This window comes from Hyla sarda, chromosome 7, assembly GCF_029499605.1.
Source record: "Hyla sarda isolate aHylSar1 chromosome 7, aHylSar1.hap1, whole genome shotgun sequence".
Classification (NCBI taxonomy): Eukaryota; Metazoa; Chordata; class Amphibia; order Anura; family Hylidae; genus Hyla; species Hyla sarda.
Window position 1 is genome coordinate 120635139 of NC_079195.1, and position 72089 is coordinate 120707227.

At 45.1% G+C, this 72089-nt stretch overlaps 1 long non-coding RNA gene across 2 annotated transcripts; it reads left to right on the forward strand.

The window, feature by feature from the left end:
- The first annotated feature begins 6636 nt into the window (after positions 1-6636).
- LOC130282384 (uncharacterized) lies at positions 6637-45300 on the forward strand. Of its 2 annotated transcripts, XR_008846368.1 has the most exons (6): positions 6637-6668; positions 8737-8784; positions 13381-13659; positions 15208-15319; positions 34584-34736; positions 44165-45300. It is a non-coding gene; the product is annotated as an uncharacterized LOC130282384 (long non-coding RNA). The 2 variants fall into 2 exon arrangements; XR_008846369.1 differs by lacking the exon at positions 8737-8784 and having other exon boundaries at positions 6653-6668; positions 13501-13659.
- The last annotated feature ends 26789 nt before the right edge of the window (positions 45301-72089 follow it).

Consider the following 72089-nt stretch of genomic DNA (forward strand, 5'->3'; position numbering starts at 1 on the left):
TCAAGTAATATACCATGCTTCAACGTTAATGGTTCCCTACAGTGTGACATACATACGACTCCCTACAGTGTGACATACATACAATACATACGGTTACCTACAGTGTGACATACATACTGTTCCCTACAGGGTACTATGGATACAGCTCCTTACAGTGTGACATACATACAGTTCCATACAGTGTGACATATGTACGATTACCTACAGTGTGCCATACATACTTTTCTCTGCAGGGTAATACGCATACAGTTCCTTACAGTGTACATTTCATAGTTTATTGTCCTGTTCTTTTCTTTTCAGCCCTGTCACATTATGCTTGCGTTATGTATGCTAGTCAAGTATTTTAGGCTGTGGTTATAGTATTACACTCATGTTTTCATGTGTAGGGCATATTAGGCTGTTATAGCGTCATGTTGTTCTTGTAAGCAGGTCAGGTATGGTAAAAATCATTACAGTTGGCAACATTCCTAGGAAACCCAAGCAGGTATTATTCTATGACCAGGTTGATTTACCTCTTAGCTCTATATGTTCAGTGTGGTTGGAGGCTGATTGCTGTCGTCAATCCGTAAAGCCTCATCTTTATAGTTTCCTTTCTGGTCATTACAAACGCCTTGTTACAGCCAATTGACCTTGTCATTCCAGGTAATTTTTAAGTTGTCACTTTACATGCCCTTTGTAAGTCCCACGCTCCCGTATGAGATAGGCTGCCCGACAACAAACGTTCTTGATTGGTGCAGATTGTATCATCAATCCACGAGCCTCTTGTCGTCATTTGTTTTTGTACGTTACATACTCCCCTGTTACAGGCAGATTGCTTGACAATCCACAAAGTCTCATGTAGTTTCCATTTCTGTGTTACATACGATTCTGTCCGAGGCAGAATGAGTCTCATGTTGTTGTCATCTCTATCTTCCTCTTATGTTTGTTACTATGCGTCTGATTGTGGTCTTAGTTGAACACATCTTAGTCACGCGTGTACCTGTTTGAAAATTTGCCCTCATCAGTCTTTGTAACCTGCTGGTCATGTATATTTTCTCTTGTGATAAGCCTCAGGGCGCCGCAGTAATAATCTTCTTTATGCCTGCAAGTTGGAGGATACTGCCTTATTGGTACACAAAATCTCAGGTTAAGTATGTTATATTAGAATACTTGCAAGGTATATATCGTCACCACTAAGTATGTTATATCCTTTTGTGTTTTGTCTATGCGGGTCTTTCTGTTGTTGTCACTTTATGCATGGCATGGTTCAATAGGATTACTTATGTGTAGCATGGGACACTGCGAATTTTCCTCTTCTGGCACTACCTATCTAAATACCTACTGACATCTGTGTTTTGGCCACTTCTCAATCTAACCGACTCATTGTACCTTCTGTCTATCTAGCACTTCTCCAACATTTCCTATGTCGGCCACAAGTTTCTGCACCTCCCACACCCCCTGCCAGATCTTCAGTGCCTATTGCCTGAGAGAAAGCATACCTTATTGCCTGTTTGTCATACCCGTGTACCCAGACCTTCCCGCTACGTTTTTTGACTACGAACCTTTGCCGCCTGCCTTGACCTTCTGCTACATTGCCCACATCTCGGTCTCATCCTCCTGTTCCTCACCTTGCCCAGTTACCTATGTGGTCGAGCCATATTGGGGGTAGTGACCCGGGTGTCGCCTGCCGCAGAAAATCCATCCTGCAGCACCTTAGTGTCCGTTCGCCGATATGGTCTGAGTCATCAGCCACACAGGTAGAGGATCCACATCTGTTCCAGACCACCCGCATCCAGGTGCATGACAGCAAGATCTGGCCATGGATCCAACTGGGGTTCTTCTGCCTGATTCGGATCTTGCATCTGTCGTGGCTCTCCAGTCCCAGCAGTTGGCCCAGCAGACACAGCAGCTTAACCAGCTATCCGCCATGATGCAGCAGCTGCTATCTGCCCAGCAGAACCCGCCACAGCCTCCTCCAGCTCCAGTACAGCCTCCTGCTGCTGCAGTCTCCTCCAGATCGAAACTCCGTTTGAGGGGGATCCCAAGTCCTGTCGGGGTTTTGTGACACAGTGCTCCATGCACATAGAACTCATGGTGGACCAGTTCTCCACAGAATGAGCAAAGGTGGCCTTCGTCATCAGTCTCCTGTCTGGTAGGGCCTTGGCCTGGGCTACTCCACTATGGGATCGCAGTGATGCTATCACTACTAACCTCCAGGCATTCCTGATGGAATTTCGCACAGTCTTTGAAGAACCTGCCCGAGCTTCCTCCGCTGAGACGGCTTTACTGAGTCTCTCCCAGGGAACCTCTCACTGACCCTCCGAAAACGCTGTTCATCTCCACAGTCAAAGGAGAAAAACTGAACTGTACCGTGCTATACCGCACAGAAGCCCTGTTGATGCAGGTTGGAGTCTCACACAGAGAGAACTTGTCCTTCTACGTACTCCCACACTGTACTTCCCCTCTCTTGCTAGGTCTACATTGGTTGCAGCTCCATGCCCCACACCTGGATTGGAAAACTGGAGAAGTCCTACGCTGGGGTCCGCATTGCAACAATCATTGCATTCACGTACCGGTGACTAAGTTGGAACCATCATCTCGTCCACTGCCCGGTTTGCCTTCCTTTCTCCTAGATTATGCAGATGTCTTCAGTTAAAAGCAAGCCGAAGATTTACCTCCACATCGTCCCTACGATGTCCCATAGAGCTTCTGCCCGGCACCACACCTCCCAGGGGCAGAATCTACCCGTTATCCCGAAACTCAGGCTATGTCTAATTATATCCAGGAAAATTTACAGAAGGGATTCATCAGGAAGTCCTCCTCCCCTGCCGGAGTTGTTTTTTTTCTTCGTAGAAAAGACGGGTCTCTACGACCTTGCATCGACTACCGTGGCCTGAAAAAAATCATTGTAAAGAACCGCTATCCACTTCCTTTGATCACAGAGTTGTCTGACCGTCTGCGAGGGGCCAAAATATTTTCTAAGTTGGATCTTCGTGGGGTCTATAATTTGATCCGTATACGAGAAGGGGAGGAATGGAAGACTGTATTTAATACTCGTGACGGGCATTTTGAGCATCTGGTGATGCCATTTGGACTCCATTGTAATGCTCCAGCGGTTTTCCAGGAGTTTGTCAATAACATTTTTCGTGATCTCCTATACTCCTGGGTTGTTGTCTACTTAGATGACATTCTCATCTACTCGCCCGACCTCCATACTCATCGTTCTCACCTCCACCAAGTCTTACAGCGCCTCCGAGACAATCATCTCTATGCAAAACTTGAAAAGTGTACTTTTGAGAAGACCAGCCTTCCGTTTCTGGGGTATATTGTCACCAATCAAGGTCTGCAAATGGATCCTAACAAAATATCTGCAGTACTGGATTGGCCTTGACCATCTGGCTTGAAAGCAATTCAGCGCTTTCTCAGCTTTGCCAATTACTATCGGCAATTTATTCCGCATTATTCCACCTTGGTCGCCCCCACCGTCCAAAGGAAAAACTGTAACCTGCGGCTTCTTCTCTAAAACCTTCTCACCTGCGGAGAGAAACTATACAATAGGAGATCGTGAGCTCTTGGCTATTAAGTTGGCCTTGGAAGAATGGCGCCATCTCTTGGAGGGCTCTGTACATCATCTTACCATTTATACTGACCACAAGAACTTGCTATATCTACAGACTGCTCATCGTCTCAACCCTTGACAGGCCCATTGGTCTCTGTTTTTCTCCAGATTTGACATTTTTATTAATTTCCGTCCACAGAGAAGAATAGTCGTGCTGACGTGCTATCTAGATCCTCTGAAGTACTAAATCAAGAATCACATCCTCTAGCATATTATACCTCCCGATCGTCTCATTACTGCAGCTCCAGCAACTCTTCAGCACCTGCCTCCTGAGAAGACCTACGTTACTCCCCGCCTAAGACTCTGAATCTTGAAATTGGGTCATTCCTCTCTTTTGGCCGGCCATGCCGGTATACGTAAGTCCTTGCAACTCATCTCCCGACATTATTGGTGGCCAACTCTGAGAAAAGATGTTGTTGACTTCGTCTGTTCTTGTTCAATCTGTGCCCAGGACAAGACCCCTCGTGCCAAGCCTGCTGGTCTACTACAACCTTTGCCAGTTCTTGAGTTGCCCTGGACCAACATAGCAATGGACTTCATCACCGACCTTCCATCTTCCAGCGGCAACACGGTCATCTGGGTTGTGGCTGACCCTCTGGTACCTCTGATGTCTTTGCTGTAAAGGAAATTCTTGGCTCCAAGCTGGTCAGAGGGAAACGCTACTTCCTTGTGGATTGGGAAGGATTCGGTCCTGAGGAGAGGTCTTGGGAGCCCCAAGACAATATTCTGGACCAAGATGTTCTTAAAAGGTTTCTGTGCCCTAAGAAGAGGGAGAGACAAAAAGGGGGGGGGGTACTGTCACGCGCTGCGCTCCGGCCGCAAGCTCTGGCCGTGAGCGCAGTGTCCCGGGGTCCCCATCTGTCGGCGGGGCTGGGATTTGCATCGTGGGATGTGCCCGCATGCGAATCCCAGCCCGTCACTTACCCTGCTCTGCTGCCCCTGTAACACAGCTCCGCCGCGCTTGTCCCCGTCTCCTGGGGTGCGCGAGCGGCAGAGCTCTGAAATTTAAAGGGCCAGTGCGCTCATAATTACCGTATTTATCAGCGTATAACACGCACTTTTTAGGCAAAATTTTTTAGCCTAAAGTCTATGTGCGTGTTATACGCCGATACACCCCCAGGAAAGGCAAGGGGAGAGAGGCCGTCGCTGCCCGCTTCTCTCCCCCTGCCTTTCCTGGGGTCTAGAGCGCTGCTGCCAGCCCTTCTCTCCCCCTGGCTATCGGCGCCGCTGCCCGTTCTGTACCCTGACTATCGTGCCGGCGCCCAATTGCCGGCGCCGACAGCCAGGGGGAGAGAAAGGGCAGCGGCACCCATTGCCGGCGCCGCTGCCCCGTTGCCTCCCCCCATCCCCGGTGGCATAATTACCTGGGTCGGGTCCGCGCTGCTGCAGGCCTCCGGCGTGTGTCCCCAGCGTCGTTGCTATGCGCCGCGCGGCGCATGATGTCAGTGCGCCGCACCGTGTCGGGGGAGAGAAGGGCCGGCAGCAGGGCTCTAGACCCCAGGAAAGGCAGGGGAGAGAAGCGGGCAGCGACGGCCTCTCTCCCCCTGCCTTTCCTGGGGGTGTATCGGGGTATACACGCGCACACACGCACCCTCATTTTACCATGGATATTTGGGTAAAAAACTTTTTTTACCCAAATATCCTTGGTAAAATGAGGGTGCGTGTTATAGGCCGGTGCGTGGTATACCCCGATAAATACGGTAGTCTTGCATCTGAACACCACATTATAAGTTTCTGCACCTCCCACACACCCCTGCCGGATCTTCAGTGCCTATTGCCTGAGAGAAAGCATACCCTATTGCCTGTTTGCCATACCCATGTACCCAGACCTTCCCGCTACATTTTTTGACTTTCTGCTACGTTGACCACGCCTCTGTCTCATCCTCTTGTACTTCGCCATGCCCAGTTACCTGTGTGGTCGAGCCGTGTTGGGGGTAGCGACCTGTGTGTCGCCTGCCGCAGCAAATCCATCCTACTTTGCGGTAGGCTCTTTTTGAAGACCAGCGGCACCTTAGTCTCCGCTCCCCCATTTCCGGTCCGAGTCATCAGCCACACAGGTAGAGGATCCACATCCTGTTCCAGACCGCCCGCATCCAGGTGCGTGACACCTTCCTTGGTAACATAGGCCTTGACAACAAGGATTTAAAGCAACAGAGGCATAAAAATACAGTGCATTAACTGATACATAACTTTATAGAATACACAGTGTCCTTAGGAGGGATATGAGCCCAAGAGAACACTGAAATGGAAGCCACCAGATAGGACGGGCAGGTGTACAGAATAACAACTCCTGTACTGGCCCACCACACATGAATGCACCGCATAGGGTAACCTATGTAGTGAATAAGCTCTGTGATCTCATTAAGGCTATAAGGTTGCAGCATGTGGAGAGCACATATCCGAAACATCCCATTCTTCGCCAATACTTTAAACCTATTGGTAACCTATTGGAGAGATGTGATCTATTGGGATGATCGAAAGAGTGGTGTCTTCTCATGCATGTTTTAAAGAAATATGTCTTGACAGGCCATGATGCATAATGTTCCTCCTAATATGCGGTGTTAGTTTAGTCGCTGATGAAGTTATGTGGTGTAGTAATATAGGAAGACTGGCAAGTCATGTGGTGTTTAATAGGAAATATTTCTCCAGTATGTGTACTGGAGAAGGTAGTACTTTTATTTTGTATTGATGTACAACAGAGGCATCTTGGTCTCTTGCACTTGAACTCCCTTCACTTGAGAAATGGAGCTCTGGACAGGAAGAGTTCTGGTCTGTTTCCTTATGCGACTAGGCGCAATAATATTTCGCAAAGATGGGGCTCTGCGAAATGTTAAACCTGGTTTCTTAGGTAGCAGTTCTTTTAAGTAGGGGTCAGATTTTAAAATGCCCCAATGTTTGTTCAAAATCTTCCTAATGGCCCGATGGCCACCTGAATATGTTATGATGAAGTTAGTGTTGTACTTCTGAGTAGATCCTGTTCTAATCTAATCTTTTTTTAAAGATTTTTTGTTTGTTTTCACTCTGTTTGTTTTTCTCCAGATCGCTTGATGAAGATGGACAATCTCCCTGGGTGAGTAACTTAGTTTTTAGGAAAGTGTCTTCAATTAATTTCTTCGGATAGCCTTATTCAGCAAACCTAGCTTTCAGGATCCCAGCTTTTTCTAAAAAGGTGGACTCCTGGGTACAGTTTTTTCTATCCCTTTGGATTTGCCCAAATGGCATATTTTCCTTCCATTTTTTATAGTGGCCACTTAGAAAGGGGACATATTTATTAGAGTCAACAGGTTTAAAAAAGTTGACATAATTATTGATCCATCTTGATGGGAAATTTGTAGGTCTAAAAATTTGATGGTCTTTGTAGAATAGTTGAGGGTCAGCGAGATCCCCTAATCATTTTTATATTGCTCCTCGAAATAACCCATAAAAAGGTTTGCATACGAGGGGGCTACCTGTGTCCCCATAATGGTCCCTCTTATTTGATGAAAGATCTGCCCATTGTATGTGAAGAAGTTGTTTTCTAAAATCAGGCAAAGACATTTTATTATAAAATCAGCTTGTTCTGCAGGAACTAACGGATCTTGTTGTAAAAAGAGTTGTGTTCTGTTAATGCCCAAGTTATGTTTAATGTTCGTATATAAAGCCGTCACGTCCATGGTGATAGCACCATGCCCTCCTCCCATTCCACGTCTTTAGGTAGGGAGATGAGTTAGTTCGATTTTTATAAATAACTCAGTAATTCCTGGACATAATTTTGTAATATCATGTCAAGGTATTGGGAGATATTACACGTAGCACTATTTATCCCCGATATAATCAGTCATTCGGGGGAGGGGGCATTTTTCATTTTTGTGGCCCTTAAGCAGATGATAGTAAAATAGAGTAGTGGGATTAGAGATACATAAAATCTCTTTTCTTTTTTTTTAAATGAGATTATTTGCCAAACCTTCATTTAGAAGTGAAAGAATGCTCTGCTGTAGTTGTGGAAAAGGGTCATGGGTGATCTGTCTGTAATATTGATCATCTCCTAGAATTTTACAAGCCTCCCCATCGTAATCTTGATAATCCTGGATGACGATTCCACCCCCCTTGTTGGCGGGGTGGATAACAATATTGCTTTAATCCATTGAGGGCAAGTCTTTCGCTCCTTGAGAGATGTCCCCCTTTAAGGATGTAGGGAAGTTTTTCGGGAGATTTTCAACTCTTCTGCCACAATGTCATGAAAAGCTCTTATACAGTGTCCCTGAATATTTATGGGGTAAAACTTTGATTTTGGTTTCACATTTGGATGTATACCTCGTAGTGGGACTTTTTCTTGTGATACTTTACCAATTGAATTAGAGCTAGGTAGTAAAAAGTGTTGTTGAAGTGTTAAAGTCTAGTGAAATGGTGGAGATCAAGAAATAAATCGAACCCTTTGGGGTTATAATATGGGCATATGTCAAACCTTTCTGTGATAAAGAGAGCTCCCCCGCATTTAAAATATGCTGAGACTATTAAAGATTGTTATGGTGGATTCTGCTATTTTAGGTAAAGGGGGATTTGTTAATATTTCTTAATTTGTTTTTCGGTGTTTTCTGTGTAAACCAGACCTTCTTCCTCTTCTAGTTTTCTTCATGATTTCCTGTGGAGGAAGTAGTCTGTGATGGTTTTGAGTTTGACAGGTGACGATGGACGCACCTCTAAAAAAGAAGGAAGAGAGGACGAAGGGAGGGGAGAAGTGATCGGTGATGCTGGAGTGATAATATCCTCCTAGGGGTAGATAGGGGACCGTGTTGGTCCTGAGATGAGTTGTGTGGGTTCTGATGTATTAACAGAAATTATGCCTGTGTCTCCTCGCACGTCATCATTATTATTGTCCTGATGTATTATTGCTGTAGTAGTAATTATATGGGAGTGTACTGGTAGCAGTGGTTGTAAAAACGGTACTGAGGCAGTAACCCCTGCTTGAGTGTTATCCACTACCGTGCGTGGCAAATCCAGTATAGGTGGAGGGCTGGTGTTATGGTCATGGATTGTCAGCAAAGAATTATCCACTGTCACATCAAGTTTTTTAGAAGGTGAGGGAGAAAGGTATAAAGTAGTGGGGGGTTAAATCTTCGACATCAAACAAGATGTTCTTTTTTTCATTTTTCATTTAGGCGGTTGAATGTATTCCTGAGGTCACCTAAAGAATCAACAATATTCAAGTAAGTGTCTTTAGGTGTTTGAGGTAATTGTTCACAGATGGCTGATGGAATCTTGGAATGGTTCGAGAGGGTTCGCTTCTCGTCTTTAGGAGGCAATGTCTTCTTAAGACCGGAAGTCTAATTACGCCAAACTGTGCTATTATGATTTAGTTTGTTCTGATTATACTAATTAGTATCATAATTATTATTGCCACGTCGGTGGAAAGGTTTGTTGGTGTGAGTAATGGTGGATGCCCCACGGTACTGTGAATTCCAGGCGTATGGATGAAAAATACACCTGGGACAGTAGGTTCGCTGACACCCACGTTGTTTCTGTCGCCATTTTTGTGCCAACATCGATAAATGCCTTTTAGTCTGTCATTACTGTCCCTTTTCAATTTCTGTGCCTTTTTTATGATAATTTATGATGCCTTTTAAAATGTTTGTTATCAATGCAGAGATTTTATTATTCAGCAATTTAAAGTCTGAATATGCTGTGAATGGTTCAAAGTCATGGAAACATTTATTAAGCAGTAGATCCCACTCCTTAACATATGTCTCATGATTGTGAAAAGTGTTAGACCCCTCGGGGTTTAAAAAAAATCTACGTCAACACTGTGTCTTAATTCCTCTAACAACAGATTTTCAAGATCATTCCATAGCATAGTCATTTTACCCTTATCATACTCCCCAAGCGGTTCATCAACATTCTGAGGAGAGTCCATATACAGTTGACAATCAGTATGTTCAACAATGAGTTTGTTGTGATCAGTAGATCTTCTAGTATAATAATCAATGATGCCCAGGCACAGTGCAGCAGTCGTCTGATTCTGTCCAAACGGACTCCCCGTCACCTATTGCTAGGAGCGGTTAAAACGTAGGTTCCAGTATCAATATGCAAAAAAAGGAAGCAGACAAAAGTGAAGCAATGCGCCGTTATTCCCAATAGTCCTAAGTAGTGTTGCTCGCGAATATTCGCAATGCAAATTTTATTCGCGAATATCGCATATTCGCAAATTCGTTTTTTTTTTTTTTTTTTATAGTAAACATCACAGTGATCATCCCTCTCTGCTTCCAGCTTGTGTGATGTAAAGAAGGCTCTAATACTACTGTGTGAGACTGGCGTGCGAATTTTCGCATATGCGAAAATTTGCATATACAAATTTTCGCATATGCAAATTTTCGCTTATGCTAATTTAGGTCTATGCTAATTTTCGCATACGCACATTTTTCGCATATGCGAACATAAAATGTGAATATTACGAATATGCGAATTTAGCGAATATATATGACGAATATTCGTCCATATATTCGCTAAATATCGCGAATTCGAATATGGCCCATGCCGCTCAACACTAGTCCTAAGTAGGAGTAATAAAGGTGTGCTCACATTGTGGTGTTGCCCTTAGAGCATAGCACCTTATGTAGCTTGTATGAGTCCCACTGTCAGTGGTAATTAGGTCGGGGTGCTGCCTCCATCCGTCCCGTCACTGGAATCTTATCCTGATGGTTCTGTACAGCTGTTTAGAGACCTCTCAATGTAGATGCAAAAAGAATGGTGTTGTGGAGCTCACCCGTGAAGTCAGTAATATCGGACAGACCGAAGCAAACAATAAAAGTAATAAACAAATAAGTAATTTAATAAAAGATATGAGCGCTACAGGACTACGCGTTTCTTCCTCAGGTCCAATAATTGGCTTGACGACATAGCATGTCATTTATACAGAAAAAACCCGCAAAACTAGCAGGTTTAAAAAGTAATATATACAGTGAAACATGGACTGTTTGAGAAAATACAATTAAGCAGAATGCATAACAGACATAATTGTCATAGTCCAGTTAAAAAGTTCTATCACAAAAGCAGAATTATAATAGCAATGTAATGAAATACCCATTGGTCTGTGTGAAAGCTGTTTAAAAAAAAAAAGGAATGTAACAGCCGCTGCGTGATGTTCAATGTGAGCACGGCACTTGTTACACAGAGGACATCTCGGCAGAGATTGTATGGGGGACCGTAAGCTGTCGGAGTCCCACCCCTTGAAACGCATAGTCCTGTAGCACTCATAGCTTTTATTAAATTACTTCTTTATTACTTTTATTGTTCACTTCGGTCTGTCCAATATTACTGACTACACGGGTGAGCGCCGCAACACCATCCTTTTTTCACCTACGTTGAGAGGTCTCTACACAAGCCAATCATCCTTGCTGTCTGTATCAATGCCTCACAGAGGCAGGGTAATTAAACTGTATTTCTAGTTTATTTCTAATTTTTTGCCCATGATTGCAGTTTTTTCTGCATTTCTATATTTGTTCCTACCTCCAGTGACCTTTTTCCTGTTCCCTAACTTTGCTACTGCCTGCTGACTTCACTAATCTATGATTTGACCCTTGCCTGTTCTGAATTTGTTTTGTCTTTGAATTTGTACTTAGCTGTCCTCTTGATTCTGACTGGTTTCTGTTAACTCTTTGTCTGCTGATTTGGTACTGTTTTTGCCTGTGTGTTATTTACCTAAACTGTCTAGCTCTTCTTGACACCCCTGTACTTAGACCACCATGGGGACTATTAACCAATATAGGGTGGATCATCCAAGTAGGTAGGAACAGTGGTTGCATAGAAACATATCAACATAGAATGTGTCAGTAGATAAAAATTATTTGACCGATCTAGTCTGCTCAATATTATGAATACTATCAAAAATTCCTGGGACTATCTTATATGAAGTTTAGCCTTATGCCTATCCAATGCAAGTTTAACCCCTTCCCTCTTTGCTGATTTTTCATTTTTTCACTTTTGTTTTTTCTATCTAAAAATCATAACACTTTAAATTTTCCACCTAAAAATCTATATGAGGGCTTGTTCTTTGTGCCAACAATTTTAATTGTAATACCATTAACCCCTTAAGGACCCCGCGTCATATCACGGCGGGCCCGGCTTCATAGTGAAGCCGGGACCCGCCTCTAATAGCGCGCAGCGCCGATCGCGGCGCCGCGCGCTATTAACCCTTTAGCCGCGCACTCAGAGCTGAGCCGCGCGGCTAAAAGCGAAAGTGAAAGTTGCCGGCTAGCTCAGTGGGGCTGTTCGGGATAGCCGCGGCTAATCGCGGCATCCCGAACAGCTGACAGGACAGCGGGAGGGCCCCTATCTGCCTCCTCGCTGTACGATCGCCGAATGACTGCTCAGTGCCTGAGATCAAGGCATGAGCAGTCATGCGGCAGAATCGTTGATCACTGGTTTCTTATGAGAAACCAGTGATCAATGATGAAGATCAGTGTGTGCAGTGTTATAGGTCCCTATGGGACCTATAACACTGCAAAAAAAAGTGGGAAAAAAAGTGAATAAAGATCATTTAACTCCTCCCCTATTAAAAGTTTGAATTACCCCCTTTTCCAATAAAAAAAAAAACACAGTGTAAATAAAAATAAAAATAAACATATATGGTATCACCGCATGCGGAAATGTCCGAATTATAAAAATATATCATTAATTAAACCGCTCGGTCAATGGCGTGCGCGCAAAAAAATTCCAAAGTCCAAAATAGTGCATTTTTGGTCACTTTTTATATCATTTAACTCCTATCAATGCAAAAATGGTACCGTTAAAAACTTCAGATCACGGCGCAAAAAATGAGCCCTCATACCGCCCCATACACGGAAAAATAAAAAAGTTATAGGGGTCAGAAGATGACAATTTTAAACGTATTAATTTTCCTGCATGTAGTTATGATTTTTTCCAGAAGTCCGACAAAATCAAACCTATATAAGTATGGTATCATTTTAATTGTATGGACCTACAGAATAAAGATAAGGTGTAATTTTTACCGAAAAATGTACTACGTAGAAACGGAAGCCCCCAAAAGTTACAAAACTGCGTTTTTTTTTCAATTTTGTCGCACAATGATTTTTTTTTCCGTTTCACCGTAGATTTTTCAGCAAAATGACTGACGTCATTACAAATTAGAATTGGTGGCGCAAAAAATAAGCCATCATATGGATTTTTTGGTGCAAAATTGAAAGAGTTATGATTTTTTAAAGGCAAGGAGCAAAAAACGAAAATGCAAAAACGGAAAAAACCCCGGTCCTTAAGGGGTTAATAATGTCACTACAAAATCTACGGCGGAACCAGAAAAAAATTATTTGTGGGGCAATTAAAAAAAAAAAAGTGCCGTTTTGTAATTTTTATCAGCTACCGTTTCTATCTAGTGCATTTTTCGGTTAAAATTGCACCTTATATTTATTTTGTAGGTCCATACGGTCACAAGGATACCCAATTTATATAGGTTTGATTTTATTTTACTACCAAAATTTATACATTGAAAAATGTCCTCTTCTGACCCCTATAACTTTTTTATTTTTATGTATAAGGGGCGGTATGGGAACCATGATCTGCGCCGTGATCTGAAGTTTTTATCGTACCATTTTGTTTTTTATCAGCTTTTTGATCACTTTTTTAATTCATTTTTTATGGTATAAAAAGTGACCAAAAATACACTATTTTGGAATATTTGGAGTTTTTTTTACGTGTACGCCATTGACCATGCTGTTAAATGAATTATATATTTTTATAGTTCAGACATTTACGCATGCGGCGATACCACATTTTTTTTTGTATTTACACAGGACCTGCCAACTCAGCTATCTGTGTAAACCAATTTGCCTCTGTATGAATTATACTCTGGTGAATGAAAAAGTTTTTCACAGTAAACTGCCTGCAAAAATTTCTTCAACATCCCGGTTAAGCGCCTATCCCGCAAGTCAGAATATTGGGATCACCCCTGCCAGGGATTCCCGCAACCTTCCTCCAGCTACGTTTCTGATGATCGGCGGCTCCTGGATCGTGCCGCAAACTACATTAAGCGCTACTCAGAGTTGTGCCTGCCATTAGCACAACGTAACAAGGTAAGCGGTATTTCTGCCTTTTTTCACACACCTATATCATCAAAATTTACTACACTATCCGAGAGCCGTTTGCTCTGTCTCCTTTTTCACCCCCCTAAACCCTGGGCAAGGAGTTATACTTACCTATTTCCAGTCTTTCCCGCTGAAATCAAGCCCCCTTAGCGTGATTGATAGTCTGCGTCACTGCTCTGCTCCCTAGACAGAGTAGAGAGATGATGCAGGCAGTGCCCTCCGAGAAGACCAGGACTAGATAAGTATAGCTCACCACCCAGGGGACTACTTAGAGGGATGGCGGAGAGACTTTTTAACCTTATATCCTCACCATCCCTACAGACAGAAACGTCCCCCCAGGATGTAGAGGGTGACAATTCTTCTATATAACACGTTGTCATGTATTATATACTGTATAGTAAAATCCCATGATTGGTTCCCTTCCAATATATTCTCATCTTTTATCGTGTTGATTTCCTTTATGTATTTAAGCGTTTGTTATCATATTCCCTCTGTCTTGTCTTTCTTACAAGCTATATATGTTAAGGTATTTTAACCTCTCCTGGTAAGTTTTATCCTGCAATCTATGGACTAGTTTCGTAGCTCTTCTCTGAACTTTCTCCAATGTATCTAAATTCTTCTGGAGATATGGTCTCCAGTACTGTGCACAGTGCTCTAAGTGAGGTCACACCAGTACTCTGTACGGTGGCATGAGCACTTCCCTCTCTACTGCTAATACCTCTCCCTATACAATCAAGCATTCTGCTAGCATTTCCTGCCGCTCTTTGACAATGTCTGTCTACCTTTATAGATCTACTAAAAAACAAGAAAGTATGGCTTTGTGCATTGTTAAAGGGGTTATCCACCATAAGGTGATTTTAGTACGTACCTGCCAGACATTAATGGACATGCTTAGGAAGTATCTGTGCTTGTCTTCAGGCTAAATGGCTACGTTGTGAGATTACTATAACATTGTGTCTAGATTTTTGTGAACTGGTATTTCCTGTTTGAGTTTTCTTTTTTGCCTACAAATCCCATAATTCCATTTTCCTCCCTCCCACACATCAGCCACCCCACCCATTGAAACATAAATGAGCTGCATCCATTCAAAAGAACTGTGGTTTTCAATCAGGGTACCTACAGCTGTTGCATTAGTCGCAGATTGATCTCTCTCCCACCAAGCGATCCCTCTACCCATTGAAGCAGACAGGCTCCCTGTCATCAGCTGACTAGTGAGTCAGGTCTCGGCCGCATTGCAACCTTGGAAAAATCTGAGACAACAGTCATTTTGTATGCTGTTAAAAATAAATATTGGGGTGAAAATCACAGAAGAATTGTGAGAAAACCATTACACACAGGTACAGACACTATATTATGAACTACAATAACTTTACAGCCTCTGTAGCATAGTCAAATAAAAAAAAAGTTCCTTGAATACCCCTTTAAATGGTAACAATTTGTCATATTATTTTAAGACATAATAGATGACCACCAGCATCTACTTTCTGCCATTTGCCATATTTTTTTTCCTTTAAAGGCTTACTATTTTTCTTAAAGGTGCCCATTATTAACACTGGAGCCATCCCCTAGCATCTACTGTGTCTCCTGTACCAGCACTACCCTATGAGAAAAGGATGTTTCTGGATTTCTGGAAGATTATAAATCTCTTGTGAGTTTTTTCTATTACTAGAAGTGCTTGTAACCCTTGGCTGGCACAATTATTGGTCTGACCAGGCAGTTATTCAAAAAGGGACAAATGTGATCTGGGAAACAAATAGTTTAGTACACAAATGTGAAGTAGTGACAAAGAACTTTCAGATAACCCAGGTGCTAGCAATGGCTAAATATGTGTGAACTCCAAATATAAATAGCAAGCACCAAGAAGAAAAATGGATAATTAATAAAAATTATGTATGCTTTATAAGTGACTCCATTTTTCTTCTTGGTGCTTTCTGTCTGACCAGGCAGCAATATTGGACCATGTACGGTCATCTTTATTTTTACCTATTTTATTATTGTCTCTGTGCCCTCAGCTAAGCTTGAATGTAAACATCATAGCCATATAATTTATTGTCCCCTAAAGGCAGCTGTTGACATATTACATGCTTTTAGATTGATCTCCTATTTAAAAGCCTTTTTAATATTATTACATTTGTTTACTGCATAGACAACTCTCTCTTATCCCTCCACATGCCTACATGCTCCGCTTGGCTGACCTTTCGTGTGCTCTCAATGAAGGTGGAGTAAGCCCCTGCCAGACACCTCTTGTGGTGGCTTCTCTCCCTGAGAGCAAAAGGATTGAGCAGTTGAATTTCAACTTTCCTGAAGCTTCTCTTCCCCTACATTGTCTTTTCAGAGAGAGTCAGGAGCCGCCCATACACATACGTTAAGACACTTGCTTAGTCTTACTAAAGAGCTGACTTTTTTCTTAAGTTAACGGGGGCCTTTATTAAAAAAATTCTACTTCACCAACTTTTTTTCTTTTCTTATAATATACAGTATCTTACATAAGTACAGTATCTTACATAAGTAAGTACACTCCTCATATTTTTGTAAATATTTTATCATATCTTTACGTCATAACACTGAAGAAATGACACTCTGTGGTGAGTACACAGCCTTTATAACATTGTCTAATGTTGCTGTCCCTTCAAAATAACAACACACAGCTAATAATGTCTAAACCTTGGCCACAAAAGTGTGTACACCCCTAAATGGAAATGTCCAAATTGGGCCCAATTAGCCATTTTTCTTTTAGGTTTTAGATGTGAATAGGGAGCTGGTCCTAAATTTGGTGTTGTTGCTCTCGTACTCTCTAATTCTGGTCACCAGAAGTATAACATAGCACCTAATGGCAACGAACTCTCTGGGGATCTGATTAAAAAAAAATAAAGAATTATTGCTCTATATAAAGTTGGCCTAGGCTAAAAGAAGATTGCATAGACCCTGAAACTGAACTGCAGCATGGGGAGCAAGACCATACAGTGGTTTTACAGAACAGGTTCCACTCAGAACAGGCCTCTCTGTGGTCAAAGAAGTTTTGTGCACATGCTCAGTGTCATATTCAGAGGTTTTCTTTGGTAAATTGACGTATAAGTGCTGCCAGTATTGTTGCAGAGGTTAAAAAGAGTAAGACACGCAATGCATCAAATTGGTCTGCATGGCTGTTGTCCCTGAAGGAAACCTCTTCTAAAGATAATGCACAAGAAATCCTGCAGACAACAAACAGGCTAAGGACATAGATTACTGGAACCATGTCCTGTGGTCCAATAAGACCAAAATAAACTTATTTGGTTCACATGGTGTCAAGTGTATGTGTCGGCAACCAGGTGAGAAGTACAAAGATAAGTGTGTCTTGCCTACAGTCAAGCATAGTGGTGGGAGCGTCATGATCTGGGCCAAACTAAGTCCTGCTGGCACTGGGGAGCTAAAGTTAATTGAGGGAGCCATGAATGCCAACATGTACTGTGACATACTAAAGCAGAGCATGATCCCCATCCTTCAGAGACTGGGCAAAGGGCAATATTCCAACATGATACCTATCCTAAATAGGAAGAATACCAAGAGAAACATTTGCAAAAGTGAAAGAAAGGAAAGAAAAAAAACGCATAAATCATGTTATGACACGCTCAAGAATGATACAGCAGACAAGCAAAAAGTATTGGAAGCTATTAGCTTCAGACCCGAAATATGGGGTGTTATGTAAGGATTCACCTATGTTCGCATTCAAGAACGGTAAAACTATCAGAGAACATCTTATTAGAAGTGATGTGGCAATTAGGGATGAGAGAATTGAATCTGCCAAATCCGAATTCGTTACAAATTTCAGGAAAAATTCGATTCGCAGAAAATGCGCATATCGCCGTGATTCGATCACACAAATCACTTCATTAAACTCCATTTAGTGCGGTCCGGGCTCCAGGTTATCTAAAATGGCGGCTCCACATGTGAGGACATGGGGCAAGGAATCCTGGGAAGGCGGGAACAAGAGTGGGCGGGATGACCCTGATTCACATGCAGCATGCAGCCTATCAGTAGCCAGCCACCCCTGTGATTTCACAGCCCTATATAATCGGCAGCCATCTTGCAGCCAGTCAGAGAGAGAGGGACAGACAGCAGTGTGTCTTCACAGAAAAGCATATTTACAGCAGCGATTCACCTCCCAGTCACATCAGCGTTCTATTGCAGAGAGGGACAGAGAGCGGTGTGTTGCACAGAAAAACTTTTTTACAGCAGGGAGTGAGATTGAGAGAGTGCAATTTTGGGTGTAGTACACAGCGACTGTGTGCTGCAGCACTGGTGTGTACAACAACTGAAAAGCTAATAGTAGCCATCCAGTTAGGGTGAGCAGAGCACTAAAAGCATATTGTCCTCTATTAAGTGTAACCTGTGCGTACACCTAAGTGGTGTATCATTTTGTTCCTGTTAAAGTCTTAAGGGTCTAGATACTGTGAAAGGCTAGCCAAAAGTACACACCTGCTGGTGTTGTAGACAATATACTGTTTTAAGCGTACTGGAGCACACTGTTCTCCCCTCATAAGTGTATACCACATACGTACATCTAAGTGGTGTACTATTTTGTTCCTGTTAAAGTTTTAAGGGCCTAGATACTGTGAAAGGCCAGGCAAAAGTACACACCTATTGGTGTTGTAGACAAATAATGTTTTAAGCCTAGTGGAGCGTATTGTACTCCCCTCATATACGCACTAAGTATGTCAGGCAAAGAAGTGCCAGGACGTGCACAGAGGAGTGGCAGAGGCCTAAATTCATCAGGCAGAGGTCACAGCAGACTAGGCCTGAGCTCCCGGTATCAGCTAGTGTTCGTGTCTCGACCAGCAACCCATCTGTCATCATCGATTGGTTAACACGATTATCCACTTCATCACAAGTGACATCTGACACCCCCAGTCAACAGTCGGTGGGTTCCTCAGACACAACCCTCAGTTGGCATGACCGGGAGCAGTCCCTGTCCTTCAATTGCCTCTGTCCTATGCTGTTCCCTCCCCCACAGAAGTATCTTATGCTGTGGGTTCAGCTCCACTATTTAGTTAAGACGATCTACTAGAGGACATTCAGCAGCTACTGCTTAGCCAAGAAGGGAAGGAGACATCCGCCGCATCCTCCGCTAGGCAGGAAAGTAGTGATGAGGAGAGTGGCGGAGGAGGTGGTGTTGCGAGCGTTCAGGCTACTGAAGCAGACACTGTTGAGGAACCTGAGGAGGACATCAGTGACGTGCAGACACAACTCGATGATGATGAAGCCGATCGCACTTGGGAGCCGGATGCAGAAGGTGCTTCATCATTATCAGGAGAAGAGGGTTGCAGGTTGCCCATGAGGAAGCAGCTGAGCCAGCAAGGTGGTAGCATGGTTGGCAGTCAGCATGGTGGCAGAAGTGAGAAGTCTGGAGCCAAACTTGCCCGTGGTAGACAACCTGCTTTGCGGCAGCCTACCTTCCCGGGAGGTAGTGGAACAGGGGTTCCTGGAGTCGGCGGCAGTAACAGTCAATCAGTGCAGACTGTTGGGAGGAAAATCAGCTACTCGGCAGTGTGGCAGTTCTTCATCAATCATCCGGAGGATGTTAACCTGGCCACATGCAAGATGTGTCGGCAGAAGGTGAAGCGTGGCCAGGGTCCCAATGTTGGCACCACGGCCCTTTGTCAACATATGCAGCGTCACCATAAAGCGGCCTGGGAGAACTGTTGCTCCCATGTGGTGGTCCAGCCTGCTGCATTACCCAGTGGCACGCCACTCCCTGTTTCAGCCAGCCAAAGCTCCACCATCTCAGCCAAAGGGAGTTGTGTGTCATACCCATCTTCTGTCGCTCCAGATGCTCATGCTCCTCCTACTTCGAATCAGTCATTTCGCCAGCAATCGATCGGAGAAGCCATGTCCAAGAGACAACAATTTGTGCCCACTCATCCAACAGTGCAGAAGCTGAATGTGCTCCTGTCCAAGTTGCTGGTGCTGCAGTCCCTCCTTTTTCAAATGGTGGACTCTGCACCTTTCAGAGAACTGATGGCTTGTGCCGAGCCGAGGTGGAGAGTGCCAAGCAGTCATTTCTTTACGAAGAAGGAAGTACCAGCCCTGCACAATTTTGTGGAACAGAAGGTGGGCCAGTCCTTGAACCTGTAGGTTTGTACCAAAGTGCACGGTAGCACCAATGTGTGGAGCTATAACTATGGTCAGGGACAATACATGTCCTTTACGGTCCACTGGGTGAATGTGGTTCTTGCACAGCCACAACAGCAATTTGGACAGGTCCCGTCTGTTACACTATGCGCTCTGGCCTCACATGCTGGCCGTGAACGCATAGTCCCCTTACCTTCTGCTGCCGACAGGACTGGGACTCGCATCGCGGGACGCACCCGCATGTGATCCCCAGTCCGTCACTCTCCGGGTGTTTCTCCTGCCTTTGCCTCCACCTCTCTTGCTCAGACGCGCGTGTCTCTGTCCCTTAGGGCGTTCACGCGCTGGAGCTTTAAGATTTAAAGGGCCAGTACACTCATTAGTGTAATCACCTGTGGCTTGTTTTTCAAATCCTCCACCCTCCTCAGTTCTCTGCCGGATCTTTGTTGCCTTGTGCCCTAGAGAAAGCGTTCCTTTGTATTGCCTTGCCGTGTACCAGATCTCCTGCTCTTGTGACTTTACCTTGCTCCTTTGCCGCCTGCCTACTGAACTCCTGCCACGTCCCGACTATGCTATTGTGCCGCCTGCCCTGACCTACTGCTATACTGACTATGAGTTGCCTCATCCCTACTGTGCCTCGCATCTCAGCCGCCTGTGTGGTCGAGCCGTGCCAGGGGTAGCGACCTGGGTGTCACCTGCAAGCCCATCCTGCTTTGTGGCGGGCTCTGGTGAAGACCAGCGGCACCTTAGACTCCGCTCCCTGGTACGGTCCGAGTCATCTGCCATACAGGTCCAGTGGATCCACATACACCGGAGTTCCTGTCTTCAGAAATGTGAGTGTTACAGCATCGCTTCCGCCTCCACGCTCTCGGCCGTTGGTCCTTTGACAGTGTGCGACTCCTCCTCCTCATCCTCCACTATGTCCTCAGCCTCCACTGCGCGGACAAGTCTCAGTGCCCCTCCAGCATACCATGTGTGCAGGGCACGGTGGTGTCACGCTGTTCTTCACATGGTTTGACTTGGCGAACAGAGTCACACAGGGGAGGAACTGCTAAAAGTAATTCATCAAGAAATTGAATCATGGCTTACTCCACGAAAACTGGAAATGGGAACCATGGTGACCGACAACGGGAAAAACATCTTGTCTGCGCTGTGACAAGGAAGCCTGAGACATGCGCCCTGCATGGCCCACATGTTCAATCTGGTTGTCAAGCGGTTCCTGCAAGACATCCTAACAATGGGAAGGAAACTTTGCATGCACTTCAGCCACTCGTACACCGCAAAGCACACCCTCCTTGAGCTGCAGGGTCAGAACGGTATGACCCAACATAGTCTGATTTGCAAAAAAAATAGAGAAAATGGGCCGCACATCCACCATTTGTATTTGATCTACCTGCTTCCCAGCATAATTTTTAAAAACTAACAGGTTGTTAGTATACACTGTAAGCCACTGGGTCGCTCCCCCTGTGAGCATGGTGTTGCGGTGATTGTGGCAGCTGCCCGGCACTACGCCAATGTTGGGTTAGGGACCCACTCTAAATAGATGGCCTTGACGTGGCTTGTACTTTTTGATCAAAATGTATACCCTCTTAAGGACGCAGGGCGTATGGATACGCCCTGCATTCCGAGTCCTTAAGGACGCAGGGCGTATCCATACGCCCGTGGGAATTCCGGTCCCCACCGCTAGCCGGTTGGGGACCGGAGCCGGATGCCTGCTGAAATCGTTCAGCAGGCATCCCGGCATATCGCCCAGGGGGGTCATTATGCCCCCCCATGTCGGCGATCGCCGCAGATCGCTGGACAATTCAGTCCAGCGATCTGCGGCGATTCCGGGTGAATCGGGTCTCCAGTGACCCGGAATTACTGGCTGATCGGGCCCCGAACAGCCAGAGCCTGCAGGGGTGAGGTGGCACTGGTGCCACCTCACGATCGCCCTGATTCGTCGGCCGGATTACCGGCCGACCAATCAGGGCGCCTGCTGCGGGTGTCACTCCCGCACCCGCTCTGCCCCTCTTCCAGAGGACGTGAGCGGGTGCGGGAAGACGACCCCGGGTGCTGGGGACCCCGATCCCCGGCGTCCCTGTTGGGATCGGGGCCCCAGGAGCGACGGCCGCGGCGAGGGACTTTCCTGCGACGGAGCAGCAGCAGGAGGTGAGTGACAGCCTCCTGCTGTTGCTTAGCAACAGCTCCCAGCATGCAAAAAGGGCATGCTGGGAGCTGTAGTTATGCAACAGCAGGAGGCAGACCACCACAACTCCCAGCATTCCCTTATGGGCATGCTGGGACTTATGGTTTTGCAACAGCTGGAGGCACATTTTTCTATGGAAAAGTGTACCTTCAGCTGTTGTATAACTACAACTCCCAGCTTGCACAAACAGCTAAAGTGCATGCTGGGAGTTGTAGTGGTGCATCTGCTGGTTGCATAACTACAACTCCCAGCATGCCCATTGGCTGTCGGTGACTGCTGAGAGTTGTAGTTTTGCAACAGCTGAGGGCACACTGGTTGTGAAACTCAGTTTTTTTTACCTAACTCAGTGTTTCACGACCAGTGTGCCTCCAGCTGTTGCAAACTACAACTCCCAGCAGTCACCTTACACCATGCACCGTACATGCTGGGAGTTGTAGTTTTGCAACAGCTGGAGGCACACTGGTTTTGAAACACTGAGTAAGGTCACAAACTCAGTGATACATAACCAGTGTGCCTACAGCTGTTGCAAAACTAAAACTCTCAGCATGTACAGTCTGTCAGCTCATGCTGGGAGTTGTAGTTTTGCAACAGCTGGATGCCCCTCCCCCCCCATGTGAATGTACGGGGTACACTCACATGGGCGGAGGTTTACAGTAAGTATCGGGCTGCAAGTTTGAGCTGCGGCAAATTTTCTGCAACAGCTCAAACTGCCAGCGAGAAACTACTGTGAACCCCCGCCCGTGCGACTGTACCCTAAAAACACTACACTACACTACCACAAAAAATAAAATAAAAAGTAAAAAACACTACATATACACTTACCCCTACACAGCCCCCCTCCCCAATAAAAATGAAAAACATCTGGTACGCCACGGTTTCCAAAACGGAGCCTCCAGCTGTTGCAAAACAACTACTCCCAGTATTGCCAGATAGCCACAGAGTGTCTAGGCATGCTGGGAGTTTTACAACAGCTGGAGGCACCCTGTTTGGGAATCACTGGCATAGAATTCCCCTATGTCCACCCCTATGCAATCCCTAATTTAGGCCTCAAATGCGCATGGCGCTCTCACTTTGGAGCCCTGTCATATTTCAAGTCAACAGTTTAGGGTCACATATGGGGTATCGCCGTACTCGGGAGAAATTGTGTTACAAATTTTGGGGGGTATTGTCTGCTTTTACCCTTTTTAAAAATGTAAAATTTTTGGGGAAAGAAGCATTTTAGGTAAAAAAAAATATTTCTTTTTTTACATATGCAATAGTCGTGAAACGCCTGTGGGGTATTAAGGTTCACTTAACCCCTTGTTACGTTCCCCGAGGGGTCTAGTTTCCAAAATGGTATGCCATGTGGTTTTTTTTTTGCTGTCCTGGCACCATAGGGGCTTCCTAAATGCGGAATGCCCCCAGAGCAAAATTTGCTTTCAAAAAGCCAAATGTGACTCCTTCTCTTCTGAGACCTGTAGTGCGCCAGAAGAGCACTTTTCACCCCCATATGGGGTGTTTTCTGAATCGGGAGAAATTGGGCTTCAAATTTTGGGGGGTATTTTCTGCTATTACCCTTATTAAAAATGTAAAACTTTTGGGAAACCAAGCATTTTAGGTAAATATTATATATTTTTTTTTTTACATATGCAAAAGTCGTGAATCACCTGTGGGGTATTAAGGTTCACTTTACCCCTTGTTATGTTCCCCGAGGGGTCTAGTTTCCAAAATGGTATGCCATGTGGTTTTTTTTGCTGTTCTGGCACCATAGGGGCTTCCTAAAGGTGACATGCCCCCCAAAAACCATTTAACGCTCCTTCCCTTCTGAGCCCTCTACTGCGCCCGCCGAACAATTAACATAGACATATGAGGTATGTGCTTACTCAAGAGAAATTGGGTTTTAAATACAAGTAAAAATTTTCTCCTTTTTACCCCTTGCAAAAATTCAAAAATTGGGTCTACAAGAACATGCAAGTGTAAAAAATGAAGATTGTGAATTTTCTCCTTCACTTTGCTGCTATTCCTGTGAAACCCCTAAAGGGTTAAAACGCTTACTGAATGTCATTTTGAATACTTTGGGGGGCGCAGTTTTTAAAATGGGGTAATTTATGGGGTATTTCTAATATGAAGACCCTTCAAATCCACTTCAAACCTGAACTGGTCCCTGAAAAAAAGCGAGTTCCAAGATTTTGTGAAAAATTGGAAAATTGCTGCTGAACTCTGAAGCCCTCTGGTGTCTTCCAAAAGTAAAAACTCATCAATTTAATGATGCATACATAAAGTAGACATATTGTATATGTGAATAAAAAAAAAAAATTTGGAATATCCATTTTCCTTACAAGCAGAGAGCTTCAAAGTTAGAAAAATGCCAAATGTTCAAATTTTTCATCAAATTTGGGGATTTTTCACCAAGAAAGGATGCAAGTTACCACAAAATGTTACCACTATGTTAAAGTAGAATATGTCACGAAAAAAACAATCTTGGAATCAGAATGCTAACTAAAAGCATTCCAGAGTTATTAATGCTTAAAGTGACAGTGGTCAGATTTGCAATAAATGGCCGAGTCCTTAAGGTGAAAAAGGGCTCAGTCCTTAAGGGGATACTAACAACCTGTTAGTGTTTGAATTTATGCTGAAAAGCAAGTAAATCAAAATACAAATTGTGGATGTGCGGCTGTGTTTCTTTTTCTCAATTTTTGTTTTACAATTGTAGTCCGTCCCCTCTTTCATAGCCAGCACTCTGCTCCACCCATTCGTCCCAGGTGTTTTTAATTAGCAGGAGACTGCATAAGGGTTTCCTACTAGCATTCTCTCAGCCCTCTGGCAGGGAGCACTTGGCAGGTATTCACATTGGTGTGGTTGCACTGTGGCGGTCATGTGGGGGCTGAACTGGGGGAGGAGAGGGAGGGGCACAGTGGAGCACAGTTTAGGTTTCACAAGATGGGCGGTTTTCTAGTCATCTGACAGGAGAGGAGGAGCAAGAGCAGCTAGAGGAGCTAGAGGGTTATGAGGAAGGCGACAGGACCCAGACACACCGTGGCAGTATGGAGTGGAGATGGAGGCAGGGAGTCCCTCCGAGTCACTTGCACAAATGGCACGATGCATGCTCGCTTACGTAGTGGCCGCTGAATTGTCACCATTCGGCAGGGGGATGACTTCTGACTCTCCACCTTATTGAACCCTCGCTACCGACACAAAATGGTGGCATTTTTACACCCACTGAGAGGGAGAACAAATTGACCTACTACAGAGACATCCTACAAAGCTAGTTGGCCGATGCCTATCTGCACCATCATCCATCCTCTCGCAGGTCTGACTCAGGAGGGCCCTCTGTGCTCACCTTCCACTGCCATGGCTGCTGGGAAGGGGTGGGGTGGCAAGAGCAGTACCAGCTCCATCAGCAGCAGCCTGAGTCTACAATCGCTGATGAGTAGCTTTCTTCACCCTCATAGTGAAGCAACTCATCAGCAGCAGGTAGACTTGAAACAGGACCTGAACCAGCAGATGGTGGCATTCCTTGACATGCCCATGCCAACACACTTTGAAGACTTTTGGGCAGCCAAACTTGATTTGTGCCCGCATTTAGCAGAGTTTGCCCTGGAAAAGCGGTCCTGCCCAGCCAGTAGTGTGCTGTCAGAGCGGTTGTTTAGTGCAGCGGGGTACATAGTAACCCCGAGGAGTACTTGCTTGTCCACAAAAATTTTGGAGAGACTGATCTTTTTGAAGATGAATCAGGCATGAATCAGAGAGGATTTCCACCCAACAATGCCTGATGCATCAGAGTAGATTGACCATGATGCCTCATCAACACTTTACAAACATGGATAGTGCTAAACAAATTTAAGGCGCTGCTCCTCAATTACAGATATTCCTCCGCATCAGACCACAAGTAAGTACTGAGGATATGCATTAGCTAAAACTTATCTTTTAATAATATTCTTAGGATAAAAATAAAATATATGTACCCATAAAAAAGAGCAAAAAGCACCATGTGCCACCTAAACCACCAAGTATTGATGTGATGCAAAGACCTCTAGAAGGTGGAAGGGAGCAACATATGGTCCATTGTAACCAGTGGGGGTAAAAACTTCCCCTGTAAGGCCTAAATCTCGCATTATTAATTCCCTTCTTTTCAAGTGTTACTCGCCCTAAAAAAAAGCAGCCCCACACAGGAACCTCTCGCTATTTCCCCCTACAAAAACTAGAGAGAGTTTCCTGTGTGGGGCTGCCCTTTTTAGGGTTATTAAAACTTGCCAAGAAGGGAATTAGTAATGCGAGAGTAGGGCCTTACAGGGGAAGTTTTTACCCCCACCCGCTACAATGGACAATACGTTGTTCCCTTTCACCTTTTCGAGGAAAGTGTTACTCGTCTTAAAAAGTGGGCGGCCCCACACAGGAACCAGTCCCTATTTCCACCTAAAGACTCTGGGAAATGGCAGTGTTTGTAGGTGGAAATAGGGAGAGGTTCCTGTGTGGCCCCGTTGTTCCACCTTTTAGAGGTCTTTGCATCACATCAATACTTGGTGGTGTACATGGCCCATGGTGTTTTTTTGCACACCTTTCCTTTTGTTTGATTTTAAAAAAAAATTGGGGTCCATACATTTTATCATAAGCATATTATTAAAAGTTAAGTTTTACGCAAGTTTTCCTCAATACTTACGTGTACACACTAACATTTTTACAAAAGAGACCATTTTCTTCTGCCTAACTGCCTCAGCTACTATTCTGATCCTGCCACCCGTCTGATGCCACACATTTGAAGCCAAGTTCTCCTTTTTTCGCCCACCTTCGTCACAGGTTACTGGTATTACCATCCACTTCACCTCACCGGGTCACTTTCAGGACTCCTGATGTTGTTGCTGCCACCTCCAGGCTGTCTCATTCTGCCACCATATGTTTTCCTTGAACTGCTGCCAACTCCAGGCTGTTAATAAGCCACTATATGATCTCCTCATGCTGTCGCCAACTCCAAGCTGTATAATTCAGCCACTATGTGGTCTCCTCATGCTGCCACCACCTCCACACTGGGTCTTTTAGCCACTATATGGTCTCCTCATACTGCCGCCAACTCCAGGCTGTGTCATTCAGCCACTATATGGTCTCCTCATGCTGCCACTTCCTCCACGCTTTGTCATTCAGCCACTTTATGGTCTCCTCATGCTGCCGCCATCTCCACGCTGTGTCATTCAGCCACTACATGGTCTCCTCATACTGCAGCCAACTCCAGGCTGTGTCATTCAGGCACTCTATGGTCTCCTCATGCTGCTGCCACCTCCAGGCTCTCCCTATGGGGGCTATAACCTTGCAAAAAAAGTGAAAATAAAAATTATAAAGATCATTTAAAATCAATTCCTAATAAAAGTTTGATCACCCCCCTTTTCCCATAAAAAAAGTGTAAATAAAAATAAACATTTGTGGTATCACCGCATGCGGAAATGTCAGATTGCTAAAAATATATAGTTAATTAAACCACACGGCCAATGGTGTATGTGCAAAAAAATTCCAAAGTCCAAAATAGCATATTTTTGGTCACTTCTTATATCATGAAAAAATTTATAAAAAGCAATCAAAAAGTCTGATCAATAAAAAAATGGTACCACTAAAAATTTCAGATCACGGTGCAAAAAAATGAGCCCTCATACCACCCAGTAAGCAGAAAAAAAAAGTTATAGGGGTCAGAATATGACCATTTTAAACTTATACATTTTCCTGCATGTAGTTATGATTTTTTCCAGAAGTATGACAAAATCAAACCTATATAAGTAGGGTATCATTTTATCGTATGTATCTACAGAATAAAGAGAAAGTGTCATTTTTACCCAAAAATTTTTTTTGCGTAGAAACGGAAGCCCCCAAAATTTACAAAATTGTTTCTTCAATTTTGTCGCACAATTATTTTTTTTCTGTTTCGTCGTAAATTTTTGGTAAAATTACTGATGTCATTACAAAGGAGAATTGGTGGCGCAAAAAATAAGCCATCATATGGATTTTTAAAGAATTATATATGGGGAAAAAATGAAAGTGCCCAAACGGAAAACCCCCTGGTCCTTAAGGGGTTAAACATTTTTAGCAGCAAGAATAAGTGGGACTTTCCCTGTTTATCTTGTTCTCAGTGCAGTGGAATTATTAAAGGGAAATATATACATCATCCCACAAGAGGTACCAAAATGAAAGCAAAAGTTTTTTTTCACATGCCTTAGTACCAATGTTTTTTTTTAATCTTCTGAGATGTCCATATGGTAAAGCCTATGTTGGCCAAACCGCACGTCAAATTAAAACTCGTATGGGTGAACATAAATCTTTGATTAGGAGGTATTCACATTGTGAGTAGCACGTCATTTTAACCAATGTGGTCATTTTGTATCAGAACTAGAGTGGCAGGTAATAGAAGAAGTAAAGGTAAGAACAAACTGAGAGGATAATTAGAAATGCTTACTGTGTCGTGAGAGGTACTGAATTACAGCATTGAAAACGCTTCATCCAAAAGGTATAAATGAAATATGTTGTTACAAAGTATTCTTGTAATTTGATGTGAATTTATATTTATGTCTGAATTCGGGTAGAAAAACAGACATGGTGCACATCCACAATCTTGTATAATGATCTGATTGCTTCTCAGCATAATATCAAAAACTAACAGGTTGTTAGTATACATTTTTGATCAAAAAGTACAAGCCCACTCGCCACGTCAAGGCCACCTATCCAGAGTGGGTCCCTAACGTCCCTAGCATAAAATGGCGCAGCACCGGGCGGCGACCACCACTGCCGCGACACCAATGCCCGCAGGGGGGAACGACCCATCGGCAGAGCGGCCCCAATGCCACTCAAACCAGTCTATGGGCCGCACCCCCCCCCCCCACAGACACGGCGCCACGGCAGCAATGGACGCCGCACAGCACCACACCAGTGTGAACACGGTGTAATAGCTCACTTACCATGCTCTCCCAGTCAGACTGGGAGGCTGCTAGGAAAGAAATGGCCCATGTGTAGCTAACTACTACTTATATAGGGTTGGGCTGAGGGGGTGGGGAAGAGTGCAGCACATGTTCAAACAAAAAAAAAAAGGAGGGGATAGAAATCACAGTGTGAATTCGGGTAGAAAAACAGACATGGTGCACATCTACAATCTTGTATAATGATCTGATTGCTTCTCAGCATAATATCAAAAACTAACAGGTTGTTAGTATACATTTTTGATCAAAAAGTACAAGCCCACTCACCACGTCAAGGCCACCTATCCAGAGTGGGTCCCTAACGTCCCTAGCATAAAATGGCGCAGCACCGGGCGGCGACCACCACTGCCGCGACACCAATGCCCGCAGGGGGAACGACCCACCGGCAGAGCGGCCCCAATGCCACTCAAACCAGTCTATGGGCCGCACCCCCCCCCCCCCCCCCCACAGACACGGCGCCACGGCAGCAATGGACGCCGCACAGCACCACACCAGTGTGAACACGGTGTAATAGCTCACTAACCATGCTCTCCCAGTCAGACTGCGAGGCTGCTAGGAAAGAAATGGCCCATGTGTAGCTAACTACTACTTATATAGGGTTGGGCTGAGGGGGTGGGGAAGAGTGCAGCACATGTTCAAACAAAAAAAAAAGGAGGGGATAGAAATCACAGTGTGAATTCGGGTAGAAAAACAGACATGGTGCACATCTACAATCTTGTATAATGATCTGATTGCTTCTCAGCATAATATCAAAAACTAACAGGTTGTTAGTATACATTTTTGATCAAAAAGTACAAGCCCACTCACCACGTCAAGGCCACCTATCCAGAGTGGGTCCCTAACGTCCCTAGCATAAAATGGCGCAGCACTGGGCGGCGACCACCACCGCCACGACACCAATGCCCACAGGGGGGAACGACCTACCGGCAGAGCGGCCCCAATGCCACTCAAACCAGTCTATGGGCCGGACCCCCCCCCCCCCCCCCCCGCAGACACGGCGCCACGGCAGCAACGGACGCCGCACAGCACCATACCAGTGTAAACAAGGTGTAATAGCTCACTTACTATGCTCTCCCAGTCAGACTGGGAGGCTGCTAGGAAAGAAATGGCCCATGTGTAGCTAACTACTACTTATATAGGAGAGTGGGCTTGTACTTTTTGATCAAAAATTTATACTAACAACCTGTTAGTTTTTGATATTCTGCTGAGAAGCAATCAGATCATTATACAAGATTGTAGATGTGCACCATGTCTGTTTTCTACCCGAATTCACACTGTGTTTTCTATCCCCTCCTTTTTTTTTGTTTGAACATGTGCTGCACTCTTCCCCACCCCCTCAGACCAACCCTATATAAGTAGTAGTTAGCTACACAAGGGCCATTTCTTTCCTAGCAGCCTCCCAGTCAGACTGGGAGAGCATGGTAAGTGAGCTATTACACCTTGTTCATACTGGTGTGGTGCTGTGCGGCGTCCGTTGCCGCCGTGGCGCCGTGTCTGCGGGGAGGTGCGACCCATAGACTGGTTTGAGTGGCATTGGAGCCGCTCTGCCAGTGGGTCGTTTCGCCCCCGTGGGCACAGGTGTTGCGCCGGTGGTGGTCGCCGCCCAGTGCTACGCCATTTTATGCTAGGGACGTTAGGGACCCACTCTAAATAGGTGGCCTTGACGTGGCGAGTGGGCTTTTTTGATCAAAAATGTATACTAACAACCTGTTAGTATTTGATATTATGCTGAGAAGCAATCAGATCATTATACAAGATTGTAGATGTGCACCATGTCTGTTTTCTACCCGAATTCACATTATATTTATGTCTATTTGAACAGTAGAACTTATAGAATTTCTAGCACAGAAAGGGTTAAGGAATGGTTCTTAAATAACATCATGTAAACATCACCTGATCTCCAACACCTGTAATAGGGTGGTTGTAATGTCCGTTTATTTGTTTTTTGCATTTTTTGTTTAGGTGTGTATTCACACACTGTTCAGAGCAGTTTGCTATTCTCCCTGGATGGGAAATAGTTAATGCTCTGAACGAATGAGAACTCGGTGGGGTTATTTAACCAGAGTTCTCCTGCATTCTGGTGCTGGTTATTTTGTGCTATAATGCTACTATGATGTCTGTTTGTGCAATACTCTGACTATGTCTGCTTGAGCATTTACCTTGTATTTATCTTGTGATTTTTGGCTTTATTATGCCGTCTACTCTGTTTGTGGAGTGGGGTGTCCAGTTTGTTAGTCCTGTGTCCCAATGTGAACAGTGTCCTGTTACCTGGTCAGTTTAGTGTTTTAGCTTTCAGTTCTTCTGCTCATCCCCTGCAATTCCTGGTTTCTGCTGTATACTCGTACCATTCCTAGTCTTGTTCATTTACCCAGGTCTGCCGTTTATCTGGATTTCAGTTTGTGAACTGTTTGTTAATACATTATATTCTGCCCTGTTAGTGTTTGTATCCTGTCTGGTTTATCTGTTCTGGTTTTTGTATTCCTCTTCTGTTTCTAGCCTGTGACTGACTTTGTATGTTATTTATTTTTTCGCCACTGCACTGTAGCGCTCAAAGGGACAGGCTCCAAGTTGTCGATTCACCGCTTAGGGTGTATGGGCAAGTAGGTAGGGAGAGTGACACTAGGGACAGCTTAGGGCTCACTCTCCCTGTCCCCCCAGTCAGTCATGACAGTGGTCCCCTGAAACGTTGAGCAGCAGGCTGGAGCCATCGTTTGTCATCTGACCCGCTGTAAGATCTAGACATTGTGTATATGTATGGAATCATGCATATTTTGTATGAAAGGAATGAAGAAAATAATAATAAAAGAAATCAGAAGATTACATCTTCCGGAGTCTGTGAGTAATTCCTAACAGACTATTCTACCTTTATGTATAATCACTTGACGCAAGCAGCGCAGTGCACAGGTACTCTTGTTATAAACTCTTGTTGTATGATCCCTAAGACACCTACAAAATAACCAATGCCTTGCTAAAGAAGATGAGTAAAGGGGATGAACTGGCCAAGAAGGTCTGCAGACCTAAACCCTATATCGCATCTGTGGGGCATCCTCAAATGCAGGGGTCTCAAATTCAAATTATCCGGGGGCCACTGGAGGTAGCAGCTGGGTGAGGCTGGGCCGCATGCGCCCCTTACATAAAATGCCCCCATCATGCGCCCCTCATCATCCACCAGCAACACCCCTCAAAAGCAGTAGCACCCCCATCATCCACCAGCAAACCCACCCCCCTTCCCCCTACCCCGTGTGGTAATAGCATGAGCTGACGGATGATCGGGTGCTACTTGTGTTTCCCCAAATTAGGTAGGCAGCAGGTTCCTCACATTAGGTAGTAGCAGATTCCCCACATTAGGTAGGCAGCATGTTCCCCACATTAGGTAGTAGCAGGTTCCCCACATTAGGTAATAGCATGTTCCCCACATTAGATAGTAGCAGGTTCCCCACATTAGGTAGAAGCAGGTTCCCCACATTAGGTAGAAGCAGGTTCCCCACATTAGGTAGTAGCAGGTTCCCCACATTAGGTAGTAGCAGGTTCCCCACCTTAGGTAGTAGCAGGTTCCCCACATTAGGTAGTAGCAGGTTCCCCACCTTAGGTAGTAGCAGGTTCCCCACATTAGGTAGTAGCAGGTTCCCCACATTAGGTAGAAGAAGTTTCCCCACATTAGGTAGAAGCTGGTTCCCGACATTAGGTAGTAGCAGGTTCCCCACCTTAGGTAGTAGCAGGTTCCCCACATTAGGTAGTAGCAGATTCCCCACATTAGATAGAAGAAGGTTCCCCACATTAGGTAGAAGCAGGTTCCCGACATTAGGTAGTAGCAGGTTCCCCACATTAGGTAGTAGCAGGTTCCCCACATTAGGTAGTAGCAGGTTCCCCACATTAGGTAGTAGCAGGTTCCCCACATTAGGTAGTAGCAGGTTACCTACATTAGGTAGCATTGTCGTTTACCCCCCGACTCACACACACACACACACGCACACACACATAGACACACTTACCTGTCCTGCGCTGCGCTTCACCTCTCTGGCGGCGGCCTGATGAGTGATGTCACTGACGTCCTCCTGAGCGGGTCTGCGGAGGGTTGTCACATCCGCGACATCCCTCCTCAGACTCGGGCCGGCCGGCCAACCGGAGGTGGGGAGGAGGAGGGCGGGGTAAGTGTAGCCTTACGGTATTTAGCACTGCTTTCCCAAAGCAGGGCTAAATGTCTGAAGAAGTTACCTGCCCGGTGCCCGAAACTGCATGTCCCGGGCAATACAAATTACACATACCTAGAGTTTGAGACCCCTGCTCAAATGGAAGGTGGGGGAGCACAAGATCTCTAACATCCATCAGCTCCATGATGTCATTATAGAGGTGGAAAAATACACCAGTGGCAGCTTGTGAAGCTTTGGTGAACTCCATGCCCAAGAGGCTTAAGGTAGTGCTGGAAAATAATGGTGGCCACACAAAATATTGATACTTTGAGCCCAATTTCCACTGTTGCATTTTTGTTGCCAAGGTTTTGACATGGTAGTGTGTCAAGTTATTTTGTGGTGACAAAACATTAAAGCGTACCTGTCAGATCCCACAAAAAACTAAAATTATTATGTTACTCAGAACCTAATCCTGATCATGTACTAATCCTGATCATGTACACCCCTCTTGTGGGGGGGATGTCTTTCTCTTGCCTGCACTTTGATGACTCCTCCCCCTCCCTCACTCTGCTGACTTGCTGCTCTCGGGAGCGAGCATGGCAGCCCTGCTCTCTAACCCTTTCCTCTCTGGTTTAATGCTGTACACACACACACACACAATGATTATTGGAGATTGCCTGTACTCTAGTACTTTCTATGCATACATTTCCTATTTGTTCTACATGTTCCTATGTCATTCATGTGTGTCGTCCTTTGGCAGTCCTGTAATACTGTGACTTGTAGTTTTGGAATAGTTGAATGTACAGTGATTGGATAACTCTTTACAGCAGTGTTGTCTTCAGTTGTGTTGCTACAGCTTTTGTAAAACTACAGCTCCCAGCATGCCTAGACATCCTTTGGCTGTCCAGGCATGCTTTGAGTTGTAGTTTTGCAACAGCTGGAGGCATATAATTGGTAAATCTCTATGTTACAGGAGTGTTACTCCAGGCTGTGTTCCTCCTGCAGCCTTGTCCATAACTTGTCTATGACAAAGGCAGTTTATATATATATATATATATATATATATATATATATATATATTTATATATATATATATATATATATATATATATATATATATATAAAATGTCAACATTTTTCAAAGAGGTATATTAGAAAAACTATTGTTTTTTCAATATGTCCAACATATAAAAAGTTTTTATGTCTGACAGTGCCCATTTAAATACTGTTATACAGGCTGTGCAGCCACTACACATTGTAGCAGAGTGTCATTTCCTCAGTGTAGTCATATGAAGATGTAATAAAATATCTACAAAAATGTAAGAAGTGTACCCACTTGTGATACTGTAAGTATCCCTCTTCCTTAAGATTAAAAATATTGTTATTATTATCGTTGTTATTATTATAATAATGTGATATTGGCCAGTTAGATTTCTTTCTTCAAAAAAGGTTATATAAAAAGTTCATATTTTTCCATGTTGTTGTCACAATAGAAAAAGAGAAAGAAATCTGGCACTGTCACTTAAACCTGTGAATTTTATCCTTCCAATATAATAGCCAGTGTAGCAGTCTCATGGGCCTGATGAAGCACCAAACGTTGTGATACGGCTGTGGCCCGACCCCTGATACCCCTCCGTTTCATCTACTGCCTCCCTGCTGCATCTCTGCCTGACCGTGATGTGATCTACTTCACTATCTCCGAATTGCTGGGTGAGTTGCTCCGCTCCTCTTCTTTTGGGTTTTCATGATTTTTCCATGTTATTTACTAATGTTGTGGTTTTTCCTCTGTTTTGCATTTTTTTTTACACCTGCTCTGAGCTGTTTGCTTTTGCAGGGCTCAAACCCACCAGATTTTATGTGGGGACAACTATTTTTCTAATATTCCCACATAAAATCTAGTGGGTTTGAGAGACACACTCCTTTTTTCCATCGGCCATGTCCCTTTTTCATGCTTTCTGCTCAAAGTGGATTGTTAGTAGGTTTTTTTGGGGATGTTTTATTGCAAATTCTGGCGCATGACACATGCAAAATAAAAACTGTACAAAAACTACGTGGAAAAACTTAAAAAAAAGTAAATAAGGCCCTATATGTTCTAAAAAAAGATTAATATATACAGAATGTGTTATTGCACTAATGGAAAATAATTAGGCAATCAATTAAAAGTGTTTCTTGTTAACTATATCTACCAGAGACACAGATCTTCTGAAGTTGGATGCTGGCAGTGTTTCCTTCTATTACCTCCATAAGACAGCTCCTAATAATTGATGAATGGCAGTTCCATTGGAAACAATCAGCCACAACGTATGGTCCAGCAGGGTGATTAGGGCAAAGTTCACATGAATTATTGAGTGATATTGACTGGTGGTTTCATTGCTTCTGTATAATGTTCATTTACTTCAATTATATTGATTCAACCACATCCGATGAAAGAAGTAATAATGTAATGTGCCTGAATGTCATCAATATAACATTCAAATACAGAAAAGCTGCTTCCCATAACCACAGACAAAGTGGTTTTCAAATGGCCATCTATAATATAGTTCTGACCATGAGTTAGGGATGAGCCGTGTCAGTGTAAGGTATATTTAATAAACATATTATGGAATAATCATTCTGTAAGATAAGGTATATCTGATCTGACATTTCCATTGAGAAATATATGGTCATCATAAACCATGCTGAGATTACAGACTAGGTTTTAATGGATATAGGGTCTGTATGCTTGGTGCTTTTTTGGCTTTCATATGTTAAGGATATATAGTTTTGTAATACGGCGTCCAGTAAAATGTTGGATGGTATGGAACCTGAAAGAAAAAACTTTGTATGCCGCTTTATAAAACCAGAAGCATACCAAGGTATAGTAGGACTCCATAAAAATGTGTAGATGACCTATTAGGGTTAAGTACAACGTGAAGCTGTTACATGATGACTCACTGTTATCTCTGTTGGCTTACAGTGCTAAGGCCATGTGCTAATCCAACCTAGAGGGTCAATTGTAGAGTTGATATGTTCTAACACATGAATGTATGGGAAATCTAGAAAATCTGTTTATCTCCCACAGTTTGAAAACATACCAATAGGTTATTTGATTTTCTATATAATCGGTTCTAATTGTGTGTCTGAGAATTGTGAACTCCACTGGGGACAGTGACTGTCCCCACTAATATATAGAGTAGAAAAGAAAATGGGATTAGGATATAAGGTTTAACCTACCCATGGTATGTAAATTGATTACTTACTGCTCATTTTCCTCAGTTTTATAGGATAAAAGGGCATACACATACTAAATATAGTTTTGACAAAATTATTTCATAGGTGGGACAGACATACTAAAGCTTATTAAAGGGCCAATTGCATTTCCAATACAAATATGATTTAGTGATTTTGATCTATGGTGTGACATAAATGGTGGTTGCCTAGCAGTGACATAATTGGACTGTGAAACACACCTCATGGACACTGGACAGGGAAAAGCATCTTGCTGCGTTCCCCTGTCTGGCATGCATAATAATTAACTCTGGATCCTAAAAAACTGATGACAACGGATGCACTTTTTGGCATCAGTTGCAGTGATTTTAGACTGAGCTGGACACTGGACATATGGCATTTTATCCTAAGAAAATCTGTCATCAGTTTCACCTGCACTAACCTGTCGATACAGATAGGTAGTGCAGGTGACACTGATGGAAACAATACTTACCTGGTTCCATTCCATGCTCTGGTTCTTCCACAATCTTCTGTTTTATCTTCCATTCTGGGGCCAACTCAGAGTATGGGTGGAGCTTAGTGTCATTAACGGAAATGACAGGAAGATGTCAGGAAGCTCTTCCCATGTCCCAAGTCGGAAATGGAAGATATGCGGAAATGGAAGATATGCGGAAGATTGCAGGAGAACCAGAGTACAGAACAGGACCAGGTAAGTATTGTCATGAGTGTCACCTGCACTAACTGTCTGTACCAACAGGTTAGTGCAGGTGAAACTAATGACAGATTTCCTTTAAAGCCATTCACGATTGAATAAGATATTTTTCTCTACATTGATGAGACCCAACCTATTAAATAGAAAGATTTACATTAAAATTTTCTGTTTCAGCAAATTAGAAAAAACTGTCTCTAAAAATAACATGGGATGTAAACAGCAATTACTGAAAAGTCTCTTGACCTTTTTAAGAGATTTATTAGCAGAAACTAAGAGTTACATTACACATCAAAAGTATGTGTTTTCTTGCTATCTGATTACAAATTTCCAAGCATTATAATATTTTGTGCAGGTTTTATTTATTACTACCTGATGTACAGATTGACACTATTCACATCAGTCCCTGCTCCCAGAGGGGCTCACAATGTAATTTTTTCATATTGAAGTGATAAAGGGAATATAAAAAGTAGGGCAAAAAAGTATTTAGTCAGCCACCAATTGTGCAAGTTCTCCCACTTAAAAAGTTGAGAGAGGCCTGCAATTTTCATCATAGGTATACCTCAACTATGAGAGACCTAATGAGGGAAAAAAATCCATAAAATCACATTGTCTGATTTTTAAAGTATTTATTTGAAAATTATGGTGGAAAAAAAGTATTTGGTCACCTACAAACAAGCAAGATTTCTGGCTCTCACAACCTCCAACAGTCACACTCCAAACTCCACTATGGCCAAGACCAAAGAGCTGTGGAAGGGCACCAGAAACAAAATTGTAGACCTGCACTAGGCGGGGAAGACTAAAGCTGCAAATGGCTAGCAGCTTGGTGTGAGCTGGAGCCAGGACCAAAGTAACAAAGGCTACCATCAGTAACACACTACTCCCTGTCACGATTCGGCTTACAGGTTGTGGATCCACTGTGTCAGCGAGGGATTGGCGTGGACCGTGCTGGTGGACCGGTTCTAAGAGGCTACTGGTGTTCACCAGAGCCCGCCGCAAAGCGGGATGGTCTTGCTGCGGCAGTAGCAACCAGGTCGTATCCACTAGCAACGGCTCAACCTCGCTGACTGCTGAGAAGGCGTGGGACAGAAGGACTAGGCAGAGGCAAGGTCAGACGTAGCAGAAGGTCGGGGCAGGCGGCAAGGTTCGTAGTCAAGATGGATAGCAGGAGTTCAGGTAACACAGGCTTTGGACAACACTAAACGCTTTCACTGGCACAAGGCAACAAGATACGGCAAGGGAGTGCAGGGGAAGTGATGTGATATAGCCAAGGAGCAGGTGGGAGCCAATTAAGCTAATTGGGCCAGGCACCAATCATTGGTGCACTGGCCCTTTAAGTCTCAGAGAGCTGGCGCGCGGGCGCGCGCCCTAGAGAGCGGAGCCGCGCGTGCCAGCACATGACAGCAGGGGACCGGGACGGGTAAGTGACTTGGGATGCGATTCGCGAGCGGGCGCATCCCGCCGTGCGAATCGCATCCCCGACGGCCATGTCAGTGCAGCGCTCCAGGAAGAGAGACGCCGTGAGCGCTCCGGGGAGGAGCGAGGACCCGTAGCGCTCGGCGTAACAGTACCCCCCCCCCTTAGGTCTCCCCCTTTCTTTGTCTGGTAACTGCTTCCCATGGGATGAGGACACCGGGAGTGATTGAAGGGTTTCCTCAAAGGCAGGCCGTACAGCAGGAGTGGGAATGGGGAGGGAGGGCAGAGGGTGAAGCTTGGCACGGGGCAGGGTGACACCAGGACGGGGGCCATGAGGAGGCACTGAGGCTTGCCTGACGGGACTGGGAGGGGGGGAGAGGCATTTCTTGTGGCAAGCAGAGTCCCAGTTCTTGATCTCCCCGGTGGTCCAGTCAAGGGTGGGAGAATGAAGCTGGAGCCATGGCAGACCGAGGAGGACCTCAGAGGTGCAGTTGGGAAGGACGAAAAATTCAATCCTTTCGTGGTGGGGTCCAATGCACATTAAGAAGGGTTTTGTGCGGTAACGCACGGTGCAATCCAGTCTAACTCCGTTGACCGCGGAAATGTAGAGAGGCTTGACGAGACGGGTCACCGGGATGCAGAATTTATTCACCAAAGAATCTAAAATGAAATTCCCAGAGGCACCAGAGTCCAAGCAGGCCACGGCTGAGAGGGAGGAGTTGGCTGAAGGAGAAATCCGCACGGGCACCGTGAGACGTGGAGAAGCAGACTTTGAACCAAGAGACGCCACACCCACGTGAGCTGGGTGCGTGCGTTTCCCAGACGTGGAGGACGAATAGGGCAATCCACCAAGAAATGCTCGGTACTGGCACAGTACAGACAAAGATTTTCTTCCCTACGGCGATTCCTCTCTTCCTGGGTCAGGCGAGACCGATCCACTTGCATGGCCTCCTCGGCGGGAGGCCCAGGCGTAGATTGCAAAGGATACTGTGGGAGAGGTGCCCAGAGATCTAAGTCTTTTTCCTGGCGGAGCTCCTGATGTCTCTCAGAAAACCGCATGTCAATGCGTGTGGCCAAATGGATAAGTTCTTGTAGGTTGGCAGGAATCTCTCATGCGGCCAGCACATCCTTGATGCTACTGGATAGGCCTTTTTTAACCCCTTAAGGACTCAGCCCATTTTGGCCTTAAGGACTCAGACAATTTAATTTTTACGTTTTCATTTTTTCCTCCTCGCCTTCTAAAAATCATAACTCTTTTATATTTTCATCCACAGACTAGTATGAGGGCTTGTTTTTTGCGCGACCAGTTGTCCTTTGTAATGACATCACTCATTATATCATAAAATGTATGGCGCAACCAAAAAAACACTATTTTTGTGGGGAAATTAAAACGAAAAACGCAATTTTGCTCATTTTGAAAGGTTTCGTTTTCACGCCGTACAATTTATGGTAAAAATGACGTGTGTTCTTTATTCTGAGGGTCAATACGATTAAAATGATACCCATTATTACATACTTTTATATTATTGTTGCGCTTAAAAAAAATCACAAACTTTTTAACCAAATTAGTACGTTTATAATCCCTTTATTTTGATGACCTCTAACTTTTTTATTTTTCCGTATAAGCGGCGGTATGGGGGCTCATTTTTTGCGCCATGATCCGTACTTTTTTTTTGATACCACATTTGCATATGAAAAACTTTTAATTAATTTTTTATAATTTTTTTTTAAATAAAATGCATTACAAAAGTAGGAATTTTGGACTTTTTTTTTTTTCGTTCACGCCGTTCATTGTACGGGATCATTAACATTTTATTTTAATAGTTCGGACATTTATGCACGCGGCGATACCAAATATGTCTATAAAAAATGTTTTTTACGCTTTTTGGGGTAAAATAGGAAAAAACGGACGTTTTACTTTTTTATTGGGGGAGGGGATTTTTCACTTTTTTTTTACTTTTACTTTTACATTTTTTTACATTTTTTTTTACACTTGAATAGTCCCCATAGGGGACTATTCATAGCAATACCATGATTGCTAATACTGATCTGTTCTATGTATAGGACATAGAACAGATCAGTATTATCGGTCATCTCCTGCTCTGGTCTGCTCGATCACAGACCAGAGCAGGAGACGCCGGGAGGCGCACGGAGGAAGGAGAGGGGACCTCCGTGCGGCGTTATGAATGATCGGATCCCCGCAGCAGCGCTGCGGGCGATCCGATCATTCATTCAAATCGCGAACTGCCGCAGATGCCGGGATCTGTATTGATCCCGGCACCTGAGGGGTTAATGGCGGACGCCCGCGAGATCGCGGGCGTCGGCCATTGCCGGCGGGTCCCTGGCTGCGATCAGCAGCCGGGATCAGCCGCACATGACACGGGCATCGCTCCGATGCCCGCGGTTATGCATAGGACGTAAATGTACGTCCTGGTGCGTTAAGTACCACCTCACCAGGACGTACATTTACGTCCTGCGTCCTGCGTCCTTAAGGGGTTAAAGGTCGCACAGAGAGCCTCGTTATTCCATGATAATTCGGAAGCAAGAGTACGAAATTGGATGGCGTACTCGCCCACTGAAGAATTACCATGGACCAGGTTCAGCAGGGCAGTCTCGGCAGAAGAAGCTCGGGCTGGTTCCTCGAAGACACTACGGACTTCAGCGAAGAAGGACTGGACTGTGGCTGTGGCAGGATCATTGCGGTCCCAGAGCGGTGTGGCCCAAGACAAGGCCTTTCCTGAAAGAAGGCTCACTACGAACGCTACCTTAGACCGTTCTGTAGGAAACAAGTCCGACAACATCTCCATATGCAGGGAACATTGAGACAAAAATCCACGGCAGAGTCTAGAGTCCCCATCAAATTTGTCCAGCAGGGACAAGCGGAGGCTAGGAGCGGCCACTCGCTGCGGAGGAGGTGCAGGAGCTGGCGGAGGAGATGGTTGCTGCTGTAGCAGAGGCAGAAGTTGCTGTAACATGGCGGTCAACTGCGACAGCTGCTGTCCTTGTTGGGCAATCTGCTGCGATTGCTGAGCGACCACCGTGGGAAGGTCAGCGAGACTTGGCAGCGGCACCTCAGCGGGATCCATGGCCGGATCTACTGTCACGATTCGGCTTACAGGTTGTGGATCCACTGTGTCAGCGAGGGATTGGCGTGGACCGTGCTGGTGGACCGGTTCTAAGAGGCTACTGGTGTTCACCAGAGCCCGCCGCAAAGCGGGATGGTCTTGCTGCGGCAGTAGCAACCAGGTCGTATCCACTAGCAACGGCTCAACCTCGCTGACTGCTGAGAAGGAGTGGGACAGAAGGACTAGGCAGAGGCAAGGTCAGACGTGGCAGAAGGTCGGGGCAGACGGCAAGGTTCGTAGTCAAGATGGATAGCAGGAGTTCAGGTAACACAGGCTTTGGACAACACTAAACGCTTTCACTGGCACAAGGCAACAAGATCCGGCAAGGGAGTGCAGGGGAAGTGATGTGATATAGCCAGGGAGCAGGTGGGAGCCAATTAAGGTAATTGGGCCAGGCACCAATCATTGGTGCACTGGCCCTTTAAGTCTCAGAGAGCTGGCGCGCGCGCGCGCCCTAGAGAGCGGAGCCGCGCGCGCCAGCACATGAAAGCAGGGGACCAGGACGGGTAAGTGACTTGGGATGCGATTCGCGAGCGGGCGCGTCCCGCCGTGCGAATCGCATCCCCGACGGCCATGTCAGTGCAGCGCTCCCGGTCAGCGGGACTGACCGGGGCGCTGCAGGGAGAGAGACGCCGTGAGCGCTCCGGGGAGGAGCGGGGACCCGGAGCGCTCGGCGTAACATCCGCCAGGGATTCAAATCATGCAGTGCCAGATGTGTCCCCCTGCTTAAGCCAGTACATGTCCAGGCCAGTCTGAAGTTTGATAGAGAGCATTTGGATGATCCAGAAGAGTATTGGGAGAATGTCATATGGTCAGATGAAACCAAAGTAGAGCTTTTTGGTAAAAACTCAACTTGTCGTGTTTGGAGGAGAAAGAATGCTGTGTTGCATCCAAAGAAAACCATGCCTACTGTAAAGCATGGGGATGGAAACATCATGCTTTGGGGCTGTTTTTCTGCTAAGGGACCGGGACGATTGATCCGTGTATGGGAAAGAATGAATGGGGCCATGTATCATGAGATTTTGAGTGAAAACCTCCTTCCATCAGCAAGGGCACTGAAGATGAAACTTGGCTCTGTCTTTCTGCATGACAATGATCCCAAACACACTGCCCAGGCAGCAGAGGAGTGGCTTAGCCAGTCTCCAGATCTCAACCCCATAGAAAACCTTTGGAGGGAGTTGAAAGTCTGTGTTGCCCAGCAACAGCCCCAAAACATCACTGCTCTAAAGGAGATCTGCATGGAGGAATGGGCCAAAATACCAGAAAGAGTGTGTGAAAACCTTGTGAAGACTTACAGAAAATGTTTGACCTCTGTCATTGCCAGCAAAGGGTATATAGCAAAGTATTGAGATGAACTTTTGTTATTGACCACATACTTATTTTCCACCATAATGTGCAAATAAATTCTTTAAAAACCAGACAATGGCCCAGATTTATCAAACTGTGTGAGAGAAAAATTGGAGTGATTTTTCTATAGCAACCAATCAAAGGTCAGGTTTCACTTTATAAGAGCTCGTTAGCTGAGCTGTGATTGGTTGCTGTAGTAACACAGTTTGATAAATCCGGGCCAATGTGATTTTATGGATTTTTTTCTCTCATTATGTCTCTCATAGTTGAGGTATACTTATGATGAAAATGACAGACCTTTCTCATCTTTTTTAGTGGGAGAACTTGCACAATTGGTGTGTCTTGACCGACTGGGGGACAGAGAGAGTGATCCCTAACTGACCCTGAAAAGACTCTCCCTGCCTACTTGCCCATCCATCCTAAACAATGGATAGACAACTGGGCACTGGTCCCTTCCTGCGCTAAAGTGCAGTGACGTAAAAACACATAATATACATAGTCGTCACAGGCCAGAAACGGAAATCTACTTAACAACCAGATATACCAAACAGGATACAAATACTAATAGGGCAGAATATAAACAGGCAAACTGATAAGGAAACATAAGACACTGTTCACACTGGGACACAGAACAAACAAACTGGACACCCCACTCCACAAAAGTAATAACCATTAATAATAAAGCCAAATAGGCTACTGGCCAGCGGACACACTCAACCGTGTGGACAAAATGCTGACCCAGTAGGAAACGGAAATATAATGCATTAAACAATAGACTAGAACCGTATGAGTCTGAATAGATTCCAGAATACCAAACAGGAATATAACATACAGAGCACAGGGTACAAGCAAGACTCAGACACAGTGTGAACACAGACAGAGCAGAACGAACAAACATAATCCTAAAACCGACTAATGTATCACAGACTAAAATACAAGGAGCATGCTATATAACAATGGCTAAAAACCCAGATAAAATGACAAGATAAATACAAGGTAAATGCTCAAGCAGACATAGTCAAAACATAGCACAAACAGACATAGCGGCATTAAACCAAATAACCAGCCCTGAATGCAGGAGAAGTCTGGCTTAAAATAGACACACCCAAGTTTTCATTCGTTCAGAGCATTAACCATTCCCTACCTAGGAAGAATAGAAAACTGCTCTGAACATCATAGTGTGTGAATAAACACCTAAACAGAAAAATACAAAATCAAATGAACGGACATTACATGGTGGCTGACTAAATACTTTTTTGTCCCACTGTATTTTGTTTTGTTCTATCACATAGATACAATCTATTTGACTAACAACCTCATATCTCATATTTCAGGTACACTGTTGAAAAAAGGTCTTCGGGGTGAAACATCTGATGGAAATATAATAAACTATTATTAAAGGGGTACTACCGTGCTGACAACTTATCCCCTATCTAAAGCACTGATCCACTGAGGAAGGGGTATTACTAATCTGCTTTGAACCCCGAAACGCGTTTGGTGACTGAGATTGAACCTTTTTTATTGGTCTAGTTCACACTACAGCTGCGGTTATACAAGCACTGATCGGACAGTTACTCTCTGGAGAGATTTCATTCACTATCCATTTATTACATGGTCCGGTATTCAAATTCTTCTGCTGAACCGGTGCAGAGCCCTCCATCATTGGATTAATATCTCTATCTGCATGCAGTACTATACAACATCATCTAGTACCAACTAACCTCCCGCACAAGGTCAGTTGACCTGCTATCAGCTGACCTGCTACGTCAGACGCCAAGAGTTAACTCGCCGGTGAGAGCGGCTGGATATTCTGCGACCAACACTCCGCCCCGGCTAGAGTACACCTGACGCCAAGGGACAGCTCGCCGGTGAGAACGACTGTATATCCTGCGACCATCACGCCGCCCCGGCTAGAGCATATTCGCCCATCGTCCATCTGTCCACCAGCGGTGCGGTGAGTGGCACAATCGTGCCAGTGACTTTATTTCTATTTGTAGGCCATTTGGCTGTGGAGTGGAGAAATCGGCAACAGCGATTAAATTGCAATACCCACTATCCAAACAATTCATATGTTATCATCATATACAGTATACAATTTTTTGCAGGACATTGTTTTAGGCCAATTATAGGACCCATCCTACAGGCCATAATTCCATCATCTACAGGACTGTCACTTTTCATTTACAGGACTCATTTTTCTTGTATTATCTATTTTTATTTTCTCTATCAAACCATTTTCTTTCCAGGAGGAACGTTTTATTTTTATTTTTATTTTTGTGCACACTGAATTTAGTATCATTCTGATCAGAGTAACATTGTATAACACATCATCACCCAGTGTATCATTATACGGCTGCTAGCCATAATAGATACACTCGCTCTGTAATGTAACAACTTGTTGCATTTTATATTTATTACTTTTTTACTAATTGTGCGCCACTGTAGGGCCCTGCGGGAACGCATTATTTAATATCTATTAAATACCATTTATACATTAACTGTGTTTTTTCTCTATTATTGATACCAGACATCCCCCATCAATAATTTTTTTGATATTGAGCTGAGGACTAATATTCTATTTTATTACTTTTCTGTATCTCTCTGTGGGGGAGAGCTTTTAGTTAACCTCGCTCATTTTTCTGTGGTTGAGCTACACATATCTACATTTCCCTAATTTACAAATCTGTTTAACGCTCTGGACCCAGTTGATTTAATTTAAAAAAAAAAATTTCCACCGGAGTACCCCTTTAAATCCCATACAAGTGATTCCCTTAGTCTTGACTACCCTGAAGGACTTTGTTAGATATTCTATACGAGTTAATGTTATAATTTTAAATGGACAATATCATTTACATAAACCTTTTATATAATGTATATCATAACATGATATTTGTAATATACATTGGTAAAGAAATGTGTATATTTTATGGTGAAAAACTTATGTCTTGTCCCTGCAACTATTGCCTGTGTGTCTGTGCAGAGACAAAATACAGAAAGTATGGGAGGGCAAGTAGTACTGAGGCTTTGTGACATGCCCCATACAGCGGCTCACATAGGAGGCTGATTGACTCGTGAAATAGAGATATATAACTGTTGAAATCTCCATTTATAAAATGTATATGGGCAAGAAAAAAACTAGAATTAGTTTATTACGTCTGATGCAGAGAAAAGAAAGAGAAGGACTGTATTTTCCAGATATTTATACATACAATGTGGCATGTTTACTCTCATCTCATGGATTGGCAAAAAGCTCCATTATTCAAATATTGACATAAAACAACAAGGCTGGTTCTCCACTCATCAATCCTATGGCTGCGGCATCTTTCATCAGCCCTGAGAAGAAACGGCGCAAGAGACAACTGCACTCCCTTACGCCTAGAACCTACCCTTTCCAATGGTCACAAAAGACTGCTCCTGAATGCTCCACTGCTGTCCCACCTGCTCTAGGCCCACATATTGAGGCGAGCTGTGTTCCGGCCTCACCAACTTGAATGCATAGACTGTGTGTTCACAGTATTACATATTACATTAAAGGGGTATTCCAGGCAAAACCTTTTTTTATATATATATTAACTGGCTCCGGAAAGTTATTAAACAGATTTGTAAATTACTTCTATTAAAAAATCTTAATCCTTCCAATAGTTATTAGCTTCTGAAGTTTTCTGTCTAACTGCTCAATGATGATGTCACATCCCGGGAGCTGTGCATGATGGGAGAAAATATCCCCATAGGAACTGCACAGCTCCCGGGACGTGAGTCATCAGAAAGCAGTTAGACAGAAAACAACAACTCAACTCAGAAACGCAATGTCTATGGGCCCAATGATGCAAATGAGCAGTTCTTTGCTTCCTTGGAATCCAGGATTCTGGCAGATTCTGCACCTGCGAAGATAGTGGGTGGGGATTTCAACTCTGTTGTAAATTTTCTAGAGGACAGATCTCTTGCCACAGATAGGACGGAGTCAAGGCGAGATCAGGTTCTAAAACCTCTTATGGAGCATGCATCTTTACTTGATCCATGGAGGATTCATAATCCGGCAGAGAGACTGTTCTCTTTTTTCTCTCACGCACAGGATACATGGTCACGCATGACTCTGTGTTGATCCACTCTTCTCTGGGTTCTCGAGTCTTAAACACACGCATAGAAGATATGGTTATCTCTGATCATGCTCCTATCATGCTTCATTTAGCCGACCGCTACCCTCATGGCACTGATATCATATGGAGATTTCCAGCTGCTTTGTACAAGGATGACTCTTTTTGCAGAGTTACTGAAAGATTGGTGGTTGGAATACGTGACGCATAATGGAGCACACTCTCATAACACGGTTATATTCTGGGACACCGCGAAAGCGGTGTTACGAGGTCGCATTATATCATATGTAACTGGGAAGAAAAAAGAGCTAACTATAAAATATGCTACTGTGAGTGAATCCCTGCAGAAAGTGTACACGGCTTTTCTACTAGACCCAACTCCTATACATAAACAAAGTTGGCTCAGGGCTAAGGGTGAATTTGATAGCTGGCTAGCAGAAAGAGAAAAGTATTATAACATGCAATTTCAAGTTCTTTTACACAGGTTTGGTAACAAATCGGGGCGTCTATTGGCCTCTTTGGCTAAAGGTCAAAACCCACCTGCTTCCATATTATCACTTAAAACATCTCAGGGTACCCTACTTACTGACCCTAAACGCATCTCGGAATATATGGGCAAGTACTATGATGATTTCTATTCTACCACATCTTCCCACTTTCAACTGGTAGATACTATTCTTAGTAAGGTTACCCTACCGACTGTTAATGAGAAGCAGTTGGCATCCTTTAATGCTCCCATATCCCCGGAATTGGTTCTACAGACCATTAAACATCTTAAAAACTTGAAAGCTCCTGGCCCGGATGGCATGACTGGGGAATTGTATAAGCTTCTCCAGGAACAAGTTCCTACAACACTAGCTGATTTATTTAACCGAATTTTACAGGGGCGAACTTCCTGGGATTCAGCTTCTATGTCTTATGTCAGACTTCTGCCCAAACCGAATAAAGATCCACTAGATCCTGGCTTGAGTAGGCCTATATCCCTTATCAATGAAGATTCTTTCTAGCATCATGGCAGATAGATTAGCGGCCCTCGTGCCTCTCCTTATTTCCCCAGCTCAGGCAGGATTTGTGAAACAAAGGGCTGCTGTTACAAATATACCTACGGTCTTAGCTGTTTTGGATACTGTCCAGCACCGCTCTGACACTTTTGGCTGCCCTTCGTTACTCACACTAGACGCCGAAAAGGCATTTGATAATGTCAGCTGGGAGTGGTTAGAAGCGGTGTTGGGCGCTATGCAGATCAGGGGACCCTTCCGGACCTTGTTACACTCCATATACCACTCTCCTACATCCAGAATACATCTACCGGGCTTTCTATCACCTGTTTTCCCTATAAATAAGGGCACCCGTCAGGGATGCCCGTTGTCCCCCCTTTTATTTAATATAGCGTTGGAGCCCCTGACGAGATACTTGACTACCTCCACACTGATTGGGGGCATCAAGGTAGGGAATGCTGAGGTTAAAGCTTCTCTATATGCGGACGATGTGATCCTTTACATGCAGGACCCTGTGAAGGATGTACCCTGTGTTCTGGATGCTCTGGAACAGTTTGGATCCTATTCAGGTTACAAGATAAATGCACATAAGTCCTCACTTTTATTATTAAAACGACCACATCCCAATTACTCCCAACACATACTCTCTTTAGAGGTTCCGGTGGCTCCCCGACACATCACATATTTAGGGATTAATATTGGCAAAAATTGTACGCCCTAAACTACCCACCGCTGATACATAAGATTCAAACGGAACTGTATAAATGGCATTGTCTACCCATATCGCTCCTAGGCAGGTGTCACCTAATCAAAATGTGTAGCTTTGCAAAATTGCTGTACCCTCTTCAAACCATACCACTGCTGCTAAAGCATTCTGATATTAACACACTGACTTCCACATTCACTAAATTTATCTGGGCTGGGAAGAAACCACGGATAGCTCTGAGGAAATTAATGCTTTTTCCCTCTGCAGGTGGGGTAAATTTCCCAGATATTAGATCTTATAATTTAGCGTGCTTATTAAGACATATTATGGACTGGTACCATGACTCCTCCTTTTACTCCAACCTGCATTTGGAGAAAGAATTCACTACACCATGGCATCCTTTTACATTACTTCACTGCTTGTTTTCATTTCTGCCACCAGCAATCAGATGCTCCCTAGTGTTTAAAGACACGTGGGCCACATGGAGGGAGCTGAGGAGGCGTATGACATTACCTTTTCGGTGCTCTGCCTATCCTTATGGTCTACGCCAGAATTTCCAGCTGATCAGGACAGTTCTTTATTTACCTTGTGGAGTCAGAATGGAGTCAACTTTGTGGGTGATCTCACGTTTCAGGAATTGATTGAGCGATACGCTCTTCCTACCTCACATTTTCTCCAATATAATCAGATTCGCTCCTTCTGCAGGTCTAAACTTAGAGACCTCACCAAAGATGCGAACACCACTGAATTTGATTCCATTCTCACTTCCACGACTGATAGATCTATCTCAATATTATAAACTATGCAAGTGGTACATCCCCCCCTAAAAAGGCAATAGGATCGACATAGGCAACTATTCTACAGGACACAGATGCCCCTGAACATATTTTGGTAGGGTGGTTGGATTTTAGGAAAAATATAACTAACGAGAAATGGAGAGAATCCCAACTTAAACTCATACACTCTGCTATATATGCGTTCACTTTCCCACCTTCTATAAGTAACCCATCCAGGATTGATTATTGTCCGAAATGTAAATTACCACATGCTGACCTATATCACTGTATATGGCTGTGTCCGCAGGTTCAAACCTACTGGACACTAGTAGCGCACTTCCTTATGCCACTACAGGTAGCTCCTTCAGACTTGTCTATAGGTCCATATGAAGACCTCTTTCATATTACAGTGGAGAGGTCGAATGACAGTTACACCTACAAACATTTGTCGCCTGTTACACATGCTGTCATATTCCTTGCTAAATTAAATCTACTACGTGAATGGCTTTCGCCCTCGGTCCCCACGATTACTCATTTAGTGGAGGCATTGAAACCCCGCTTTGATTTAGAGAGAAGGGAAGCTCTGCATCATAAGGAAGGGAAAGCAAAAAAACTATTTAAAAAGTGGTAATTATTCCTGACTAGATGTTATACCACCTCAGAAATTATATCTATAGTTCACCCCTTTGCATCTACTCAATGGTATGTTATGGCAGCTCTGGCTGGATCTCTGGGAGCGCTGAAAATTCCCTGAGGTAATATGAATCTCCATTACTAAATACTTTATGTCCCATGTTGCCTTTGAAACCAGGTATTAGGCGACAGATTGGAGGTGGAGGACGGTGAAATTCTGGATGGCGGCTGCTTGTCTGTTTTGTATGTTTTTCTGGTTTGTTAGTCTTGTATGTTTCCCCCTGTGTATCATTTGATATTCTAGAATCTTTATTCTTGTTTTGTTTGCACTTTCCCATTTTACATATCTGGGATTCCTATGCCAGATGAAGCACAATGAAGTACATACCACACATCGCATATAGCCATGATTGATCTGATAGTGAGTGGCATAATTGTGAAATATCTATATATGTTTAGTTGCTTTACGGTTGTGCTATATCTTAATGTACAATGGGAATTGTATTGCTTGTCAATTAACATGTTCATGATATGGAGGACCTGCGAGCCCTCTTTTTCCTCATACTGGTTAACCCCTTAAGGACTCAGGGTTTTTCTGTTTTTGCACTTTTGTTTCTTCCTCCTTACCATTCAAAAATCCTAACCCTTTCAATTTTCCACCTAAAAATCCATATTATGGCTTATTTTTTGCGACGCCAATTCTATTTTGCAGTGACATTAGTCATTTTACCCAAAAATGCACGGCGAAACGGAAAAAAAAATCATTGTGCGACAAAATCGAAGAAAAAACGCCTTTTTGTAACTTTTGGGGGCTTCCGTTTCTATGCAGTGCATATTTCGGTAAAAATGACACCCTATCATTATTCTGTAGGCCCATATGGTTAAAATGATACCCTACCTATATAGGTTTGATTTTGTCGCACTTCTGGAAAAAATCATAACTACATGCAGGAAAATTTATACGTTTAAAAACCCCTATAACTTTTTTATTTTTCCACATACAGTGCGGTATGAGGACTCATTTTCTGCGCCGTGATCTGAAGTTTTTATCGTATGATTTTTGTTTTAATCGGACTTTTTGATCACTTTTTATTCATTTTTTAATGGTATAAAAAGTGACCAAAATACGCTTTTTTGGACTTTGGAATTTTTTCGCGCGTACACCATTGACCGTGCGGTTTAATTAATGATATATTTTTATAGTTCAGACATTTATGCACGCAGCGATACTACATATGTTTACTGACATTTTTTGACATTTTTTGACATTTTTTTTGCAGTGTTATAGGTCCCATAGGGACCTATAACACTGCACCCACTGATCTTTTACACAGATCACAGGCGTGTATTAACACGCCTATGATCAGTGTTAGCGGCGTTTGACTGCTCCTGCCTGGATCTCAGGCACGGAGCAGTCATTCGCCGATCGGACACCGAGGAGGCAGGTAAGGGCCCTTCCGGTGTCCTGTCAGCTATTCGGGACGCCGCAATTTCACCTCGCAAGTTCACTTTCACTTTCACTTTCGAAGTGGCGGTCAGCTTTGACCGCCGCTTCTAAAGGGTTAATACCGCACATCGCCGCGATCGTCGATGTGTGGTATTAGCCGCGGGTCCCGGCCGTTGATGAGCGCCGGGACCGATGCGATATGATGCGGGATCGCGGCGCGATCCCGCTTCATATCGCGGGAGTCGGCGCAGGACGTAAATATACATCCTGCGTCTTTAAGGGGTTAAACTCTTGACTGGTACTGAATTTCTGGATATCTTTGTTATTTGATAATCGATAAAATAAAATTGTTATAAAAAACAAAACAAAAACAACAATAAGGCCATCTGTGGGATCTCTTTTCCCTAGCTCACTCTAAGTTGTCATCTCTACCCTTGAATCTCAGACGATCTGTATTGACACGTGATATTACTATAGCCCGAGAACTTTTGAGAAGAAATATGGTCTACCTTATGAAGGTTCTATGTATCAGTCAGTGTGGTACAACTCAGATTTCATGAAAGGGAAAGAGAATAAATGTATTATAGTATGGCAGGGCAAATGTATTAAAGGGGTATTCCAAGAAAAAACTTTTTTTTTTTTTTAGATCAACTGGCTCCAGAAAGACAGATTTGTAAATTACTTCTATTTAAAAATGTCAATCCTTCCAAGAATTATCAGCTGCTGAAGTTGAGTTGTTTTTATCTGTCTGGAAACAGTGCTCTCTGCTGACATCTCTGCTAGTCTCAGGAACTGCACAGAGCAGAATAGGTTTGCTATGGGAATTTGCTTCTACTCTGGACAGCTCCCGAGACGCGTGTCATCAGAGAGCACTTAGACAGAAAAGAACAACTCAACTTCAGCAGCTCATAAGTACTGAAATGAGCTCATAAGTACTGAAAATGTAATAGAAGTAATTTACAAATCTGTTTAACTTTCTGTAGCCAGTTGATATATATGTATATATAAAAAAGTTTTTTCCTGGATAACCCCTTTAACCCCTTAAGGACCATTTTGGCCTTAAGGACTCAGACAATTTAATTTTTACGTTTTAATTTTTTCCTCCTCGCCTTCTAAAAATCATAACTCTTTTATATTTTCATCCACAGACTAGTATGAGGGCTTGTTTTTTGCGCGACCAGTTGTCCTTTGTAATTACATAACTCATTATATCATAAAATGTATGGCGCAACCAAAAAACACTATTTTGTGGGGAAATTAAAACGAAAAACGCAATTTTGCTAATTTTGGATGGTTTCGTTTTCACGCCGTACAATTTATGGTAAAAATGACGTGTGTTCTTTATTCTGAGGGTCAATACGATTAAAATGATACCCATTATTACATACTTTTATATTATTGTTGCGCTTAAAAAAAAATCACAAACTTTTTAACCAAATTAGTACGTTTATAATCGCTTTATTTTGATGACCCCTAACTTTTTTATTTTTCCGTATAAGCGGCGGTATGGGGGCTAATTTTTTGCTCCATCATCTGTACTTTTTTTTGATACCACATTTGCATATAAAAAACTTTTAATACATTTTTTATAAAAAAATTTTAATAAAATGTATTAAAAAAGTAGTAATTTTGGACTTTTTATATTTTTTTTCGTTCACGCCGTTAACCGTTCGGGATCATTAACATTTTATTTTAATAGTTCGGACATTTACGCACTCGCGATACCAAATATGTCTATAAAAAAAAATTTTTACGCTTTTTGGGGGTAAAATAGGAAAAAACGGACGTTTTACTTTTTTATTGGGGGAGGGGATTTTTCACTTTTTTTTTACTTTTACATTTTTTACATTTTTTTTTTTACACTTGAATAGTCCCCATAGGGGACTATTCATAGCAATACCATGATTGCTAATACTGATCTGTTCTATGTATAGGACATAGAACAGATCAGTATTATCGGTCATCTTCTGCTCTGGTCTGCTCGATCACAGACCAGAGCAGGAGACGCCGGGAGCCGCACGGAGGAAGGAGAGGGGACCTCCGTGCGGCGTTATGAATGATCGGATCCCCGCAGCAGCGCTGCGGGCGATCCGATCATTCATTCAAATCGCGCACTGCCGCAGATGCCGGGATCTGTATTGATCCCGGCACCTGAGGGGTTAATGGCGGACGCCCACGAGATCGCGGGCGTCTGCCATTGCCGGCGGGTCCCTGGCTGCGATCAGCAGCCGGGATCAGCCGCGCATGACACGGGCATCGCTCCGATGCCCGCGGTTATGCTTAGGACGTAAATGTACGTCCTGGTGCGTTAAGTACCACCGCACCAGGACGTACATTTACGTCCTGCGTCCTTAAGGGGTTAAGGTAATAATGGTCCTTGTATATACCAAGGAACCAAGATTTGAAGACCTTTCAGATTTTTTTTTTTTTATGTTTATCTCCTAAAACATCTATATTATTTCAGTTGACACTTTTGCTGAAAAAAAACAGTTATATAAGAAGAGGGCAGATATACTTAAAATTACGAAAAAAGAGGATTTTTTTAACGGAAGTCATTTATATATTATCAATTTAGATGCTGATTAGCAAATTGAAGGGAAATCCCATCAGTAATAGCGTGGTGACTATATATGACCCTATGCTCTCTAAATATACCTATATCTACTTATGGACCCACATTTCCTTGCGAATGTTAATCAGTGAACAGCTGTTTCCAGAAAACTAGAATGCTTTGCGGTGCATGTTTTCGTATGGTTTACATTTGTAACATGCTAAACATTTATACATACATACTTCTAAAAGCCTGTTTCTTATGGGATAATGCTTGGTCATTTATTATTTAACAAGATTTTTTTAATTGAGTTTTAATCCCTAAAGCTTCTTTTGCGGGAAGGATTTTTAGTAATGAAAGTAAAATAGCGATACTGCGTGCTTTTTACCTACAGCAGGGCTAGGATGGAAGGAAAACTGTATTTCTATAAGTGTATATATTCCAATGAGATAAAATATGAATGCTCAATTTCTGTAGACTCTGCCCAAAATGTATGTTGAGTCTTTGTCCTTTTGTGGTCTTCATTCTCACAGCCCTCTGATCATCTGATTAAAATATTATTAAACATAATTTGCATATGAATACATGCAGGTCACTGTATTTATGTATAGGGGCCCTATTACATGGGGCGATTATATTGGCCAAACCCTGTGATATAGGGCCAGCGATCAGCCAACGAACAAACAAATACTTTTTTTCATAATTTAAAATTCTAGGTAAAGCAGTTTTTGTTTTTTTAAATAACTCAACCTCTGGAGGTCTAATGCAGAGACAGGGCACATGGTAAATTCAAGATGACCTTGGGCCCCAATACCGTACATTTAACAGAGTTGGTAGTTTTACATTTGTTTCTAATCAATAAGTCTTGTTTTTCAATCAAATCAATTTTTATATATATATATATATTTGTGGTCATGGCTCGAAAGGCCGTACGAGCAAGTATACAAAAAATAGGAGAACAAGAGTACTTACCGTCCTGAGCCTTGGAACCCCGGTAGACCTAGTACAGAAAAACAGCGGATGAGGTGTGCCCAATAACCGCGACCGAGGGTACGCCTATAGAGGGCATGCCCTATGTATGGATTATGATAGAAAAGGGGAGGGTTGGGTGGGTGACGCCCACGAGTCATACGCCCCTACCTGTGGGAGAGGGGAGTTTATATACCCCACGCCACTCCCACAAATGCAGCCAATTAGGCTTTTTACTTGTGGTCATGGCTCGAAAGGCCGTACGAGCAAGTATACGAAAAAAAGGAGAACAAGAGTACTTACCGTCCTGAGCCTTGGAACCCCGGTAGACCTAGTACAGAATTATGAAATAAAAACAGCGGATGAGGTGTGCCCAATAACCACGACCGAGGGCACGCCTATAGAGGGCAAAGAGTCAAGAGTAGGGTGTAACTCCATTTTATTTGTATCACAACGCCAAAACTTTAACCCCTTAAGGACCGAGCCATTTTATACCTTAAGGACCGGAGCGTTTTTTGCAATTCTGACCACTGTCACTTTAAACATTAATAACTCTGGGATGCTTTTAGTTATCATTCTGATTCCGAGATTCTTTTTTCGTGACATATTCTACTTTAACTTAGTGGTAAAATTTTATGGTAACTTGCATCCTTTCTTGGTGAAAAATCCCAAAATTTGATGAAAAAAATGAAAATTTTGCATTTTTCTAACTTTGAAGCTCTCTGCTTGTAAGGAAAATGGATATTCAAAATATATTTTTGTTGGGTTCACATATACAATATGTCTACTTTATGTTTGCATCATAAAATTTATGAGTTTTTACTTTTGGAAGACACCATAGGGCTTCAAAGTTCAGCAGCAATTTTTTACATTTTTCACAAAATTTTCAAACTCACTATTTTTCAGGGACCAGTTCAGTTTTGAAGTGGATTTGAAGGGTCTTCATATTAGAAATACCCCATAAAAGACCCCATTATAAAAACTACACCCCCTAAAGTATTCAAAAAAACATTCAGTAAGTGTATTAACCCTTTAGGTGTTTCACAGGAATAGTAGCAAAGTGAAGGAGAAAATTCAAAATCTTCATTTTTTACACTCGCATGTTCTTGTAGACCCAATTTTTGAATTTTTGCAAGGGATAAAAAGGAGAAAATGTTTACTTGTATTTGAAACCCAATTTCTCTCGAGTAAGCACATACCTCATATGTCTATGTTAATTGTTCGGCGGGCGCAGTAGAGGGCTCAGAAGGGAAGGAGCGACAAATGGTTTTTGGGGGGCATGCCGCATTTAGGAAGCCCCTATGGTGCCAGGACAGCAAAAAAAAAACACATGGCATACCATTTTGGAAACTAGACCCCTCAGGGAACGTAACAAGGGGTAAAGTGAACCTTAATACCCTACAGGTGATTCACGACTTTTGCATATGTAAAAAAAATATTTTTTTTTTTTACCTAAAATGCTTGGTTTCCCAAAAATTTTACATTTTTAAAAAGGGTAATAGCAGAAAATACCCCCCAAAATTTGAAGCCCAATTTCTCCCGATACAGAAAACACCTTGTATGGGGGTGAAAAGTGCTCTGCTGGCGCACTACAGGTCTCAGAAGAGAAGGAGTCACATTTGGCTTTTTGAAAGCAAATTTTGCTCTGGGGGCATGCCGCATTTAGGAAGCCCCTATGGTGCCAGAACAGCAAAAAAAAAACACATGGCATACCATTTTGGAAACTAGACCCCTCAGGGAACGTAACAAGGGGTAACGTGAACCTTAATGCCCTACAGGTGTTTCACAACTTTTGCATATGTAAAAAAAAAATTTTTTTTTACCTAAAATGCTTATTTTCCCAAAATGTTTACATTTTTAAAAAGGGTAATAGCGGAAAATACCCCCCAAAATTTGAAGCCCAATTTCTCCCGATTCAGAAAACACCCCATATGGGGGTGAAAAGTGCTCTGCTGGCGCACTACAGGTCTCAGAAGAGAAGGAGTAACATTTGGCTTTTTGAAAGCAAATTTTGCTCTGGGGGCATGCTGCATTTAGGAAGCCCCTATGGTGCCAGAACAGCAAAAAAAAAACACATGGCATACCATTTTGGAAACTAGACCCCTCGGGGAACGTAACAAGGGGTAATGTGAACCTTAATACCCTACAGGTGTTTCACGACTTTTGCATATGTAAAAAAATATATATTTTTTTTACCTAAAATGCTTGGTTTCCCAAAATTTTTACAATTTTAAAAAGGGTAATAGCAGAAAATACCCCCCAAAATTTGAAGCCCAATTTCTCCCGATTCAGAAAACACCCCATATGGGTGTGAAAAGTGCTCTGCTGGCGCACTACAGGTCTCAGAAGAGAAGGAGTCACATTTGGCTTTTTGAAAGCGAATTTTGCTCTGGGGGCATGCCGCATTTAGGAAGCCCCTATGGTGCCAGGACAGCAAAAAAAAAACACATGGCATACCATTTTGGAAACTAGACCCCTCGGGGAACGTAACAAGGGGTAATTTGAACCTTAATACCCTACAGGTGTTTCACGACTTTTGCATATGTAAAAAAAATATATTTTTTTTACCTAAAATGCTTGTTTTCCCAAAAATTTTACATTTTTTAAAAGGGTAATAGCAGAAAATACCCCCCAAAATTTGAAGCCCAATTTCTCCCGAGTACGGCGATACCCCATATGTGACCCTAAACTGTTGCCTTGAAATACGACAGGGCTCCAAAGTGAGAGCGCCATGCGCATTTGAGGCCTAAATTAGGGACTTGCATAGGGGTGGACATAGGGGTATTCTACGCCAGTGATTCCCAAACAGGGTGCCTCCAGCTGTTGTAAAACTCCCAGCATGCCTGGACAGTCAACGGCTATCTGGCAATACTGGGAGTAGTTGTTTTGCAACAGCTGGAGGCTCCGTTTTGGAAACAGTGGCGTACCAGACGTTTTTCATTTTTATTGGGGAGGGGGGTTGTATAGGGGTATGTGTACATGTAGTGTTTTTTACTTTTTATTTTATTTTGTGTTAGTGTAGTGTAGTGTTTTTAGGGTACAGTCGCACGGGCGGGGGTTCACAGTAGTTTCTCGCTGGCAGTTTGAGCTACGGCAGAAAATTTGACGCAGCTCAAACTTGCAGCCGGATACTTACTGTAATCCTCCGCCCATGTGAGTGTACCCTGTACGTTCACATTGGGGGGGGGGGGGGGGGAACATCCAGCTGTTGCAAAACTACAACTCCCAGCATGTACGGTCTATCAGTGCATGCTGGGAGTTGTAGTTTTGCAACCGCTGGAGGCTCCGTTTTGGAAACAGTGGCGTACCAGACGTTTTTCATTTTTTATTGGGGAGGGGGGCTGTGTAGGGGTATGTGTATATGTAGTGTTTTTTACTTTTTATTTTATTGTGTGTTAGTGTAGTGTAGTGTTTTTAGGGTACAGTCACACGGGCGGGGGGTTCACAGTAGTTTCTCGCTGGCAGTTTGAGCTGCGGCAGAAATTTTGCCGCACCTCAAACTTGCAGCCGGATACTTACTGTAATCCTCCGCCCATGTGAGTGTACCCTGTACATTCACATTGGGGGGGGGGGGGGACATCCAGCTGTTGCAAAACTACAACTCCCAGCATGTACGGTCTATCAGTGCATGCTGGGAGTTGTAGTTTTGCAACAGCTGGAGGCACACTGGTTGTGAAACACCGAGTTTAGTAACAAACTCAGTGCTTTGCAACCAGTGTGCCTTCAGCTGTTGCAAAAGCTACAACCCCCAGCATGTACGGACAGCGGAAGGGCATGCTGGGTGTTGTAGTTATGCAACAGCTGGAGGCATACTACTTTGGCTGGGGATGCTGGGGATTGTAGTTATGCAACAGCTGGAGACACACTGGTTTGCTACTTAACTCAGTGTGCCTTCAGCTGTTGCAAAACTACAACTCTCAGCAGTCACCGACAGCCAACGGGCATGCTGGGAGTTGTAGTTATGCAACCACCAGATGCACCACTACAACTCCCAGCATGCACTTTAGCTGATTGTGCAAGCTGGGAGTTGTAGTTACACAACAGCTGAAGGTACACTTTTACATAGAAAGAATGTGCCTCCAGCTGTTGCAAAACTACAAGTCCCAGCATGCCCATAAGGGCATGCTGGGAGTTGTGGTGGTCTGCCTCCTGCTGTTGCATAACTACAGCTCCCAGCATGCCCTTTTTGCATGCTGGGAGCTGTTGCTAAGCAACAGCAGGAGGCTGTCACTCACCTCCAACGATCCTCGCCGCACAGGTCAGTCCCTCGTCGTCTCCGCCGCCGCCGCTGCTCCTGGGGCCCCGATCCCAACAGGGGCGCCGGGGATCGGGGTCCCCAGCACCCGGGGTGCACGTCCCGCACCCGCTCGCGTCCTCCGGAAGAGGGGCGGAGCGGGTTGCGGGAGTGACACCCGCAGCAGGCGCCCTGATTGGTCGGCCGGTAATCCGGCCGACGAATCAGGGCGATCGTGAGGTGGCACCAGTGCCACCTCACCCCTGCTGGCTCTGGCTGTTCGGGGCCGTCTCTGACGGCCCCGATCAGCCAATAATTCCGGGTCACCGGGTCACTGGAGACCCGATTGACCCGGAATCCGCCGCAGATCGCTGGACTGAATTGTCCAGCGATCTGCGGCCATCGCCGACATGGGGGGTCATAATGACCCCCCTGGGCGATATGCCCCGATGCCTGCTGAACGGAACCGGTCTAAGGAAGCCGTAAAAAGCAAGGTGTATGGCAGCTTTGATGACCGTGCTGAGGTGAAAACCAAAAGGGTGCGTGTCCAGTAAGGAAGACATAGCCCGGAAAAGATCCCCCGTGACCGGTGAGCGAGAAAGAGATTTGGGGTGCGACAAGACTGAAATACCCTTGAGTGCTGCTTTGATCGGATGAGCAGAGAGTAGAGAAGAGGCGTGAGGGTGCGAGAGCGACCTGTGGTGTTGAAGACCTGTTAAGTGAAGTTTGATGGTGTTCTGGGATAAGTGTAAAGAAGAATGGCAAAAACCAACAAAAGCTAGGGCAGAGTGTAAAGTGATTGTGGGGGAAAGCTCTAAGCCCTGCATGAAGGAGGAGAAAACCGCCAAAGCGGTATCATAAGCCCGGATCGTGCTGGGAGCTAAAGACTTCTTGATTAGAGTGTTGGCAATGGAGACGTATCTGGCTAGTCCGTCAGCAGTTGTTGGAACGGAGGCACCGGGACTCCGACCCGGTCTGTGTCTGGTTGTACCTGAAAAAACACACAGAATTTAGCCCGAGAGAGTGCATCAGCCGCCAAGTTCTTCCTACCTTCTATGTGTTCGATCAAAAAATGGAAATTGTGCTGGAGAGACAATAAAATGAACCTCCTGACAAAGCGCATTATGTGGGGGGACCTAGAGCGTCCTCTGTTGAGAATGTCGACTGTAGCGGAATTATCGCACAGAAATCGAACTGTGGAGTTAGCCCAGGAATTTCCCCAGACAGCAGCGGCGGCTACGATGGGAAATGTTTCAAACAGGGCTGAAGTTACTCTGAAGTCAGGAATGTTGAGGATCTCAGCTGGCCAGGGGCCGGCTAACCACTTGTTCCCGAAAATGGCTGCGAAGCCAACCGATGAGGCATCGGACACTATTGTCGGGGACCCGTCTGATAAAGAGGGAACGAAGAAAGAGACACCGTTCCAGCTCTCCAAGAAGTGATCCCACATGAGTAGGTCAGCCATCGCCTCATTGTTGATGTGAATGACCTGCCTCTGACCCGATACTGAGGGGAGAAGGTCCAAAAGTCTGGATATGAAGGCTCTCCCCTGCGGGATGATCCTCATAGCGAAAGCCATCATGCCCAGGAGGCTCTGGAGTTCGACCCTGGTTACTGTGCGACTCCTGGATAGGTTGTGTATCATCTCCCGGGTTCTGACTAGTTTCTCCTGGGGAATCCTAGCCTGCATGCTTACAGTGTCTAGGATGACGCCCAAAAACACCAGCTGCCTGACGGGGCCCTCCGTCTTGTGTGGTGCCACTGGGACCCCGATTTCCTTGAACAGAGACAGTAGTGAAGTGAGGTTGAGAGGAGCGAGACTGGGATGTTCGAGTAGTCAGAAGTCATCCAGGTAATGTATGACGTGCTGGCAGTCGGCCACGTTCTGGAGTGCCCAATGCAGTGCTGTGGCTAGTTGGTAAAAGAGCCAGGGGCTGCTCTTTGCCCCAAACGTGAGCTTAACTGCGAAATAATACTTGTCCAGCCACCTGACACTGTGCCATTGCCAGAGGTCTTGTCTGATCGGGAGTAGTTTAAAAGCGTCAGTTATGTCCGCTTTGGACAACCAAGTGTTCCTCCCTAACTGTAGGATGATCTGTATGGCTCGGTCAATAGTAGCATATTTCATGGAGAACTCGTCGGAGGGGATTAAAGCATTGATGCTGGGAATGATGGAGGAATAAGGCGCTGAGAGGTCATAAATTAATCTTCTTTTATTGGAATATTTGTCTGTGGCAAGCCCCAGAGGGCTGACTCTCCAACATGAAAAAGGGGGCACATCAAAGGGACCTATCATGAAACCTTTTGCCAGTTCCTGCTGGATTAGCCCGGACACAATCTCTGGCTCGGAAAGGGCTGATGACAGGTTACCACATTCATGCGTGCTTTGCGCCAAAGCGACCAAACCTGTGTGGAACCCATCGCAAAAACCCGCCACCAGCCATCTCACCCAGTCGGGCTCAGGATGACCAGCTAGGACCTGGGCGAGGACCTGGACCTGTACCACGCCTAGTCATGCCTGAGGGCCCTTCTGGGAGCAGATAGAGCTGGGGTGAGCCCTGAAACAAATGAAACACACATGTAGTAGTCTGCAATTGCTGTACACGCAGGAGGAAAGATTGAAGTTATTGCAGATCTGGGTCTTGTCCAGGTACCTCACTGGTCTACCGAGCCTATCTAAGGCGGCCACGTTCCTTGGAGCTGGAGGGGTGAAGGTGTTCAGGCTCCTACTGGTGCTGGGTTCCCCTGGGTTGCTGACCTGCGGGCACCAGCTGGAAGAATGCGTGGTCACCCCGCATGCGGTGCAGGAGGGGGCTTTCAGACCAGCGAAATGTTCGCAGTATAGCTCTGTGTCTATGGACCCCCAGTTGGTGACGTAGCCGAACTGAGCGTATGCGGCTGCTACATTTGCTGAAAAAGACTTGTGGTACTCGTAGAACGTGGTACCCCCGTATTTGTACGCCATCTGCACTACCCTGTGTAAATACAGGTCCAACTCCTCCCTGCGGCCAGGGCTGACTGAACAGAGTACGTCCCTGAATAGTCCAAATGCCAGCACAAACTCAGTGACACTCAACTTCCTGCTGAGCCTAGCGTCCTTGCTTTTGAACGTGACCGCCAGCTCCCCGCAGGCAACGGTTTTGGTATCATGTAAGTCCGTGGTGGCAATTAGCAGAGAGGCGAGGTTGACCTCTTTTCCCTCAAGGATGTCCTTTTTTATGGCTGCCGGGATGAAATGTGCGGGCGTGATGATCGGTGGAGGATGTGGCATACCTGAAGGCGTGGCCTGAGAGGTAGAAGCCGTGGGCGACGCTGCGGTCGGGATTGCTTCGTCGCTCCTGGAGAGTTCCATTAGGTCTAGCCTAGCCTTGAAGCCTGACACCGTCATAAGCACCTCAGTCATCATAGTGTGAAGCTGAGACAAGGAGGCGCTTGAGACTTGGTCCTGGGCCGCAGCCTGGCTACCCCGGGGGGCTTGGTCAGCATTCAGCAAGTTGAATAACTCGCCCTTCCTAGCTGAGGCCGGAAAGGGGACACCCCTCCTTCTCAACTCTTCCATTAGCCTGGGGATGGTCCAGGACCTGTATGAGGGCAAGCTGCCTCGGTCCGAGGCCCTGGCGGGAGTCTCAGGAACCGAGAGTGCCTCCTCGATATCCGCTGGCTGAGACATGCTGCTGGCAACCTGTCCGGGCCATAGAAGGGTGCCGGCAAGAATAAGAGGAAAGAGAGAACAATAAAAAATGACTAGTGAAAAAAATACCCTCCCTATATATATATACATATATACACTCTCTGTATACCGTTTTTTTTTTTTTTTTTTACATTTTTTTTTTTTTTTTTTTATATAATTATTTTTTTTTCCAGTTCTCCTGGCTACAGGAGGGAACTGACCTGCTGAATTTCCTGAAAAGCTTCAAACACCGGGAGTACTGACCGCACGGCAATGGCTTCCAGCTGTGGATATTTAGGGAAAGATTAATTACACATGCATGTGACCGACCGAAAGGTGTGATGGAGGAAGGTGTGATACTGAAACTGAGGCTAAGTTTATGCTGTTGCGCTGAAGAAGAGTCAGAACAGCATACGCAGAGGACCCCACTGAAGATGAGTCAGACGCAGGTGATCCTCTGCCTATGAGTGGTGTCGAGTTGTTCTGAAGAAGAGTCAGAAATAACCATGTCGTCAAGCCCCAACTGAAATTGAGTCAGGCTGGGGCCGATTGACGTGAGTGTGGTGACGCACGTGGCTCTGAAGACGTGTCAGTAGCAGCGTCCTAACCGGTGGCCGGAGTGTTCGTGACTGTGTAAATGTACGGGATGAGTATGGAGTGATAGACGGAGGGAGAACATACGGTTCCCCTCTCTAATATTGATTCTGTAAGTACCTCAACTGAAAGCTGTATGAGATGTTTCGGGAATACGGACACAATCCGACAACCTGGTACCCTGTGGAGCAAGCAAAACGTGATGAGGCAGGAAGCAACCTGACTGACCGTAACTGCCAACGTCGATGAGCCACCGGCCGTCAAGCTACATATATGTATACAGTGACATCAAGCAAACAAGTTCCGTGCCGTAGTGGTGATAAGCAGCTAACCCTAACCCTGCTCCCTTGACACCCCCTCCCTCTGGCAACCAGGACCGGCTGGGCCTTGTGACTCCTGCCATGTGCCCACCTTAGCATGTGAAACGGGGGGGGGGAGTTGGAGCAGTGGTGGGAAAGAGTCGTTGTCACCTGAGAGAAATCCGGCATGATTAGTAGGGCCTGCGTGCCCTGGAGGGCAGCTGTGGCCTCCGTGCGTGGCTCTAAACGAAAACCGAATCGACCCCCACCCCCAGCCGAGCGGCGAAGGGGAGCGGGACTGTGTGGCGGGTCCCGGGAAACCCCTCCCCTTTGGCCGGGGCAGTTTGTGGGGAGGCCGTCAGCGGCAGCGTCCTCCGGCTGAGCTACGGCAGCGCCGCGGCGCCGGACTACGCCGTCACTACCCCCCCCCCCCGGGCCAGAAACCCCGCACAGCCAGCGCACGTGGCAGGAGATGGCGTGGAAGCGGGGCACCAGGCCCGGACGGAGCGGCTGGCGCGGCTGAACCGGGGAGGTCCCACACCCGGAAGCGCAACACCGGGGAGAACGCCGCAGTGCAGGGCCCGACAACCTGTCCCCCCCCCCCCCGGCCAGCCGAGCAAGTGTTGACGGCCGGCAGGAGAGGACGGGCCGCGCGACCCGCAGGAGCAACATTCCCCCAGAGCGGCAGCGGGCAGGTAACAGGCGGGTAACCGGGACAGGGGCCTGGGGCTGCGGCAGGAGTGATACTCACCGACCTGAAACACGAAACACGAAAATAACTGCAACCAACTGCAAACGACTGACACCTCCGAGATGTACACCCTAACACGGTATCCTGCAAGAGAGATACCGCCCACGAGTCATACGCCCCTACCTGTGGGAGAGGGGAGTTTATATACCCCACGCCACTCCCACAAATGCAGCCAATTAGGCTTTTTAGAGAGAGAGAGAGAGAGAGAGAGAGAGTATTATTAGTATTATATGACAAGTGCCAATACAGTATATGGAGTTTCTATTTTACATAAATGTTTTTTTTATTTTTTTTTTATTTATGGTTTTGCTCCAATAAAACATAATTAGATCCACATATGTAAGGCATAAAAGATGCAGCACTCACCTTTTGTGGAAACCTCTTTAATTCAAACGGTGCAAATAAATATGGGTAGCGAAGCCAGCGGTCAGACAACAAGGGCGCCACTGGTGTTGGACCACTGCCTCTGGTACCTGTAATAATGTGCACCGTTTGAATTATAGAAATTTGCACGAATGGTGAGTGCCGCATTTATATTTTGTACCTTACATATGTGGATTAAATGCATCTTACACAGTGCTGAGCATAACTTGGTTTAAAGTCATGGAACCATCTTTGTTGCAGTGCCAGACTCCCTTTTTTTTTTTTTCTTTGTTTGGATCTAAAACATAATTTGGAGTTTGGTCTTCCATAGGTGTAACACATGTGCTGTCTACTAGATAGGATATTTTCTGCCTGGAGGTTGGTGTTACTGGAATTACAGAAACACTTATTTCCATTTGTTTTGTTGTCTTCCTCTTCTAGGTAGTAAAAGCGAGGTAGTGTCCCCCAAGGCCAGAAGGATATTCTGTTTAACAGTGGAGCAAGACAAAGTGCAATGAGTGTCTTAGCATTTAACATCTTTCATCTTGAAGTAAATTACGTCTGGACATTAGAAAATAAAAATGTCACTTCAGTTTTAATTGTCTCATCTGCTGTTTGGATTGTTCACTTTAATGGTCAGCAGAAATAATGAAATATTTATCTCCCTAATTACTGCCAATGTGTAATGGGTCTTCCTCTGGAGTAAACAAACCGGATAGTTTGGAAAATGAATGAATATGATCTGCTTTAGAGGAAGTTACTGTAAATGTTCAGGCTTTTCCTATTCGTGCAATGTATGACAAAATGCATATTAGTGAAGATTCAATTTGACAGAGATAATCTTTTTATATAATGTGATGACCAATTGTATTAATAACCTTTTCTCTTGGTAGTCTATGTATGGCCATATGACTGACGTAACTACTCTATAATTAAATTACAAAAACATAGTAATTGCACAGTTTATCTTGTTTATAGAGATTTATTTTATTGTTATCCAATAATTATACTTTGCCTGTGGGGGAAAAAAAAACATATAGCATCTATAAAAATGTTCTTTAAAGGAACATTACACCTATGAATTTTTTATAGTATACTTATAACTAAGAATGAGCGAATCGAATCTGACAAATCCGAATTTATTATGAATTTCAGGAAAAATTTGCTTCGCAACGAATCCGAATATTGCCGCGAGTCGATCACACAAATCGCTTCATTAAACTCCGTTTAGTGCTGTCCAGGCTCCAGGGCATCTAAGATGGCGGAATCCACATGTCAGGACATGGGGCAAGGAACTCTGGGAAGGCGGCAAGCCGGGTAGGCGGGATGTCCCTGAATCACATGCAACATGCAGCCTATCAGCAGCCAACCACCCCTGTGATGTCACAGTCCTATATAATCGGCAGCCAGCTTGCGGACAGTCAATTCAGTGTTTTATTGCAGAGAGAGAGAGGGACAGAGAGCAGTGTCTGTTGCACAGAAAAGCATTTTTACACCTCAAGCCCAAATCCAGCCTAGAAGCACTGATGGGGAAGAGAGACAGATTGAGAGAGAGGGCAATTTTGGGTGTACTACACAGCGACTGTGTGCTGCTGCACTGGTGTGTACAACAACTGAAAAGCTAATAGTAGCCAGCCAGTTAGGGTGAGCAGAGCATTAAAAGCCATAATCACCTGCTATTAGTGCCGAATACAGGTTGCAGAGCGTATTGTATTTTGTTCCTGTTAAGGTCTTAAGGGCCTAGTTACTGTGAAAGGCCAGCCAAAAGTACACACCTGCTGCTGTTCTAGACAAATACTGTTTTATGTGTAGTGGAGCGTATTGTACTCACCTCATAAGAGCATACCAATTACGTACATCTATGTGGTGTACCATTTTTGTTCCTGTTATAGTCCTAAGGGCCTAGTTACTATAAAAGGCCAGCCAAAAGTACACACCTGCTGCAGTTCTAGACAAACACTGTTTTAAGCGCTGTGGAGCGTATAGTACTCCCCTCATATGCACAGGAGTTGACCAGCAACCCATCTGCCTTCATCGATTGGTTAACTCAGTCATCCACTTCATAACAAGTGACATCTGAAACTCCCAGTCAACAGTTGGTGGGTTCCTCAGACACAACCCTCAGTTGGCATGGCCTGGGAGCAATCCCTGTCCTCCCATTGCCTCTGTCCTATGCTGTTCCCTCTCCCACAGAAGTATCATATGCTGTGGGTTCAGCTCCACTATTTAGTGAGGACGATCTACTAGAGGACAGTCAGCACCTTCTGCCCAGCCAAGAAGTGGAGGAGACATCCGCAGCTTTCTCCGCAAGGTGGGCAAGTAGTGATGAGGAGAGTGGCGTGGGAGGTGGTGTTGCGAGCGTTCAGGCTCCTGAAGCAGACACTGTTGAGGAATCTGAGGAGGACATCAGTGACATGCAGACACAACTCGATGATGATGAAGCCGATCGCACTTGGGAGCCGGGTGCAGATGGGGCTTCATCATCATCAGGAGAAGAGGGTTGCAAGGTTGCCCATGAGGCAGCAGCTGAGCCAGCAAGGTGGAAGCATGGTTGGCAGCCAGCATGGTGGCAGAAGTGGGAAGTCTGGAGCCAAACGTGCCCGGGGTACACAACCTGCTTCATGGCAACCTACCTTCCCGGGAGGTAGTGGATCAGGGGTTCCTGGAGTCTGCGGTAGTAGCAGTCAATCAGTGTGGACTGTTGGGGGTAAAATCAGCTACTTGGCGGTGTGGCAGTTTTTCATCAAGCATCCAGAGGTTGTTAATCTGGCCACATGCAAGATGTGTCGGCAGAAGGTGAAGCGTGACCAGGGTCTCAATCTTGGCACCACTGCCATGCGTCAACATATGCAGCATCATCATAAACCGGCCGCAGAGAATCGGGGCTCCGATGCGTTGGTCCTGCCTGCTGCATCACCCAGTGGCACACCGCTCCCTGTTTCATCCAGCCAAGGCTCCACCACCTCAGTCGAAGGGAGCTTTCTGTCATACCCATCTTCTACCACTCCAGATGCTCCTGCTCCTCCTACTTTGAGTCAGTCATTCCGCCAGCAATCTGAATGTGCTCCTGTCCATGTTGCTGGTGCTGAAGTCCCTCCCTTTTCAAGTGGTGGACTCTGCACCTTACAGAGAACTGATGGCTTGTGCCAAGCTGAGGTGGAGAGTCCCAAGCCGTCATTTCTTTGCAAAAAAGGCAGTACCAGCCCTGCACAATTTTGTGGAACAGAAGGTGGGCCAGTCCTTGAGCCTGTCGGTGTGTACCAAAGTGCACGGTAGCGCCGATGTGTGGAGCTGAAACTATGGTCAGGGACCATACATGTCCTGGATGGCCCACTAGGTATATATGGTTCCTGCACAGCCACAACAGCAATTTGGACAGGTCACGCAACTTCCGCCTCCATGCTCTCAGGCCGTTGGTCCTGTGGCAGTGTGTGACTCTGCCTCCTCATCCTCCACCGTGTCCTCAGCCTCCACTGCATGGACAAGTCTTAGTGCCCCTCCAGCATACCCTGTGTACAGGGCACGGCGGTGTCTTGCTGTTCTTCACATAGTTGGCCTTGGCGAACGGAGTCACACAGGGGAGAAACTGCTAAAAGTCATTATTCAAGAAATCAAATCATGGCTTACTCCACGAAAACTGGAAATGGGAACCATGGCGACCGTCAACGGGTAGAACATCTTGTCTGCGCTGCGTCAAGGAAGCCTAAGCAATGCGCCCTGCATGGCACACGTGTTCATTCTCTGGTTGTCAAGCGGTTCCTGAAGTGTTCCCCCCCCCCCCCCCCATCTGCAAGACATTCTAACAATGGGAAGGAAACTTTGCATGCACTTCAGCTACTCGTACACAGCAAAGCACACCCTCCTTGAGCTGCAGCGTCAGAACGGTATCCCCCAACATAGTCTGATTTGCAACGTTTCCACATGTTGGAATTCCACCCTCCATATGTTGAACCAACTATACAAACAGAGAAAAGCCATCACTGATTTCTTGATGATCCAAGCGGATAGGGGGACTCCCCTGTGTAACTTCAATGTCAACCAGTGGCAGCTGAAGTTTGCTCAGGCCCTTTGAGGAAGCCACTTTATTAGTCAGTCGCCAGGATTACGGGATGAACGACATCATTCCACTGCTTCATTTACTACAACATGTGTTGGAAACGATGGCTGGTCAGGGCACTGGAGACGTGGTGCCTACATCTCACGGCCACATGAGCCCAGTGGGGGCTTAACTGGAGGGGGAGGAGGACAGTGGAGCACAGTTTAGGTTTCGCAAAATGGGCGGTTTTTATAGTCATCTGACCGTAGAGGAGGAGAAGGAGCAGCCAGAGGAGCTAGAAGGTTATGAGGAAGATGAGACAGAGGACCCAGACACACTGTGGCAGTATGCAGTGAAGATGGAGGCAGAGAGTCCCTCTAAGTCACTTGCACAAATGGCACAATGCATGCTCACTTGCTTGCGTAGTGAACAACGAATTGTCACCATTCAGCAGCGGGATGACTTCTGGCTCTCCACCTTATTGGACCCTTGCTACCGGCACAAAATGGGGGCCTTTCTTACACCCACTGAGAGGGAGGACAAACTGACCTACTACAGAGACATCCTACGTAGTCAGTTGGCCGATGCCTATCTGCGCCATCGTCCATCCTTGTAGGTCTGACTCGGGGGGGCCCTATGTGCTCACCTCCACTGCCATGGCTGCTGGGGAGGGGAGGGGTGGCGTGGCAGGAGCAGTACCAGCTCCATCAGCAGCAGCCTGAGTCTACAGTTGCTGATGAGTATCTTTCTTCACCCGCATAGTGAGGCAACTCATAAGCAGCAGGTAGACCTGGAGCAGGACCTGAACCAGCAGGTGGTGGCATACCTTGACATGACCCTGCCAGCACACTATGAAGATCCGCTTGACATCTGCACAGCCAAACTTGATTTGTGGCCACAACTAGCAGAGTTTGCCCTGGAAAAACTGTCCTACCCGGCAAGTAGTATGCCATCAAAGTTTAGTGCGGTGGGGGCCACAGTAACTCCAAGGAGAACTCGTCTGTCCATGAAAAATGTGGAGAGACTGACCTTTGTCAAGATAAATCAGGCATTGGTCAGCCAGGATTTCCATCCACCAATGCCTGATGCATCAGAGTAGATTGACCATGGTGCCACACCAACACTTCACAAATATGGTCAGTGCAAAACATATTTAAGGTTCTGCTCCCCAGTTACAGAAATTCCTCCGCATCAAACCACATGTGAGTATTGAGGATATGCATTAGCCCAAACTTAACTTTTCTTAGGATAAAATATATGGACCTCAATTGTTTTTTATATCTTCAAAAAGGAAAGGTGTGCAAAAAACACCATGTGCCACCTTACACCACCATGTATTGATGTGATGCAAAGACCTCTAAAAGGTGGAAGGGAACAACGTATTGTTCATTGTGCCCGGTGGGGATAAAAACTTCCCCTGTAAGGCCCTACTCTCGCATTATTAATTCCCTTCTTGGCAAGTGTTTCTTACCCTAAAAAAGACGGTCCCACACAGGAACCTCTCCCTATTTCCCCCTACAAACACTGCCATTTCACAGGGTTTTTAGGTGGAAATAGGGAGAGTTTCCTGTGTGGGGCCTCCCTTTTTAAGACGAGTAACACTTGCCAAGAAGGGAATTAATAGGGCGAAAGTAGGGCCTAACGGGGGAAGTTTTTACCCCCACCTGATACAATGGACAATATATTGTTCCCTTCCACCTTTTCAAGGAAAGTGTTACTCGTCTTGAAATGGGTGGCCCCACACAGGAACCTCTCCCTATTTCCACCTAAAAACCCTGGGAAATGGCAGTGTTTGTAGGTGGCACATGGTGTTTTTTGTACACCTTTCCTTTTGTTTAACCCCTTAAGGACTCAGCCCATTTTGGCCTTAAGGACTCAGACAATTTAATTTTTACGTTTTCATTTTTTCCTCCTCGCCTTCTAAAAATCATAACTCTTTTATATTTTCATCCACAGACTAGTATGAGGGCTTGTTTTTTGCGCGATCAGTTGTCCTTTGTAATGACATTGTTACGCCTAGCGCTCCGGGTCCCCGCTCCTCCCCGGAGCGCTCACGGCGTCTTTCTCCCTGCAGCTCCCCGGTCGGTCCCGCTGACCGGGAGCGCTGCTCTGTCATGGCCGTTGGGGATGCGATTCGCACAGCGGGACGCGCCCGCTCGCGAATCGCATCCCAGGTCACTTACCCGTTCCCGTCTCCTGCTGTCGTGTGCTGGCGCGCGCGGCTCCGCTCTCTAGGGCGCGCGCGCGCCAGCTCCCTGAGACTTAAAGGGCCAGTGCACCAATGATTGGTGCCTGGCCCAATTAGCTTAATTGGCTCCCACCTGTTCCCTGGCTATATCTAGTCTCCTCCCTTGCACTCCCTTGCCGGATCTTGTTGCCCTAGTGCCTAGTGAAAGCGTTTTGTGTGTTTAAAGCCTGTGTACCAGAACTTCTGCTATCTCCCCTGACTACGAACCTTGCCGCCTGCCCCCGACCTTCTGCTACGTCCGACTTTGCTTCTGCCTACTCCCTTGTACCTCGCCTATCTTCAGCAGTCAGAGAGGTGAGCCGTTGCTAGTGGATACGACCTGGTTACTACCGCCGCAGCAAGACCATCCCGCTTTGCGGCGGGCTCTGGTGAAAACCTGTAGTGGCTTAGAACCGGTCCACTAGCGCGGTCCTCGCCATCCCTCTCTGGCACAGAGGATCCACTACCTGCCAGCCGGCATCGTGACAGTAGATCCGGCCATGGATCCCGCTGAAGTTCCTCTGCCAGTTGTCGCTGACCTCCCTACGCTGGTCGCCCAGCAAGCTCGTCAGATCGCCCAACAAGATCACCAGCTGTCGTACTTGACCACCATGACACAGCAACTCCAGTCACAACTACAGCAAGTACAGTCACAGCTACAGCAGCAACAACCATCTCCTCCGCCCGCTCCTGCACCCCTTCCGCAGCGAGTGGCCACTCCTAGCCTCCGCCTGTCCTTGCCGGACAAATTTAATGGGGACTCTAAGTTTTGCCGTGGCTTTCTTTCGCAATGTTCCCTGCACTTGGAGATGATGTCGGACCAGTTTCCTACTGAAAGGTCTAAGGTGGCTTTCGTAGTCAGCCTTCTGTCTGGAAAAGCCCTGTCATGGGCCACACCGCTCTGGGACCGC